Source organism: Crinia signifera, chromosome 2 (assembly GCF_055691185.1).
Source record: "Crinia signifera chromosome 2, ASM5569118v1, whole genome shotgun sequence".
In the NCBI taxonomy this organism is placed as follows: Eukaryota; Metazoa; Chordata; class Amphibia; order Anura; family Myobatrachidae; genus Crinia; species Crinia signifera.
Genome location: NC_139218.1, coordinates 381198853 through 381270941, shown reverse-complemented (window position 1 = coordinate 381270941; position 72089 = coordinate 381198853). Strand labels below are relative to the sequence as shown.

Genomic DNA, 72089 nt, shown 5'->3' with positions numbered 1-72089 from the left:
CACCGGGAACCACATTTGCGGAGTTCAAGAGGGGAATGGAGTCAACATGCCTACTGTATACCCTGCAGGAACAACAGAAGATTCAGATCCTAATAGGACAACTGACCGGATCTGCCCTCCGTGAAGTGAGGTCATGGGCACCCGAACACAAGACGACGGTAGCACAGATACTAAAGAAGCTATCCACCACCTTCGAGACGCGAAGCCTCCCAGAACTAAAATTGAAGTTTTACGGAAGAAAACAACGAGCGGGCGAGACGTTGAGGGACTATGCTCTCAGCGTACTAGAAATGAGTAAGGCGATACAAGCCCTCGACCCAGAAGAAATGAGGAATGTGGATGAGACACTAATAGTTCAGCTGATCGAAGGAGCCGGGCGAGAGAGCATACGGGCACCACTGAGGCTGTTGCGAAGGCAGATGTCGGGTGCGACCTTCGCCGACTTCAAAGACGCCGCCATTGGGGTGGTCGGGACACAGGATGAAGCAGGAGAGGAGTACCCTGAATTACTAGGGTTTCACGAACAGCCGTACTCACGGAGAGCCTTCCCTACCAGCCCAGATGGGGCAAAGAAGAACAGAGACACAGCCATACGGGCCGCACAGAACGTACCAGACGACCAGTTCAAGGTTCTACAAAAGCAAATTGAGAACCTCACCGTCAGCATGGCAGATATGCAGGGGGAAATACGCCAGCGACCCAGAACACCGGGAGTAGACCCAGACACGGAGGAATGGTGGGCCCAGTACGTAGGACAATGACCGAGGATCAAAGTGCTGATCAATGGGACAGAGACAGTGGCCATGATAGACACCGGGTCGCAAGTATCCATGATACAACTACCCACCCTCCAAAAATACTGGGGAAAAGAAGTGCCATTTAGACCGCCCCCCACGCAGGTGAAAGTGGTCGCTGCCAACGGCCGAGAGGTCACCTGCAACGGGTACTGGGAGGCCGACCTGAAGATCGGACGAGCGCACTTACCCAAACAGGGGTATTTGGTGATCACCTGTGGAGAAGGAAAGGTTGCCCCCATCATCCTGGGTATGAACATCCTAAGAAATTGCCCTGAAGAGCTGATTTCGTCCCTAAAGCAGGAACTGGTTGACCAAGATCAGGCTGAGGAGGTAACCCTGCAGCACATCATCTGCGTCCAGAGGAGTCAGGTGGTGAAGAAAGCACTGGCCACACGGGTACGAGGAACTGTCAAGTGGTTTAACGGCCGAAGGGGATATGGCTTCATTAACCAAAATGACACAAAAGATGATGTTTTTGTCCACTGGACGGCCATAAAGAGAAACCACCCGCAGAAGTTTCTACACGGTGTCGAAGATGGCGAGGCGGTGGAATTCGTTGTGGTAGAAGGAGAAAAGGGTGCTCAAGCGATAGACGTAACGGGCCCAGGTAGGGTACCAGTAAGAGGAAGCCGGTTTGATTCAGACAGGCGTCGTGCCCGCAGGCGCCACCACCGGTGCTGAAGTGGGCGCTGCCACAGTAACGCCGATGCCCACTCCCGCTTGCCCTTACACCCAGAGGGAGAGGTGGAGGATGACAGAGAGCAGATAGAGACACCTACTTTCACCAATCCAGCGCCGTCCCGCTGGGAACCATGTGCACCCTGGGTACAAGAACATCAGCCCAGTTTGACTAACACAAGAGCCTTGGGCGACCAAAAATTGGCGCAAAGTAGAGACCGCCAGAAGATTCATCCTGACCAGAATGCCCACGCTGACCGCATACCTGTTGGTACCCCGGTGTTCAAAAGAAACAATCGTCGCAAGCGTAAGCTCGATACGAAGTGGGAAGCGGACCCCTACGTGGTAGCAGAAAAACCATGGGATACAGCAGCAGCCTACGGCATCACCCAGCGCGTTGGCACCCACTCCCAGCGGATCCATCAAAGTCAGAGCAAGCCGTATCTGAGCCAAACTCCAGTGGATTCCAGACCGAATAGTGAAGAGAACCCCGAAAAGGAAGATCCCGTCACAAGGTGGCCCCATGATCCGTGGGAACTGAGGCCGAATGTCGGTTGGTCCGTGCCACCCCTTTCGAATATACCGCCGCAGACCAGCCCGAGGATCACTGAACCTGCTCCTGAGGCCGTTGGGATCGCACCCCCTGGGACTGAGGCAAGGCGTTCAGTTAGGAGCACGCAAGGCATGCTACCACTGATGTATAGACAGTAGATTTGTCGCACCTGCATCTGGTTTAATGGGGTGTATTGTATATATGGTATTGAAAATTGTAAATATGTGATTTATACGTGTGGGCCCCGCCAAAAGGGACCAAGGATAGTTCAAAAGCAGGGACTTTGGCCCACCTTCCGCGGCTCTGCCCAGGACAATACCGAGGACGGGTATTGTTTAAGTGTGGGGATATGTGGCATCCCAGCCTAAACCCACTCTCCCAGCAGGGACTGCAGTAATAGGGTTGCTAAGCAACCACGTCACCCTGCTTCCCCAGACGACGGACTTTAAGGGGTTAATACCCCAAATCCCAGAGGGCGCGGAAGAACACCCCCCAGGCTGAGTGACAATTCTGGGGACGTATGACAGAGCGAGGTAGTGCGCGCGACGACTCTGAGAAGGGGGTCAAAGGTCGCGGCTGAGGGGTCTGACGCGGGAGGAAGGAAGGAGGAAGTCTGACAGAGACGGGGAGAAGAGGAGCTGAGGCGTGGAGGAAGACACAGCGTGGAGCCAACCAGACTGAAGACGGGGAGAGACTGCAGGAGAAGAAGAAGAGGATGCCCAGCTGAGGCGGCGGTGAGTGACGGACAGCACCGCTACTTGAGGAAAAGGGGACAGCAGCGCGACTGAGTGCGGCAACGCTGTTTTGGCAGCGCCCGCACTAGTGCACACACAGTGAAGAAGAGGACGCCGCGTCTACAACCGGGAGGCTGGGTGTCGGGACAGGCAGGAGCCTGCAACGTGATCCAGTCAAAAGGTATCACTCTGCAACCCCACTCACGCTGCCCCACACCAGCCAGTGCCAGATGCCCCAGTGCCAGATATCACCCGGCCCGCTCTTAACCCACCTATGCCCGCCTATACCCTAAGGGTACCAACAGCCCACCGCCCTCTCTATTACCTGGGCCCCCGGATTATAGCCCTCAGGCCGCCTAACCTGAAGCCAGCAGCAACGCTCCATGTCGGGGAGGAAAACCCCCATCAAAAGACAGCTTCAATTCGCCAGTGAAAGGCTACCAAGCCTAGTAAACTCTCCTGGGAAGCCACACTATCTCATCCATGTTAGGGGGTTCTTGTCCTTTTCCACCCACCCACGTGGGACCCTATGTTATATTAACAGTAATGAGGAACTTCTGCAGGTAACTCCATTTAGAGAGGAACACCGCCATCTTGTGGCCAGAATTAGTATCGTCCAGAGTTAATTCTTATCCGGATTTAAAGTTACTGTATATGGCTCAAATCTCCGTTCAGGGATAGTCTTCCGGAAGGGACTTACCCCGGGATGTCAGTCAATGGTGTACGGTTTTAAGTTATATTATATATTGTTCATCGCATTTCGTATGTTTGATAATTCTGATCTATAGGATTATTTGTTAATAGGTGGATAGAGTCATGCCTTGATATTTGCATAGCCGAGTGGGAATCCTGTTGCCCGTAGGACCCAGTTGGCGGGATCAGTTTCCTCACTCCCCAGTTACTGGTGTGTTGTGTGGGATTTATTCTAGAGTTTATTGGTCTCACTTGGGTATCATACCGCTAGGCGGGTGTAAACGGTTACTATTCAAGTAAATTGGTTAAGTACTTGCTGCCATTTGGGTGCGTGTCAATGATTTATCTTTTATCTGCACTAAATAAAACGTAAGAAGTTGCACCCACTGGCGTCTTGTCTTGGTTCCTGCGGAGTGTTGTCTCAACCCTCTCAGCGAAGAATATGTGTGGAATTGAGAGCGTCTGGCAACGCAAGGTAACCCCCCCCCTTTACCCCTACAGACTCCGGCTCATCACACTTCGAGCAGCTAAAGCAGGCAGGTTATGATCGGGCACGTGTGAACCATCGCTATAACTTTGTTGACTCTGACTCAGGGGTTCACACTCAAAATATAGAGCGGCTGTGGGGGGCATGCAAATGGAGGAACAAGCACCATAGAGGAACGTTCCGGCAACATTTGGAATCATACCTCCAAGAGTTTATGTGGAGTCTGGGTGCTGCGAATCCCTTTGCCTGTATTCTGCATGCTCTGACATTTGTGCCCAAGGCAAGTTCACGGCCTTCACAGTGACTGAATTTTTGACTAAATATTTATGTTTTTTCTTCATGAATTGTCATTATTGTTGTTACTTATCTTGATTACTGTTTATAAATGTCATTAATTATTGTGTTTTATTAATTTTTAAGTAAATTTACAGTTTATCGTTAACACATGTCCTCATTACTGTATCAGATGTATTGAATGGCTGGTGTGAATGTGTTCCTAAACCCCCCCCCCCCCCCCCACTATCCACACCACCCCGAAGTGTGGCGAGAGCAGTGAGCCCCGCGGGGGGCGGCGGATCATGTCCACCTGACCTTTTCATACCCCCACTATCCACGTCGGGGTGGAGTTGATGTTACATAGTGTGGCGAGCGCAACGAGCCACCGAGCCGGAAGCGTGGCGAGCGCAGCGAGGGGACGCAGAAAACATGTAAAGTAATCTTTGGCCCCTCGCGGGGCTCGCTACGCTCACCACGCTTCGGGCTCGGAGGCTCGCTGCGCTCGCACACTATATAAATTCCACTCCACGCCGACGTGGATAGTGGGGGTATGAAAAGGTCAGGAGGACGCGTTCCGCTGTGCTCGCCACGCTTCGGGGATAGTGTGTGGGGGGTGCCTAAAAATCACATTGCATGTCATTGCTGTTAAACATAAATTTATTGGCATCACACCCTATAAAATTGCATGCAATGACATGAGATTTTGCGTAAGGTGCAATGGCATGCGATGCGATAAGATGGCACTAAAACGGGACATGCGATGCGATTTCCTTACGCAGAATAGCCCACTAAGCAAATTGCTTTGTGGGTGCCCTGGTACTACATAAGTACCATATTCATTACTGTGCCTCTAATCTTCTTACATCATGGATTCTAATTGGACAAATACATAAATCCTTCTACCAATCAATACCAAGTATACTGTACAAAAAATAGTATTAATCTTAATAAGTATGTTGTTCTTCATCATCTCTATAAGAATTTATATATTCAGTAGTGTTCCACAAAGCTCTGCAGTGCCAAATACACTGATATAAAACAAGGTAAACCGATCAACAAAATAACATAAATAGGTACTTACAGATGTAGCGCCCCTCTTCCTTGCAGAGGCTGGAGATTCCATCGCCAGCCATGTCCATCCACCAGCCGTCGTCAGGAGGCGCGCGAGCATGAGACGCTCATGCGCCCCATTGCGACGGAGCTCCTCATCCGCTGCCTCCCCCGCCACCATCGCTGGTCCCCACCACCTCCCCGAACCCCCCTCTAATCCTGCCCGTCTCCCTGAAGCGGAGATGAGCAGGGTCCCGACACCCAGCTGCCAAAAGACTGGTCCCAGTCTGATGTAGTCCCTCTCTGCCGACGCTCACCAGTGAGGACGTTCTGGACGAGCGTCAGGCAAAGAAGAGAAGGGTTTCATCTGTAAGCAGGATTACCTGCATATCTATCAGCAGCTTAGTATGATAGTAGTAACCCTAACCATCATCCCACAGCCCAACCCTCCCCCTAGTGCCTAACCCTAACCATCATCCCAGAGCCCAGCCCTCCCCCCTAGTGCCTAACCCTAATCATCCTCCTACAGCCTAACCCTCCCCCTAGTGCCTAACCCTAATCATCATCCCACAGCCCAACCCTCCCCTAGTGCCTAACCCTAACCATCATCCCACAGCCCAACCCTCCCCCTAGTGCCTAACCCTAACCATCATCCCACAGCCCAACCCTCCCCCCAGTGCCTAACCCTAACCATCCTCCTACAGCCTAACCCTCCCCCTAGTGCCTAACCCTAATTATCATCCCACAGCCCAACCCTCCCCCTAGTGCCTAACCCTAACCATCATCCCACAGCACAACCCTCCCCCTAGTGCCTAACTCTAACCATCATCCCATAGCCCAACCCTCCCCCTAGTGCCTAACCCTAATCATCATCCCACAGCCCAACCCTCCCCCTAGAGCCTAACCCTAACCATCATCCCACAGCCCAACCCTCCACCAGTGCCTAACCCTAACCATCATCCTACAGCCCAACCCTCCCCCTAGTGCCTAACCCTAATCATCATCCCACAGCCCAACCCTCCCCCTAGTGCCTAACCCTAACCATCCTCCTACAGCCTAACCCTCCCCCTAGTGCCTAACCCTAATCATCATCCCACAGCCCAACCCTCCCCCTAGTGCCTAACTCTAACCATCATCCCACAGACCAACCCTCCCCTAGTGCCTAACCCTAACCATCAGCCTACAGCGCAGCCCTCCCCCTAGTGCCTAACCCTAACCATCCTCCTACAGCCTAACCCTCCCCCTAGTGCCTAACCCTAACCACCCTCCCACAGCCCAACCATCCCCTAGTGCCTAACCCTAACCATCATCCCACAGCCCAACCCTACCCTAGTGCCTAACCCTAACCATCATCCCAAAGCCCAACCCTCCCCCTAGTGCCTAACCTTAACCATCCTCCTACAGCCCAACCCTCCCCCTAGTGCCTAACCATCCTCCTACAGCCTAACCCTCCCCGAGTGCCTAACTCTAACCATCATCCCACAGCCCAACCCTCCCCGAGTGCCTAACTCTAACCATCATCCCACAGCCCAACCCTCCCCCAGTGCCTAACCCTAACCATCCTCCCACAGCCCAACCCTCCCCCAGTGCTTAACCCTAACCATCCTCCCACAGCCCAACCCTCCCCCAGTGCCTAACCATCATCCCACAGCCCAACCCTCCCCTAGTGCCTAACCCTAACCATCATCCCACAGCCCAACCATCCCCCTAGTGCCTAACCCTAACCATCCGCCTACAGCCCAACCTTCCCCCAAGTGCCTAACCCTAACCATCATCCCACAGCCTAACCCTCCCCCTAGTGCCTAACCCTAACCATCATCCCACTGCCCAACCCTCCCCCTAGTGCCTAACCCTAACCATCCTCGTACAACCTAACCCTCCCCCTAGTGCCTAACCCTAACCATCCTCCTACAGCCTAACCCTCCCCCTAGTGTCTAACCCTAACCATCCTCGTAAAGACTAACCCTCCAACTCTCCAACTAGTGCCAGCCGACCCAGGGTATAGTAATAGAGTCAAGCTCAGGTGCTGTTGTGGCTTCACCAACTCGGCCACAGAAGCACAATTCAGGCTGTAATCAACATCTTGCAGACCTGCCACTCAGGGCAAGGATCAACCACGAGTTCACCCAGATTATCATAACAGCCGATTGCCATGTATTTTGGCACAGATTCCACAATCTAGCGTCAGTTTTCAGTAGAATCTGAATGGGGGAATGATGGTCGAAATTGAATAGGTCTGATGGAAATATCTGAACACATTGAATGACCTAGTCTGTTTGAAAAATGACAGGAGCTCATTGCTTGGTATCTCCTACTTTACCTCTCTCCAGTAGGATGTCTGACTGATCATGACCACTGGTGTCAGTTGAATTGCACTTGCACTCTCCACCCCCCCCCCCCCTCCAAAATATTATGATGTCACGCAGATGTGAGTAGGTCGCAAGCAGTGGAGGCTCCAGAGGAGGGTCTGTAGCACAGTTCAAAATTCAAATAGGGGAACCACCAACTGCCATTCTAAACTGACTCACTGGCAGTCCTTGTGGCTCTACTATTTGAATTTTGAACTGTGGTGTGGAGCCACCACTGGTTGGTAGCTGACAGGTAGGGATGAGCAATCAAAAGAAAACAGTAGTAGTACCAATTTGGCCTTGTGCATTGATGGCGGTACAGGTTGCACATTAGTCCCTGTTGAGTTACAATCAAACAAACCGAACTTATGCTGGGTACACACCAGGACGACTAGGGCCCGATCCCATCAATCTAGATCCAATTCCGACCGAATGGATGTAGATTGTGTGGTGATTGGGGCCATTTCTTTCCTGGCGATACCGATCCGATGTGCGTTCCTGCGGATCGGTCAGTCGTTCTTCAGATCGTACCTGCTGCAGGTAGGATCTGAAGAACGACCATACTCCCGGGTGCGGGTTGCCATCGGATCGGACCCGCTCACGGTGCACATCTTGAGTGGGTCGTTCCCCCCGCGTCATAGTGAGCGGGTCGGAAGAAAACACTGACGACCCGATCAAGACGTGCATCGTGAGCGGGTCGTCCTGGTGTGTACCCCACATTAAAATCAGATATTAAGAAACACTGTACAACTGTTGGCCCAATCAGATTATTGGCTGATTGTGTCAATAACTGCAGCGTGTGGCTGCAACTGACCACAACTTATCGGTCTGTTGGGCAAAATGTTTAAGCATACCAAACAGATAGGATCATTTGTTCTGGATATACCGTACCCACCACCACACCGCGTTCCGTTCATTTGCGCATCCAGCGATGGTTTAATGTCACTGGTTTCCCCCCTGGTGGTCCAAAAAAACCCATTCGCTCTGCTACTGCTGCGTTAGGCACAGCTTACCGTTCCCAATCTGAGTCCACGAGGATGTTAAAGAATAAAAAAGTCCCCCCAAAAGTGAAAAGAAACATGTAAAACACGTTGAACTTTTTTCATGTCAACCTTTCGTAAATTTCGATCTATTACAAATCGACCTTTTGTCAAAACCAACAATTTGCATGTCGATCTTTTGGTGTCAACCTAGATGCTGTCGACCTATCGATCATATATCACCTTTTCACTCATTCCATCTCTCTGACCAGTTCCTATGGACCATTATCTCTTATATATTTAGCCAGATCTGTCACTCAACCCCTGTGGTGAACGTTCCTGTGTAGAACAGTTTCATGTGTCTAACGTTCCACCCCCTTGACATCACCTCCCACCGCCCATCCAGGGCTACAGTACACGCCCACCATCCACCATTACTCCACAGCCACCATCCACCATTACTCCTGCACATCCCTACCCTCTGCCAGGACCCCCGCGACCCCCCTCCCGCGATTCGAGGGACCCCCCCCTCCCACGATTTGCGGGACCCCCCCGCGACCCCCCTTCCCGCGATTCGCAGGACCACCCTCAACCCCCCCTCCCGCGAATCGCGGGACCCCCAAGACCCCCCCTCCCGCGAATCGCGGGACCACCGCGAATCGCGGGACCCCGCACCCCCCCTCCCACGATTCGCGGGACCCCTGCTTTCCCCCCTCCCACGAGTCGCGGGACCCCCGCGACCCCCCCCTCCCAGGATTCGAGGGACCACCGCGACCCCCCCCTCCGCGATTCGCGGGACCTCCGCGACCCCCCTCCCGCGAATTGCGGGACCCCCGCAACCACCCCCTCTCGCGATTCGCTGGACCTCCGCGACCACCCCCTCCCGCGAATCGCGGGACCCCAGCGACCCTTCCCTCCCGCGAGCCCCCTCCCGCGATTCGCAGGCACCCTGCATCCTCCCCTCCCGCGATTCGCGGGACCCCTGCGAACCCCCCTCCCGGCATTAAAAGGGCCCCCCGCGACCCCCCCTCCCGCGATTCACGGCACCCCCCCTACTGCGATTTGCGACCCCCCTCCCGCAATTCGCCCCTCCCGCGATTCACGGAACCCCCCGTAGCGCCCCCCTCCCGCGATTTGCGGGCCCCCTCGGCACTTCTCGCGATTTGCGACCACCCCCTAATTCACACATTCGGGGACCCCACCTCCCGCGATTCATGCCCCCCTCACGCAATTCACGGCACCCCCCACACCCCCCTTCCTGCGATTCGCAACCCCCCCTTTCATGCCCCCTCCCTTGATTCACGGACCCCCGCACCACCCCCCTGCGCCCACCCTCCCTTGATTCACGCCCCCCTCATGCAATTCACGGCAACCCCCCACGACCCCCGCCTCCTGCGATTCATGACCCCTCCCGTGATTCACGGACCCCCGCACCACCCCCCCTTGACTCACGGCACCCCACGCGCCCCTCCCGCAATTCACGGACCTCCGCAACCCCCCCTCCCGCAATTCACTAACCCCGACAACCCCCCTCCCGCAATTTGCGGACCCCCCTTCCCACGATTCAAGCCCCCCCGCGCCCCCGCCCACGATTTGCGGACCCCCACCCCCTCCCGCTAACCGCGGATCCCCACACACCACCCCCCCCCCTCCCGCAATTTGCAGACCCCCCTGACCCCCTTCCGGCAATTCCACCCCCCAGCGGACCACCGCGGCCCCCGCTCCCGCATTTCACGTACCCCCGTGACAATGGGGGATCCTGTACCACCACAAGCAGGTACCGCCCCTAGGTGGGAAATCCGGCCCTGGCTGCCGCACTGCAGGTTTCCCCACTGCCCTCTGCACCAGCGCCACAACTTTTATCAATGTCTTGCCCACATACCACTATTATACAGCCTCCTGCTCTCATGCACGCTCACTCCCTCCCAGTGGGAGGAGACGCTCACCCTCTGCCGGGAGCTGCATACTGCCCCCCACCCTCCTCCAGTTCTAGGGATGCCCATCGACCATCAATGATTTTCAAATAATCGATGGTTTATGGCCGATGTTGAATACTTTTGCCATCAATGTGGGAGGACACTGCCCTGCCTCCTGTTCTCCTGCCCCGTAACTTCCGCCAGTGGGGACCCGCTCACCCTGTGTTGCCCACATTCCCCTATCATGCTTTACCGCCCAGCCTCCTGCTCTCATGCACCCTCACTCCCACCCAGTCGGAGGAGACACTGACTCCTGTATTTCTGTGCTGCCACGCTGGACCCTCACCCACTGGCAGAAGCTGCACAGTGTCCACCACCCTCTTTAGTCCCCCGTATGCCCACACACCCCTATCACTACCCAGCTTCCTGCTCTCCTGAACCGTAACTTCCACCACTGGGTAATCGCTGACGCTGTGTTGCCCACATACCCCTATCATGCCTCATATCCCAGCCTCCTGCTCTCATGCACCCTAACTCCCACCCAGTAGGAGGAGACACTGACTCAGGGCCACCGTCCGGTACTCCTGTGCTGCCACGCTGGACCCTCACCCACTGGCAGAAGCTGCAATACAGGGCATCTTTCATACAATTCTAACCATATTTCTCACAATACAAATGTTCACAAATTAAGGGGCGTAGCCCCTTACGCCGGTGTGAAGAGCGCCCGTAGGGCGCGATGAATAACCTAGTTGCAGTTGTATATACCAATGACCCGTCGGCAGTGTCTGTCTCACAAGCCGCACTTAGTAGTGCGATCATCGGCAGGCTCATTAGTGATATCCCCGGTCACACCGCTGCCAGGAATATTTTTAGAAAATCCCATTAGTGTCACATAAGAAATCTTGCTTGTCTTCAGTACATACTGTAAGAAGGCGGCTCTGCCTTACTATCATACTGGCTACTTTATTATCCTCTAGGTAATAAATGATTGCGCTTCGTCCAGGGGAATATAACAATGCCATTCTTTTAAGTCACTTAGTAGGGAACCAGTTGAGAGCACAATGTCAGTGACGTCCATGGGTTTTCGGCTTTTTCCATCCCTGCTTTCTAGATTTGATAATCAGTGGTTTCCAGTCTCCACACTGTGCCTGATTACAGACGCATGCCCTGAAATCCCTCTGTACAATAACTCAGCCTCTGTTCCTAGCAGCACATTCGGCAGAGCATGTTCCCTTAATGCTAGCCTGTGAGGGCTTTCTGTGGTATTTTAATCACTGTTCAGTTTGTATTTTGCATATTGCTTCATTTCGGCATACAGTCGTATTGTCAACAGCATTTAGGTCGACAGTCATTAGGTCGACACCGTTGGGTCGACAGGTGGGAAGGTCTACAGGGGTCAAGGTCGACATGGGTCTAGGTTGACATGGGACAAGGTCGACCTGGGTTTAGGTCAACATATGCGTTAGATCGACATGGGTTTGGTCGACAGGTCGTTAGGTCGACATGGGTTTTTGAGCCGACATGTGCCGACAGGCGGTATTTCATGCCCTACAATCCACTAGGGCATGGTGGGAGAATAAAATAGTGTACCGAGTGCAGCGAGGCTCCGTGCCCGAAGCATAGTGAGTGATGCGAGGGGCTGCGGTTCACTTCCAACTGTGTCCATGTCGACTGTATCGACATTCGGGTCAAACAACAGTGGAAAAAAACCATGTCGACCTAACAGCCTGTCGACCTAACAGCCTGTCGACCTAAACCCATGTCGACTTAAACCCATGTTGACCTAGAACCCTGTCGACCTTCCCACTTTTCAACCCAACGGTGTCGACCTAATGACTGTCGACTATGGTCGATAAAACGATCCACACCCTTTATTTCTGTGATGATGCGTATAGCGTCTGTTACTGGGAGAGAGAGAGAGAGACTGGGGGCATGGCCAGCAGCTCCCAGAGCACTGGTTGTACCCCTACAGTGAAGGCAAATTCCTGCAAAGCCACGCCCCTTTGCCAATGACACACCCACCTTCTAAGGGTTGCATCGAGGAGTCACGATTTAGGCTTCCATAGTGATAATAAACACACAAAGTTCCTGATTCAGACCTGTTGGCTAGATTGCGTGTGCTCACATCCTAGTGAATAGGCCAGCGCCGCCCCGCTGCATGCCCCCAACCGCGGCCCCGTCGGGGCCATGTTCTCAGCTAGGAACACCATCCATGTTACTTTAGTTAGGATAGGGGGACAGTATTTGAGCTGAGAGGCCTGATCTGGGGAATGCAATATTTTAATGTACATCCAAAAGATACAGTTTCTAAAAATGTTTTGGTACTCTTTACCTAGAAGGGCGCCCACGATTTTGATCGTGGGCATCGTTAGTAAAAAATCGGGGCCATCGCGGGCATTGAATGCACTAAAAAATCGAGTGCGATGCGACCGACGCGATGCCCGCGATTTCCCATAGGGAACAATGTTAAATGTCCCAATTGACCCGATTTTCCTGTTCAATGTCTCAATTGACCCGATTTTTCCATAGGAAACAATGTTAAATGGGCCACAGAGGCCAAATAGGCATCCTGAAGTGTGAAATGGCCCCCACAATTGTTAACGCCACCCCATGATCAACGTGAACCCGAAGCGTGGCGAGCGCAGCGAGCCCGCGCGGGGCGGCTCTACGCGTCCTACGACCTTTTCATACCCCCACTATCCACGTCGGCGTGGAGTTGAGAATAGAAAGTGTGGCGAGCGCAGCGAGCCACCGAGCCCGAAGCGTGGCGAGCGCAGCGAGCCCCGCGAGGGGACACGGACAGCTGTGAAGCCCGCGAGGGGACGCGGATACCTGTGAAGGTATCCGCGTCCCCACGCGGGGCTCGCTGCGCTCGCTACGCTTCGGGCTCGGTGGCTCGCTGCGCTCGCCACACTTTCTATTCTCAACTCCACACCGATGTGGATAGTGGGGGTATGAAAAGGTCATAGGACGCGTACCGCCGCCCCTCGCGGGCTCGCTGCGCTCGCCACGCTTCGGGTTGACGTTGATCGTGGGGTGGCGTTAACAATTGTGGGGGCCATTTCACACTTCAGGGTGCCTATTTGGCCTCTGTGGCCCATTTAACATTGTTTCCTATGGAAAAATCGGGTCAATTGAGACTTTGAACAGGAAAATCGGTTCAATTGGGACATTTAACATTGTTCCCTATGGGAAATCGCGGGCATCGCGTCGGTCGCATCGCACCCCATTTTTTAGTGCATTCAATGCCCGAGATGGCCGCGATGGGCGCCCTTCTAGGTAAAGAGTACCAATGTTTTTTTCTGTGATTTATAGGGACATTGGGCCTGATTCAGCTCTGTTTGCTAGGCTGCGTATACTCCGCCGCCTGCATCCCCTTTCTAGCATTGCAAGGGGATGTGTACGAGAACGTTATCCCCTCCCACACGACCAAAGTGCAGAAAAATCATTCGATGGTCCCCGACCATCCAACGATTCCTCTCTGTAATAAAAATCAGTCTAAACTGACTTTTAATTCCTTCGGTGTCTGCCAAAAAGTGGGTGGATGCCGAAGTCATGTGACATTAGCTGTTCGGCCCATTCCCCTGTTGCCGCCCGCCCCCTTCCCTTCCGCTATGGAGCAAACGGCCCGTGAGTGTGACACTCGCTGAAGCCAGGGCTGCCACTAGAAATTTTGGGGCCCGGGACTGACTTACAGTCTGGGCCCCCAGCAGCACAGCGCCATACCGCCAGCCGTCGCCGGCCGTCCTGCTCGCGCCCTCCCGCTGTGCCCCCCCACGCTTGACAGCACCCCATTACTTACCATCATCCACGGCGCATCGTCCTCCAGCTCCGGCTCCTTCAGTCAGTGTCCACAGGTCCGGCGCGCACACTGCACAGTGCAGCCTGCAGAGCGCCGAGCCACTCTGTGTCCTAGGCTTGGCGCTCTGCAGGCTGCAGTGTGTATTGTGCGTGCCTGACCTCCAGAGCCCGGGTCCCGGGACAGCTGTACCCAGGTCACCCCCCTGTCGGCGGCCCTGGCTGAAGCCATTCGCTCCTGGGGTCTGCCCATGTGCATATTCGCGCATACACAAGCGCAGACCACGGCCATCAGGGAAGGGTCTGAATCGCCCCATTTTGCATATTACGAGATTCTTACTTTTGACATTAGAATGACCACTATTTAAATATACTCCTCAGTATAAAGTGTGTACTAATATAAGATAATGAAACAGCAGAGATTATTATTATTCTGCAACATTAATCAGGCCACTTCTGTCTCGCCCTAGTTAATATACTGTAATATGCATGAGACCTTGTGGAGAACTTTGACCTGGTCAGACAAGCACACAGGAGGGGGAGGGGCCAGCATTAATTAGGTTCACTCCCTTTGGAAGCTGTTTAACTTTCAAGGGCTGGAAGGAGTTTAGTCCTTGGCCACGGTCTCTGGCTCCCTGATTAAGGCCCCATTGCATAAACACAATCCTGAGTACAAGAAGTCACAATGTTAAGATTGCTGGGCACGGAGGACTATGAAGTGGGTGTAAGGATCAAAGGCTTCAGCTCTCGCACCCTCTTCACCCTGGCACTGGGGGCTGTCGGATTCCTTCTCCTAGGATTCATCATAGGTAAAGAAGAGTATATTAGGGGCAGCACTGTATTGCTGTATGTATGTCTAATGTATGTGATCATATTACAGGCACAGTGTTCTACAACGTTTTCAAAAGTCCTTTTATGCTAATTTTCTGAATATCTCACCAAATCTAATGTTTACCTATGAGATTCTGTGCTGTACTTCTATAAAGACACCTTTCATCTTATGCTGTATGTATCGGTTACGGTATATTTATTTATTAACAGTTTCTTATATGGCGCACACATATTCCGCAGCGCTGTACAGAGTATAGTTGAACATTCACATCAGTCCCTGCCCCAGTGGAGCTTACAATCGGCAACGTCACATGTTTGCAGCTTGCAGAACTAATCAGAATGACCCCCTACGTGCTCACTTGGGTAGTAGAGTATGTACTAAGTCGGTCTACACCGAAAAAAAAAAAGTGAAAAACTTGTGCTGACGTTGTGGCTGTCAACCGCAAGCTTGTGTCCGCCTTCTGTCAATACCGACCTAGGGTATGTCGACCATTTCCAGGTGTCAACCTTTTAGTTGTTGTCAGGAACGGCACGGTGTGGATCATAGGGTAGACGGTCATTAGGTCGACATGCAAAAGGTTGACATGGAAATTATAGACTTTTTTGGGGTGACCATTTGTACATTTAAGAATGTGGACCCCCAAATAGTGTACCACATAACCCCGCATTGCTTGCTTCCCCCAACGTGCTTCAGGCCCGCAGCCTCACTTTCCTACTGCTGCACTCTGCTGAAAAAGTAAAAAAATGTCTAAAACTCATGTTGATCTTCTTTGTTGACCAGTGTCACGTCGACCATGTCCATGTCAATCCATATAATGTGGACCTATCATCCGGATTCCCTTAAACCTTCACGTTTTCCAGATCACCCGGCAGGTGCACAGGTGCGCTCATTACTCACTGATGCATTTTAAAAGATCCACAGGTGGAGCTAATTACTTCACTTGTGATTCTGGGGTAGATTTATCAAGTTGCGATGGCAGGGGATAGCCCTTCCCCTGATCTATGACACCCGCAATGCGGGTGTCTAACGTGGTGCAGGAGGCATAGCGCAGGAACGATATTTTATACTGCGCGCATGCCTCCTACCCAATGTTCCGCCCCCTGCAGCTATCGACTTCGACAGCTGCAGGTGGGGATGCCCTATGCCAGTGGTTCCCAACCCTGGTCCTCAAGTACCCCCAACAGGTTCACTCATTATTCAGACCCACTTTAAAAGATCCACAGGTGGAGCTAATTATGTCACCTGTGATGCTGGGTGGAGACCTGGAAAACGTGGGGGTACTTGAGGACCAGGGTTGGGAACCACTGCCCTATGCCCACAGCAGGAACAGCGCTGTCCCTGCTGCTGGTTCTGAGCTGCGCTGGGGATCTCGCGCATGCCCTGTCCAGCCGGCTGGGGAGAAGCAGACAGCGCGTCAGTGTTAACTGATGTGCTGTTAGCAGGAGGAGGGGGAGTTATTGCCCCCCCCCCCCCCCCCCCGCTTCGGCGGGCAAGATGTTAATACATCTTGTCGGTCTCCCCTCCTCCTTCGCCTCGCTAATGAGGCGCATTAAGCGCCGCTATAATAAATCTACCCCTCTGTGTGGAGACCTGGAAAATGTGAACTGTTGTTCACAGGTTGAGAACCGCTGCCGAGGTTGAGAACCACTGCCTTAATGCATGTGTTCTGGGTTTTTTGTTTAGTACCATTCTCTTCGCCTCCGTGTCATGTTGCCAGTAATGTTTGTTTTTCTTTGGTCGATAAAATATGAAATTTACCTTTTCATCTATTTACAAGGTATCTGCAGATAATACAAGTAAATATTCCACAATAAGGGCCTAGGTTAAATGAAGAGTTCAAACTAGAGCAGTATATATTACAGAGGTATAGTGATATTATGGGCTGGTATAGTATTGGGCTTACTGTACAGTAAATGGTTTTAGTCCCTTTTTTATTTATTTTTTTATTTTGGTGATTAAAATCTGAGAAACCCAGAACTGCATCCTGCAAACAGAATAGTTCATCTGTACTTAAATGTATCAACCTTTTCACCAGTGGCCTATTTATAATGGATGCAATGTGCGTGGTGCACATGGGCCCCTGTGTCTTCCAATTTTAATACTTACCCGCGGCGGCCATTTTTTCAGAGTCGGCACACTCTAGTGCTAACTACTGTGCTGTGCACTAGAGTGGCGCTGGCCGGGAGAGCGGAGGGAGCCCGAACAAAGGAGGTTGCACGCGCCTCTGCTTTCAACTATTACACCTTTCACACTGCACAAATAACCCGGGTCTCTGTGTGGTGTGAAAACGCCATTTGGAAAAACCCGGGTCTGGCATTCCGACCGGGGTTAAAAGAAGGGTCTTACACGGGTCGGAACCGGGTTGCTGTGCAGTGTAAACCGGATTGAGCATCCCGGGTCCCGTTTACACTATAAGGAGGAGGCATTGTCCGCTCCAAGCGCTGGAACAACCCCCCCCCCCCGCCCCAGTGACGCATCACTGTATTCCCCTGCCCCCATATGACATCAGCAACCAGCTTATTGCCAGGTCGCTGAGGAGAGCTTCACAAATGCCGGGTTACTCCCGGCATTTGCGATGTGAAAGGGGTATATGTGACTCCAAGGAAAATCCCTTTCACTGCTAAAAATGATAAAATATTCTAGAACTGCATGGGAAGCAAACCCAGAATCTACTGCATGGGCATGTTCCGTATTCCCAGCATCTCTTTATGGCTACATTAACTAATAATTGGTTTCCTTATAGGATGGTTTTCACATTCCAGCGGAGCCTCCGGTCCCCCTCAAGCTCCGCAAAGCATGAGAATAGCATTCTGGGATGAAATGAAGGCAGATAACATCAGGCAATACCTCCAGTAAGGCAACGGTTTAAAATAAATTCATATTTCTGATTTTCCAGTTTTCATGTATTGGGCTGGACTGGGGCAGAGCCTAGGGGGAGGCCCACTTGACAGGGGTTGGAAGGAGCATAGTGGGTTCAAGGATAAGGGGGTTTGTAAAGGGGGGTGACTGAGTAGTGACATAGGGGAGGGGGAGGGGCCTAACAGGGCGGCAGGATAGTATATATTGAGGGGTTCACGTAGCCCCAGGTCAGACATTTTGTCAAGGATCAAGAAGCTGGCTTGCTGACTGATCTTGTGTCACCCAAGCATGACAGATATCGAAACTGCGCTGGCCTCCTTGAGGAAGGCGGCCGGTACGCAGGGAGCAGCCTGGCTACAGGAGCAAGTAGCGGGGGTTGGGGACGGACGCTGACACGTCTGACCCCTCTGGCGCACGGCCTCGGAGGTCCAGGCCTCCGGAGCGCCTTAGCCCTTCTTTCACCCCCAGAACCCGGCGCCGATCCAGGAGCCCCATCCGGGACCCTCCAGGCAGTTCCGCGGGACGGACACCTTCCTCCCGGCAGGTGCGGTCTGGGAGGAATCCTACAGGGCGGCGGGGTTCACAGCGCGGGAAGGGTTGCCTTCCCGTGCGAGAAGAGGCAGCGGAGATGACGGCGGGCACGAGCACGGCCGAAGAGGAGGCCCAGACGGAGGGTCGGGGAGAAGGCGTCATCACAAGCGGGGAGAGAGCTCCAGGGAACGAGCGGCAGCCGGCTGGCTTCGCCGGCGATGAAGAGCCTGCACGCAGTGCGGCACCCGCAGGATCCGAGAGGGGTGCGCGCCCGGCCACCAGACCAAGTAGACCAGAGGAGGTGCCTGGAACATCTGGAGTGGGAAGTGCGCGTCAGGACACAGGAGCTGCGGCTGCTGGGTTCACAGCCCCCAGGCAGCCTGGTGAGTCATCAGCTTTGTCTTCTGGGCCCCTGGCAGGGAGTCAGGGGGTGGCGGGTGTAGGTCAGCAAAGTGAGGCTACTAAGGGTATGTTAGAGTTGGTGACGGGGTTTGCAGAATGGTTTACAAAGGTGAGGCAGGGGACAAGTCAGTCGCCAGCAAGCGCGTGGGTTACGCCAGGCAGTGCAGGGGGCGTTGGCAGTATGGGGGCTACGCAGAATAGTGGGGAAAGTGTGGTGGAAACGGTGCAAGTCAGTGATTCTGCTAAGGGTGAGGTTTATGTCTGTTTTGAGGGACCGCTGGGGGCTCACTTGAAACAGGAGTTAAGGGATAAGGTGTGGAAAGGGGAGTATGTAGACATATTCTCGCTGCTCCCATTGGAGCGTTTTAATTTGGACAGGCCACGTAAGGAAGAAAAGAAGGAGGAGGAGGAACGTCGGAGGTATAGGCTGATACCGAGGACATTTTCTAATTGGCTTCAGGCTTTTGCGATTTTAGCTAGTGTGATAGGGGAAAAAGCGCCTGAGAACTGTTCGGCTTTGTTTTGTTATCTGGATGCAATTGCGGAAGCAGAAAGGGTGTACGGGGGTCAGGCGTGGCTGAGATATGATGAACAGTTTAGGCAGCGTAAGGCGGTGCGGCCGAATATTAGGTGGGATCATAAAGATATTGGGCTTTGGTTGAAGGTGACGGCACCAAATAGGTTAGGTCAGCCCTTTCGAGGGGACAGGGGGGGCCCAAGAGAAGGGGTCTCCAATACGGCCTTGCAGAAGGGCCTATGCTTTGCATTTAATGAGGGAGCATGTCGTTTTGGAGCAAAGTGCAAGTTTAAACACGAGTGCTCCTCATGCGGAGGTACCCATGGAGCAAACAAGTGTTTCAGGGGAAAACCGAGGGAGGCTACCTCTAAAGGGGGAGACTCCAATACGATTGGGAAGGATGCTGGGTTATCTGCATAGATACCCAAACAGGCAAGCGGCGGTGTTGTTAGAAGAGGGGTTCAGGGATGGTTTTAGAATTCCTTCAGAGGTTGCGGGGATGGGGGTTTTTAAGGGTAACTTGAAATCAGCAAGGGAGCACCCAGAGATAGTGGGGGAAAAATTAAAAAAGGAGGTGCAGCTGGGAAGAATGTCCGGTCCTTTTGCATCTCCGCCTATGGCGGATTTGATAGTGTCACCATTGGGGGTGGTGCCCAAAAAAGAGCCGGATAAATTTCGCCTCATCCATCATCTTTCGTTCCCTAAGGGGGCGTCAGTGAATGATGGTATTGATCCGGAGATCTGTTCTGTAGTTTACACGTCATTTGATGAGGCTGTTCAATGGGTGAAGAGTTTTGGGAAGGGTGCCCTGTTGGCAAAGACAGACATAGAGGCTGCCTTTCGATTGTTGCCTGTTCACCCAGCAAGCGTTAGGTTGTTAGGGTGTTTTTGGGAGGGAGGGTACTTTGTGGATCGTTGTCTTCCAATGGGGTGCTCCCTGTCATGTGCCTATTTTGAGGCCTTCAGCTCATTTCTAGAATGGGTATTTAGGGACGTGTCAGGGTGCAGGTCAATTATCCATTATTTGGATGATTTTTTGTGCATTGGCCCAGGGGACGGCAAGGTATGTGAACTATTGCTGTGCACTGTGGAACGAGTGGCAGCAGATTTCGGGGTGCCATTGGCCCCTGAAAAAACTGAGGGGCCTAAGTCAGAGATTAGTTTTTTGGGGATTACCATTGACACAGTGCAGATGGAGTGTCGATTACCCACAGACAAGCTAGCGTCGCTTAAAGCAGAAGTGGGGAGGGCAGCGAGAATGAAGAAAATCAAGTTGAGGGAGCTGCAGTCGTTGTTGGGAAAATTAAATTTTGCATGTCGCATTATTCCAATGGGCAGGATTTTTAGCAGACGCCTGGCAGGGGCGACGGCTGGAGTTACGTCCCCTCATCATTTCATTAGGTTAGGGAGGGAGTTGCGTGATGATTTGAAAGTGTGGACGGAATTTTTGGAGTCGTTCAATGGCAGAGCGATGTGGATGTCAGACACGGTGGTTGCATTTGATATGGACCTGTTTACCGACGCTGCCGGGAGTGTAGGTTACGGGGCCTATTGCCAGGGTCATTGGAGTGTAGGAAAATGGCCGGAGGCATGGATTACTCGGGGTTGGGTTCGGAATCTAGCGTTGTTGGAACTCTTCCCCATACTGGTTGCAGTGGTGATTTGGGGGCCTTTATTCAGGGACAAGAAAGTCTGCTTTCATTGTGATAACATGAGTGTAGTGGAGGCAGTCAATCGCTTGTCGGCTTCATCGCCCCCAGTGGTTAAGGTTTTACAACGATTGGTGCTAGAGTGCTTAGCCTTGAATGCTTGGGTGGTGGCTAGGCATGTTCCGGGAGTGGCTAATGGTATAGCGGACTCCTTGTCTCGTTGGCAGTGGGACCGTTTCAGGGAGCTGGCACCGGGAGCGGATCAGGACGGGGTCAATTGCCCGAGGCACCTTTGGGAGCTGCTGGAAGAATAGCGGAGCAGCTCATCAAGGATTCACTCGCACCTGGCACGTGGTCTGCTTATTGCCAGGAGTGGCAGCAATGGAATGAGTGGTGCAAATCAGTGGGATTGCCGGAGGGAGAGGACGAGATCAGGGTGTTGTTGTACATAGGCCATTGTAAGGAGATGGGGTGGTCGACGGCAAAGATAGGCAGGTGCATGGCAGCCTTGGCATTTGGTTTTAAGGCTAGCGCGAGGCCGGACGCCACCAAGGGTTTTTTGATAGCACGGGCACTTAAGGGTTGGAGGAGGGGGCAGGCGGTGCAGGATAAGAGAAGGCCGGTTTCTTTTAAGCTATTGCAGGATTTGGGCAGACAGCTGGGGTCAGTTTGTAGTTCTGTTTACGAGACCAACCTGTTTAGATTGGCATTTTCACTGGCGTTTTTTGGAGCACTTAGGTTGGGGGAATTGGTCAGCCCAAGCGTGAGGACACCCGGGGGCCTCAGGGATGAGGAGGTTTCGTTGTTTTCAGACAGGGTGGAATTTCTCATTAGACGGTCGAAAACTGACCAATTGGGCAGGGGTAAGCGGGTGGTGTTGTTTGAGGTACAGGGTTCGTTGATGTGCCCGGTAGAATGCTTCAGAGTGTTCAAGGGCTGTAGGTTTGCAGAGGGGCAATTGAGTGATCCATTGTTGTTACATGCTGACGGGTCATTTCTCTCCCGTTTTCAATTTATTGGGGTTTTCAGGAAGGGGCTGCGGTTGTTAGGCCTTAGGGAGCAGGAATATGCAGGGCACTCGTTCAGGATAGGAGCAGCTACGGAGGCAGCCCGCTTAGGTCTTGGGGAAGATTTAATCAAGAAGATTGGAAGATGGGATTCGGCGCGATTCAAATCCTATGTGAGGGTAGGAATGCTATAAGATGCAGGGAGCGGCTCATTGGAAGTTGTTTTGTTTATTTTTCTTTAGGTTTAGGGCAACCTGCATGTCTCATATGGATCATGGGACACTCTTACGTCTTTTGGGGCGCCGTTCGGGCCGGGATGAGAACAAACGGAAGACGATTGGGGTTGAATGGCCGTGAATTCGAGGTCCGCTGGCTGGGAAAGCGCGGCATGGTGTGGAGTGGCGTACTACCAGAGTTCCATCGTTTCGTGAGGCTGGACAGGCCCCCCGAGATCTTGGTGCTACATGTGGGTGGTAACGATTTGGGGGTTAGGCCGTTCCGGGAGCTAATTAGAGATATAAAGTTTGATTTGTTGCGCCTGTGGGCGTTATTTCCAAAAGTCATTACAGTATGGTCCGAGATAGTGCCCAGAAAAGTGTGGAGGGAGGCGCGTTCAGTGGAGAGGATCAACAAGGCTAGGATCAAGGTCAACAGGGCCATTAGTAAATTTGTGGCCATGAATGGGGGAGTGATGGTGCGCCACCTTGAGCTGGAATCTGGGTTGGGCGCATTCTGGAGGGAGGACGGGGTCCACTTGAACGCAGTGGGTATGGATATGTGGGCTTTGGCTATACAGGACGGGGTAGAGGTGGCTGTGGCTTTGTGGCGGATACGCAGGGGGTAAAGGGGTTAACCCCATGCGTTGTGGCGGAGGGGATCCTCGAGGTTGGTGATCATGGAGGCTTGGTTTTTGTGGAGGGGAGGGCCCCATGGCGGGGGCTGGACTCCTCAGGGTGAGGCTATGTGGGTACATTGTCAAGGAGCACGGGGTCTATGCAGATCGGTGCCCTCGAGCCTGCTTAACGGCTGGGGGTAAAAAGGGTCAGGGAGGTGCTCGGAGATGTATGCCAGATTGTTAGGGGTTTTGGGCCTCGAGGATCACCTTTGCGGGTTATGTGGGGATCATGAATAACTGTTTTGGTTTTATATATGTTGTTAATGTTTTAATAAAACTGGCTGCTGTGGCCAATTTAATCCAATATGAAGGTGTGGACTATTATTGTGGGAAAGGGGGCTGGTATATAAGGGTCACAGCGAGTTGACAAATACCCTGTCATGTATTGGGCTGGACTGGGGCAGAGCCTAGGGGGAGGCCCACTTGACAGGGGTTGGAAGGAGCATAGTGGGTTCAAGGATAAGGGGGTTTGTAAAGGGGGGTGACTGAGTAGTGACATAGGGGAGGGGGAGGGGCCTAACAGGGCGGCAGGATAGTATATATTGAGGGGTTCACGTAGCCCCAGGTCAGACATTTTGTCAAGGATCAAGAAGCTCCCACCCACCCTCCCTATAGTTAAGGTTAGTGGGAATGATTGTATTAGTTTAGGGTAGGTTTATTATTTGTCACGGTGGCTAGGGCGGAGGGGATCCTCGAGGTTGGTGATCATGGAGGCTTGGTTTTTGTGGAGGGGAGGGCCCCATGGCGGGGGCTGGACTCCTCAGGGTGAGGCTATGTGGGTACATTGTCAAGGAGCACGGGGTCTATGCAGATCGGTGCCCTCGAGCCTGCTCAACGGCTGGGGGTAAAAAGGGTCAGGGAGGTGCTCGGAGATGTATGCCAGATTGTTAGGGGTTTTGGGCCTCGAGGATCACCTTTGCGGGTTATGTGGGGATCATGAATAACTGTTTTGGTTTTATATATGTTGTTAATGTTTTAATAAAACTGGCTGCTGTGGCCAATTTAATCCAATATGAAGGTGTGGACTATTATTGTGGGAAAGGGGGCTGGTATATAAGGGTCACAGCGAGTTGACAAATACCCGGTCATGCATATCATGTAAGACTCCCATTGATTATCTGACTGCCGGTCACTTACAGTGTCATTATGTGGCTCGTTCACTGGCTCCCATTCATCCTCTTGTTTGCTAGAAACTTCTCACCCATACTTGCCTACTTTCTGAGGGCAGCCAGCTCAAGGGGGGGGCGGGCGGCTAGGAGCGAAAAGGTGCGGGGTGCTGGCAGATCCACGTGTCCTTTAATCTGTAATCTGGTCACCACGTATCACTGGTCTGCGGAATATGGGAAGAGAGTTTCGGAGGTAGGAAACATCATCTTCTTCCTCCGCACACAAAGGGTTACACAACCGGCTGTGTCTTCATCTATAATAGTTTCTTTCAAAAGTTGTCCAGTGACTTATTACCTGTAGCGCTAATTATTGACATGAGGATTGGGATTGTTTAGAGACCCTGCACCCATCATCATTTATGATGATCTATGTTCTCATTTTTTCCCCCACTATAGTAATCGCTGCATTTCTTTACATTCAATTATATTTTACTTTATATGATATGGCCATAGGCGTAATGCAATGCGGTCAGGATTCCAGCGTTCAGTATAATGACACCAGTACCTGAATGTGGGCCCCGGAATACTGGCCGCCAACATCCTAGGTTTAGACACTAGTGGGGGGACTTGGGGTTAGGCTGTGGGGAAGGGAGGGGGGGAGTTAGGGTTAGACACTTACATGGGGAGATAGGTTTAGGTGTGGGGTTTAGTTAGGCACTAGCGGGGAGGGTTAGGGTCAAGCAGCGAGGGAGGGTTAGGGTTAGACACTTACAAGGGGGGGTTAGGTTTAGGTGGCGAGGTGTGGGGGTTAGACTTAGGCACTAGCAGGGAGGGTTAGGGTCAGGCTGTGAGGGGGGTTAGGGTGAGGCTGGTGCAATTGAGGAGAAAGGAGGTAGGGGAAGAGGGTTGGATCCCTTACAGAGCCCCGTTGGGATTCTCTGTAGCAGGATGCCGGTGTTGGTCTGTTGATACATACTGTACACAATCCCGGCAAAACTATAGTAATGCCATTGCTATGGGGCCCAGAGGCTTAGGGGGCTTGGTCCATGGGGTTAGGTTACTATCAGGGGCGTAACTTCAAATTTTGCGCCCCCAAGCCAAAAAATCTGTGCCACTGTCACACCCCCAGCCACGGCACACAGCCCTCCACCCCATCACACCCCCGGCCACGGCACACAGCCGCCATGGTACCTGGTCACAGGGCTCCTTCTCCAAGATCCAGCGACTTCCTGCGGCGAAAGTAGCTCCAAGCCTGGACCAGCAGATCCATGTCCAGCCCGTCGCGTATCCCTGGCAACGGTTCCGGCGTCTTCTCGACGCGACAGTGAGGTCCTCTGGGAGGGAAGGGTTTCGCCCCTGCTTCCTGCTGCTGGCGCTGCTGCCTGTCAGTGTGAGAAGTACAGAGGCTGCCGGCAGCAATATCAACAAGGTCCCTCTCTGCACCTTGCTGATCTTGCCGCCAGCCGCCTCTGCACTTCTCACACTGACAGCACCTGTACTGCATCGAACCCGGCGCCCCCTGCAGGGCTTGCTCCTCCAAGCAGTGGTGGGGGCTGCCGCACGGTGGCTACGCCACTGGTTACTATAATGTGGCCTAAAATGAACTGAGGATGATGTGTGTCATAATGTGAATCGGTGATACTAATTGGTATAATGTGTACTGGCAGCCCCACAGTCGACAGCAAATAAAATAAGGAACTACGATGGTTCATAAAATAAACTAGGGCACTACTTTGGTTCAGAGAATGAACTAGGGCATAAAATGAACAACTGATGTGCACTGAAAAAATGGCTGCCACAACATGCATGCGTAGTCAGGGACTGAGCGCTCTAGTGCTCAGAATCTACTGCACTCCATTGATCCCGTACGATGGAGGCTGCAAATGGGCCTCCTCATCCTCACTAAAAATGCCACTGAGTTTTGCAATCTCAGGTCAAATTTCAGGCAATATATTAATTAATTTTAATTATATTATTTTTTCCTCAATTTGGCGGGGCAGCACGGTTGGGGTAATAGTTAGCATTACTGTCTCACAACTCTGAGTGCATATCTTAGTTTCCAGACAAAAGCTCTTTCTGCACCAAATATGTATGATCTCCCCAGGCTTATGTGATGTTTAGATTAAGCGAGGGCTGCATAGGCATGAGGGCATTTAAGAGCCTGCGAATTTTGTGTTTGTCCTAATAAAGTTGTGTGAATAGTTCATTACCCATAGAAGTCAGGTTATTGATGGTTAGAGTAGCCAATTAGATGTACAAGGGGTGGTAGCTATGCAGGGGTATATAAAGGGGGGTCAGATGATGCTGCTTCCTCTTTGAGTCTGGATTCCCTCCCTTGCTTTTTTCAATTGCTACTTGGCCTTTCGGCCTTCACCTAATTTGGCTTCACAACAATTAATTACTAATTGGCGGGAAGGAGCTCTCGACCAGTGGTCAATTTTGAGGTACAGGTGGTCACTGTGCGGTATTGCCCCCCTCTGCCAGGACGGCTGGTGAGTCCTGCCCCCGAGGGGGGACCTTGGCCACTTCCTGGAAGTGTCCTCGCCATGCCATAGGAGGAGCGGTAAGACTGTCACAGTGCGGGCTGTGCCTTAAATTCAGTGGGGGCAGTTCATCGCCCTGGTTATGAGTTGGGGGCGTTGTAGTCGCCGCCATTACTAACATTTTTTGACTGAGCTGGTCTCCAAGCACTTTCCTGGCCATCCCTTTCAATAGGGTCATACCACTTAATAAATATCGTTGACCTTTAAACTTATGCAGTTGTTGTCCATGTGATTATTTTAGAATAAGGTGTCCGTGTGATTTATTTTTAGGGGTAATTTAGAGTTAAGGTAAATGTCAATCATGATAATTCAATAGGCGCCTTATTACAATTACACAGGGTACCACCTGAAGACTTTTGGGTGTACTGTTATATTGCAGAGCTGAGCAAATGCACACACTTTGTATTCCTTGTGGACTAACCATTGTAGGGGAAGGGGCGTGGCAAATAAAATGTAGGCGTGTCACATCTGCTACAAGGGCGTGTCATTGCATTTTACTTGTGATGGACATTTCAAGTAACCACAGGGCTGCTTAGAGGTCCCAATGCATCTTTTGTATGTAAGTGGGGAATCGGGGAAGCTGGCGGTAGTGCGATGGTGCAGCAGCTACCTCCTGAATCGGGACCACGTGCACTGCAGTATGCCGAATATTCATGGGGTGGTGGTCCCTACAGAGGTTATAAGCTGCTCCCTCCTACATACTGATGGTGGTCACCTCTTAATTGTGCTCCATGTCTATGGGGCTTCTTGTTTTTAAAATGTGATCTATTTTTTTATTTGCAGCAACTTTACACAGGTCCCCCACTTAGCTGGGACGGAGGAGAATTTTCTTCTCGCCAAACAAATCCAAGCCCAATGGAAGGAGTACGGGCTGGATAAAATAGAACTGGCTCATTACGACATTCTTCTGTCATACCCTAACGCAACAAACCCCAACTATATCTCCATTATCGACGAGCATGGGAATGAGGTAATCAGGGGTTAAAGTGTGGGGGGGGGACAGGATTAGGTTGACAGTCAAAATATTGACATGAGTTTTTCATGTTTTTTTGAGCGGACGTGCCAACAGGCAGTATTCCATGCCCTGCCACCCACTACGGTGTGTTGAGAGAATAAAATATTGTGCCGAGCGTAGCGAGACATACGAGGGGACGTGGTACACTTTGACGATGTCCATGATGACATTTGGGACAAAATGGCGTGTGTGTGGGTGTGTGTTTTTGCCCCCCATCCCAAAAAAAAATAACACACACACCATAGTGTTCATTCTAGCACTCGCTATCTTTGAAAACCCATGCAGTTCCTCTTCTCTGCCTGGGGTGTCGCTGTCTGCTGTAGTGCTTCTAGCACAGTGTGGTCTGTATATTAGCACTGATAATCAAACCAGACCTGTTCTAGAAACACCACATCAGACAGCGACACCCCAGGCAGGTGCTAGAATGAACACTACACCAGCCTTGGGATGAATTTGCAGGTTTAGGTAAAATGATCCTCTTAACGCACAATGCACACTTACCATATCTGCTATTTTCCAAGTACACTAAACTAATTCTTTGGTATTATTACAATATTTAATTAAACTTTTCAGCAGTAATTACTAATTTGGTTATGCTGGGAAACACCTATAGGCAGTAACAGCCTAAAGACAAATCGATATTACATTACATGGACAAATGTATGTTTATTTTAATCTGAGTGTTTTTGCAGTGACTGAGGTCATGGGTTCGATTCCCCAAAAAAAGTGTATAGTTTGTATATTCTCCCCGTGCTTGAGTTGGTTTCCTCCGGGTACTCCTGTTTCCTCCCGCAATCCAAAAATATACTGGTAGGTCAATTATCTCACAACAAAATTAACCAAAGAGTGAATTTGTGTGTGTGCGTGTACATGTGGTAGGGAACATGGCTGAAGGAATGTAATCTGTATCTCTCCAGCCGATGTTTAGCATTGTACATGGTTATGTCCTTGTGACGCCGCCCTGGCACATATTCTGCAGCTCTTTACAGAGAATATTTGAACATCAGTCCCTGCCCCAGTGGAGCTTACAATCTATATTCCCTACCACATGTACACGGAATCGGTACATCTGTCAGAATGAACTTGGTCATAAGGTCGACATGGGTTTTTCACTGTTTTTTTTATCCGAATGTCGACACAGTCGACATGGACACAGTTGGCAATGAGAATCGGACCCTCGCATCGCTCGCTTCGCTCGCAATGCTTCGCTCGCCACAGGTTCAATAACCTCCTCCACACCCTAGAGGATGGTAGGGCATGAAATACCGCCTGTCGGCACATGTTGGCTCAAAAAACAGTGAAAAACCCCATGTCGATCTTATGACCAGTCGACCTTCCTCGTGTCGACCTTTATGCAAATTCAACCTTGTCATGTCGACCTTGGCCCATGTCGACCTTAAGTCAGGTCGACCTTCCTGCCAGTCGACCTAGTGGGGTCGACCTAATGACTGTAGACCTAAGTTCATTCTAATAGATGACCGCATCCCGTTCTAACATCTAGTGGAAATTCTAGATAGCGCTAAAGAAGGGACCAACTCCATATTAATCAGCGGTGGCTCATACCTTATTGGGGAGGGGGGCTGCCTCTGGCCACAGCGGGGGTGCCGTGATTCAGACCCCCCCCCCCCCCCTGTCGTTGCCGCTGCTTCTGCCTCCTCTTCCGTCCCGGCGCCTGTGCTGTGATGAGTTACAGGCGCCGGGACTGGCGCATGCGCAGTACACACATGTACGGCATATGCAGCCAACTTCTATGGGCTGCTTGGGCAACAGCCCATAGAAGTAATCTTGGTCCCGGCGCCTGTACAATGTAAGTTACAGGCACCGGGACCAGCGCGTGCGCAGTACCTATATAGGTACAGATGTAGCGGGATTCATCTTTGCAGGGGATGGCGATGGCATCGCCATCCCCTGCCCCGCCGCCATCTGTATGCCGGAAGGGGACGCGCGCGCACGAGGTGCGTGCGCGTCCCCTTCCGACGGTGTTGCCCTCGGTCGCCCGGTGCCCACACCGGGCGACCGCACCCCCCCGCAGCCTCCTCGGGTCCCCCCCTGCCCCCTCGAGCGGGAGGCGGACAGTAATGCGTCCGCCTCGCCGCCCGGATACTGAGACGCGCGTGCGTGGGGGACGCACGCGCGTCTCAGTCAGATAGCGGCGCCGTGTTGCTGGCGATCCGCCAGCAGCATGCTGCTGGCGGATCGCCAGCAAGGATAAGCCCGGATACATCTGTACTGCGCATGCGCATCTGCCGTTTTTGCCTGGCAGCCCGCACAAAGGCGTCCCGGAGGGACTGGCAGGTCGGACTTCCAATTGGAAGTCACTGCCAGTCACAGTGAAGCCAGAGCAGTCTCACAGACTGCATCTGGTTTCACTGCAGTGGCGGATTTTACCTGGGGGGGCTGCAGCCCATAGGTAAAAACCGGCACTGATATTAATGCCAATAGCTTTAGAATGTGATGTTCAACAGGTACATATAGGTGTGGCATTCAGCTTCCAACGTGCTTTTGGCCATACATTATATATGTAAGAATGTATATGTGCTCAGCTTGCACAGAGTGTTTCAGGAACTTTGCATGTTAAGATAACTAACTACATCAATGGTGTTTGTGCAGTGTTTGAGGTAATACAAAGCCTGAAGGTTCCATAGTGGATTACATAGACTCAAGTCACTGACTTTGTCCTGTCTTTTCTCTTATCTAGTTGTTCAATACATCATTGTATGAGCCCATCCCGCCAGGATATGAGAATGTTACGGATGTGGTGCCCCCATACAATGCGTACTCTGCGCCTGGGATACCTGAGGTAAACCATACAATCGCTACTGGTGGTGGAGTAGGGTCTGATATTGTTAATTTAGTCCATCAAATGCTCAGTTGCTACAAAGCTTATGGGTGCAATGTAATAGGATGAGAGAATCAGAAAGTGAGAGTTTTGGTAAGAAATCTCCAGGGTTTTTTAAAGCGGCAATCATTAACACTGCAAAATCAAACTCCAACCTGATGTGCACACATGCGATATTGGCCGATAACACTAGATTTATCGGCCCAAAGTGCCTTAAGTGTTGGGACTCACCAGATGAGATCACCTGGTTGCAGTTGGTGGGCCTTTATATTTGACCACAAATCAAGCGAAGTAATTGTTAGATTCTAGAGTTTATATTTTCATTAGCAGCGCTTAGAACTATAGCGTATGCATCTTTTTTACTGTGTGGAATAACAAGTCTCAGCATGATGGCATTCATTTTTTTTAAATTAGGGTGTTCAGTCCAAGCCCCCCCCCCCCCCCCCCCCCCCAATACTCTGGCATTTCCACATTGACAAAAATGTAATCAGGTACCTTTCCCAATATGCAGTGTTAAGGCCGCCATCCACTACCCAGCCAGTGCCCTATGTGTCCTCACTCCTCTCTACCTTGTGTTGTACATGCACCAGGGACTACCCAGCCAGTGTCCTATGTGTCCTCACCACCTTGTGTTGTACATGCACCACCGACTACCCAGCCAGTGCCCTATGTGTCCTCACTCCTCTCTACCTTGTGTTGTACATGCACCAGGGACTACCCAGCCAGTGTCCTCGCTCCTCTCCACCTTGTGTTGTACATGCACCAGGGACTACCCAGCCAGTGTCCTATGTGTCCTCACTCCTCTCCACCTTGTGTCATACATGCCCCATGACTACCCAGCAAGTGTCCTATGTGTCCTCACTCCTCTCCACCTTGTGTTGTACATGCCCCAGGGACTACCCAGCCAGTGTCCTCGCTCCTCTCCACCTTGTGTTGTACATGCACCAGGGACTACCCAGCCAGTGTCCTCGCTCCTCTCCACCTTGTGTTGTACATGCACCAGGGACTACCCAGCCAGTGTCCTATGTGTCCTCACTCCTCTCCACCTTGTGTCATACATGCCCCATGACTACCCAGCAAGTGTCCTATGTGTCCTCACTCCTCTCCACCTTGTGTTGTACATGCACCATGGACTACCCAGCCAGTGTCCTCGCTCCTCTCCACCTTGTGTCGTACATGCCCCATGACTACCCAGCAAGTGTCCTATGTGTCCTCACACCTCTCCACCTTGTGTCATACATGCCCCATGACTACCCAGCAAGTGTCCTATGTGTCCTCACTCCTCTCCACCTTGTGTTGTACATGCACCATGGACTACCCAGCCAACGTCCTATGTGTCCTCGCTCCTCTCCACCTTGTGTTGTACATGCACCAGGGACTACCCAGCCAACGTCCTATGTGTCCTCGCTCCTCTCCACCTTGTGTTGTACATGCACCAGGGACTACCCAGCCAATGTCCTATGTGTCCTCACTCCTCTCCACCTTGTGTCATACATGCCCCATGACTACCCAGCAAGTGTCCTATGTGTCCTCACTCCTCTCCACCTTGTGTTGTACATGCACCATGGACTACCCAGCCAACGTCCTATGTGTCCTCGCTCCTCTCCACCTTGTGTTGTACATGCACCAGGGACTACCCAGCCAACGTCCTATGTGTCCTCGCTCCTCTCCACCTTGTGTTGTACATGCACCAGGGACTACCCAGCCAATGTCCTATGTGTCCTCACTCCTCTCCACCTTGTGTTGTACATGCACCAGGGACTACCCAGCAAGTGTCCTATGTGTCCTCACTCCTCTCCACCTTGTGTTGTACATGCCCCATGACTACCCAGCCAGTGTCCTATGTGTCCTCACTCCTCACCACCTTGTGTTGTACATGCACCATGGACTACCCAGCCCCAGTGTCCTATGTGTCCTCACTCCTCACCACCTTGTGTTGTACATGCACCATGGACTACCCAGCCAGTGTCCTATGTGTCCTCACTCCTCTCTACCTTGTGTCGTACATGCACCATGGACTACCCAGCCAGTGTCCTATGTGTCCTCACTCCTCTCCACCTTGTGTCTTGCATGTTCCCTCCTTACTTGTTTGTACCCCACATGCCTCCTTATTTTCAGTCTGCTATTGAACCTGCTCACAGCATCGGAGAACCAAGTGAATGGAGAATTTGCATGATGTGGCAATTGCCTCTATCATGTCAATGACTAACAGCAGAAGAGACCAGTCGATGACCGTTATCTCCTGCTCCTGTAGAAGGTGGCCTCAGATGAAGCCAAGGTCCTGGAGAGTTCAGTACTATAAATCGCAACAGTCTGATTGCAAAATTCTAACAAACAGTGGGGCAGATGTATTAAGCCTGGCGAAGAGATAAACTGGAGATAAAGTGAAAGGAGATAATGCACCGGCCAATCAACTTCCAACTGTCATATTTCAAACACAGCTGATTGGCCGGTGCGTTATCTCCTTCCACTTTATCTCCAGTTTATCTCTTCACCAAGCTTAATACATCTGCCCCAGTGTTAGAGACTCAATCACTCTACAGACATTCCTTGTAGTGACTATAAAAACCAGTTACCAATGTGGTTATTAGTTATTGTTGCGTACAACCTCATTAATACTGAGCCTCTTCACCTGGTATCGAAGTGAATTTCCTACTGGTGAGACTTCCTTGCTCCTTACACCTAATGTTTTGCTGCAGGGAGAACTCGTCTATGTTAATTATGCTCGTACTGAAGACTTTCACCTCCTAGAACGGGTTTTGAACATCAGTGTCAGAGACAAGATTGTTATTGCCAGATATGGAAAAATCTTTAGAGGAAACAAAGTAAGTATCAAACTTTGCGTTACTTTCGCTCACATCTATATTCTGTTCCTTTTACATGTTTTTATTCTGTGCATCTGAAGTCATGGGGAAGGCTATAAAATGGATCACCATTGATGGTCTCCATTGATGGTGCTATTGGCAGCTTACATCGGTGATTAAAAACCATTGGTGGCCATGGGTGGTGGTATGTGGGACACAACGGTTAGAGGGCAATGGAGGAAGCGGGGGCTACATTGGTGAATTTTAGGACAAAGCTATGCACATTACCGGCAGCCAGGGGAAAACAACATTTCAAACATTGGGGCAGATGTATTAAGCATGGAGAAGAGATAAAGTGGAGATAAAGTGAAAGGAGATAAAGCACCAGCCAATGAACTGTGTTTGAAAATTACAGTTGGGAGTTGATTGGCTGGTGCATTATCTATTTCACTTTATCTCCAGTTTATCTTCAGTTTATCTCTTCTTCAGGCTTCATACATCTTCCCCATTGGCAGAGAATCACTGGTCCTCTGCCGTCAGTGGCAAGACCATTGATCATTGGTGGCAAATCATTTATAGTTTGTTGTCATCAATAGCTAAAGGCCATTCCTAGTAGGTCATATGATTATTTACCATTTATACCCCTTTCACACTGGCCACCCGCCAATTACCCGGCATTTTGCCGGGTGCAGCCAGACACCATTCACACCACTCGCTAATTACTGCATTAAAGCTTTTCAAACCGGTAATTTGCTGAAAAACCCGGGTTTTTCGGTGGTGTGAAAGGGTCAACACGGGTCTTAAATCCCGGCACTCCAACCCAAGAGCAGGTTTTGAGTGCCAGGATTTAAGACCCGTGTTGACCCTTTCACACCACCGAAAAACCTGGGTTCTTCAGCAAATTGCAGGATTGAAAAGCTTTAACCCATTATTTTGATTTTTGGTGTGAAAGGGGTATTAGTAAGGACAATATATTGCATTGATTATCAAATGTTCTTCTCCCATACAGAGAACAAAACAAAAACTTAAAGTAATGCATTAAAACTCTACAACTCCTTCAGATTGCCGAGCAGGTTGCTTTAACTTTTTAATTTTGTCATTCATTATCCTAAATTCTCTCAATGTTCTCCAAGGTTAATAATGCAGAAAAGTCTGGAGCCAAAGGGATTATCCTGTACTCTGATCCCGCTGATTACTGTGCCCCCGGGGTAAAGCCCTATCCTGATGGTTGGAACCTCCCAGGTGGTGGTGCCCAACGTGGTAATGTCCTGAACCTGAATGGGGCAGGAGACCCTCTGACCCCAGGTTATCCTGCTAAAGGTGAGATTAGAATCGTCCGTCTGGATTGGTAGATGGTCTATGTTGATGTACCGCATAATTCTATTCGATACACTTGGTGGTGCATAATCAGATTGCCTAGATCAGAGTGATTGGAAGCCCCTTCTCCTTGGAAGGGACTATTAGGAGCTGTATAAATAACCCAATTGTTTCTTTTGAGCTAATTTTGACAATAGCTGTCCATGGTACTTATTGATGGAGATCCTGTACCTTGAACCCTCTTTGGCGTTCCATTGATATTCATTCCTCTGTAGCTTGTTCTGCAGTGATTCCTCTTCAACCATCTGCTAAAGGTGCCCATACATTGTACAATTATTGTATGCAATATGGACTAGATCGCATCAAATACGTTTTGCAATGCAGATGCAATGCAATGCAATCTAGTACACAGGTTCTCAAACTCGGTCCTCAGGACCCCACACAGTGCAAGTTTTCCATGTCTTCTCGCAGAATCACAAGTGAAATAATTCGCTCCACCTGTGGAACGTGTCCATGAGTAATGAATGCACCTGTGCACCTGCCTGAGGACCAAGTTTCAGAACCCCTGATCTAGTACAAAAAGTATGTGCAGCACATACTTTCTGAGCTGTGCGATGGGATGGGCGTGGGAGCGCGCATCTCATCACATCTGGCAATTGTACCGTGTATGGGCACCTTAAGGCCAAGGGAGATTGATCAAAACTTCTTTAGGAGGACAAGTGGAAGTGTTACTTCTAAATTGAATTGTATCTAGTACATTTTATCAAATTGATCTATTGGCTGCGGTGGGCAAAACCACTTTAAAAAAAAAAGTTTTATAAATATAAATTTCTCCTTTTGTTTCTGATACTATGGTACACGCTAGATTTAAATCCAGATATGCAAAAAACATTAGTACACCCCCTTCAATTTTTCAACTTAATTTCCAACTGATCCATTTTTCAGATGGGTCATCATACGTCTAGTCTCAATGTGCCAAGCAGAGGGAGATGCCAGGTGTGAGCCAGCCGGGCCTGTGCAACTCCTCTAGCGCTGGGCATTTTTATTTTATTTTACCGAAAATACATTCATAGTCGCATTTGCAACTAAGACACATTTATGACAAAACAATACAAAAAAGATGCCCCACACTAGCTACCTGGCGCGCAAAGAGGGGCTGTTGGGCGTGACTAGAGAAAAGTTGTATGAGGATAGGATTGGGCAGCACGGACGGTGGAATGGTTGGCATTACTGCCTCACAGTGCTGAGGTCATGTGTGCGGAGTTTGTATATTCTTCCCGTGTCTGCGTGGGTTTCCTCCGGGTACTCTGGTTTCCTCCCACATTCCAAAAATATACTGGTAGGTTAACTGGCTCCGAACAAAAATTAACACTAGAATGTCTGTGTGTGCATGTGCGTGTGGTAGGGAATCTCTTATATATTTGGCTACATCTGTCACAATTAAGAAGAAAGTCCAGAAACAGAGCAATGTGTCCCCCCCCCCCCCATTCACGGCAACCCCACGATTAAATGGCACATGCAAAACACTGACATGGCTATGGTCGACAATGAAAAAGGTTGACATGAGTTTTTGAAGATTTATTTTTCACTTTTTCAATGTTTTCATATTCATTCTCATGTGTCGACATGGACACCAATGAAGTGCCACACTTATGTCAACATTTACATGTGTTGATTTTTTCTTGTGGCGATTCGCGGCACCCCCCGGCAACCCCCCTCCCGCGATTCACAGCACACCCCCCCAATTCGCGGCGACTCCCGCGATTTGCGGCCCCACCCCGTGACACATCCCCTCCTGCGATTCGTGGCACCCCGCGACCCCCCCTTCCACGATTTGTGCCAACCCCCTAGGCCCCCCCTTCCTCGCGGTACCAACCACCCCCCGCGACCCCCCCTACCGCGATTTCCCCCCCCCTGTCATTGCGGCAACCCCCCGCCCCTGCGACCCACCCTCCCACGATTCACTGCAACCCCCCGCGTCCCCCCCTCCCACGATTCGCGGCACCCACACCCCCCCGCGACCCCCCCTCCCGCAATTCACGGCATCCACCCACGACCCCTCCTCCCGTGATTCGCGGACACACCTCACCTCCTCCCCCCCCACCCCTGCTCGCGATTCACGGCAACCCCAGGATTAAATGGCACATGCAAAACACTGACACGGCTATGGTCGACAATGAAAAAGGTTGACATGAGTTTTTGAAGATTTATTTTTCTTTTTTGAATGTTTTCATATTCATTCTCATGTGTCGACATGGACACCAATGACGTGCCACACTGATGTCAACATTTGCATGTGTTGACCTTTCTGTGTTGATTTTTTCTTGTAGCAATTTTTTTACAGTGACAATTATGTGCACGTCAACCTAGACATCATCAACCAATTCTTTGTATAATATATAACACCTGTTCTGTTTTACTGTAGGTGTTTTAAGTCAGATCTTTTACTGCTACTATTACTGTTTATGTAAATGCATTCTGAATGACAGCAACATCCTACCATCCTTCTACAAGAATATATAACCAACTAGGTGATTTATCGCGCCCCGTGCCCCCCCCCCCCCCCCGCGATTCACGCCCCCTCCCACGATTCACGTCACCCCCCGCACACACCCCCCTCCCACAATTCGCAACCCCCCCCTCCCGCAATTCACGCCCCCTCCCACGCTTTGCGGACTCCCGCGATCCGCGGACACCTGCGCCCCCTCCCTCCCTTGATTCACGGCACCCCCCACGCCCCTCCCACAATTCACGGCACCCCTAAGCCCCTCTTTAGTCCCCCGTATACTCACACACCCCTATCACTACCCAGCTTCCTGCTCTCCTGAACCGTAACTTCCACCACTGGGGAGTCACTGACGCTGTTTTGCCCACATGCCCCTATCATGCCTCATATCACGCCACCCAGTAGGAGGAGACACTGACTCAGGGCCACCATCCTGTACTCCTGTACTGCCACACTGGACCCTCACCCACTGGCAGAAGCTGCACAGTATCTCCCACCCTCCTCTTTAGTCCCCCTTATGTCCACACACCCCCTATCACTACCCAGCCTCCTGTTTTCCTGTGTCGTGACCTTCGCCAGTGGGGAGCCGCTGACTCAAAAACACCCTACTATAAAACTATTAAACAAAACAATACACCCCCCCCTTCCAAATCATATGCTCTCTATTTAACACATTTCACCTATAACTCAAGTTGCAATACAGGCATCTTTCATACAATTCTAACCATCTTTCTCATATACAAATGTTCACAAATTAAGGGGGCGCAGCCCCTGACGACGGTGTGAAGAGCGCCCGTAGGGCGCGATGAATCACCTAGTATAGATTGTAAGCTCCATTGGGGCATGGACTGATGTGAGTGTTCAACTATTCTCTGTACAACACCATGGAATATGTGTGCGCTATATAAATAACTGGTAATAAATAAGGATATCTGGAAAACTAAAGGCCCCCATACACTATGCAACTTCTCCACCCCTTAACTGCCCGGGAAGTATCGCATATGATATATCGTATGTGGTCCTTTTGCATCAAATCTATCACATGTGATCCCATTCCGCGGTTCCAGGAGCCTGTCCGAGTCGGAGGTCAGATGTGCAGCAGATCCAATCTCCCACTGCAATGTGCACGGGACCACGGATCGGATGTCAAACACATGCGATTTGGCCACTTTTCGCCCAATTTCTTGGCCCGATCCATCAGAATTGGGTGAAAAGTGGACAAATTGCACTAGTGTGTGGCCAGCTTTGAACCACAAATCTCAGTCACCAACTTGTCGAAACTTAAGCTGGCTATTCTTCATCAGGGTCCAACAATTCAGGAGAAAGTTATTCCTTCTCCATCTTGCAATTGTGTTTTCCATGGAACGTGAAAAAATATGAAAGTTGTCGCAGAGCTGGTGTTTGCTTCCGGTGCACAAAGAATTGATCAGATTCTCCTACATATTTTTGATAAATAAGATATTTTTGTTCAGCTAATAATTATTCGTCACATCATTCCGCAATGGACCGATAGATTAAAGACTGTCGAAACTGATACTGTCCATGTACTTTACCTGAATTTAACATACTGTAATTGTGGCAGGTTGGATGGTGTATTAGTTAGCATTACCGCTTCATAGTACTGAGGTCTTGAGTTCAATTCCCACCACGGCTAACATTCCCTCTACTGTGGATGTATGCTATATATATATATATATATATATATATATATATATATATATATATATATATATATATATATATATATATATATATATATATATATATATATATATCTGACTGTTAAGAATAAACAATAGTAGCATATGGTATATATTCTCTATATAATAATTTCTAATAGAAATTTACAGCTAATTGTCCTCTATTTCCATTATAAAATAAAAAGTTATGTTATGACCTAAGTATGTTACAGTGCGGAATACACAATATTAACACTTTTAACAGAATACACCTACAGATCTGATATAAAGGATGGCGTTGGTCTCCCTAAAATCCCCGTCCACCCGATAGGCTACCATGATGCTGAAACTCTATTACGGTAAGCAAAAAGGTATCAAATCTGTTAATACAGAATATTGTTTACAGCGATTTAGAAATGGATGTGTTTTTCATATGTTGATCTGGCCTATGTCCTGAGGAAAAAGGTAAACATCTTTTGAAGTATAAATATTGTACGTGTATTTGTTAGTGCGTGTCCTCCTGTGGCTTTATTCCTTACCCTCTACACTGGCAGATGGTACAGTATATTGTATTTCCAGTGCCCTTGGATATGACCTAAAGGTGCTGGCAGGAGGATACACAATGGTCTTTGCATAGAGACACATACCTGAAAATCTTACAAGGAAGTTAGAAAGCTTAAGGGATGTACTGTATGTACCCAAAGTTACAGATGGGTACATACAAAATAGGGGTTCAGTATGATTTCCCAACATTCAAAATAACAGCAAGCATTGGCAGACAGTAAAAATATCGACATGTTCTAAATGCTGACATTGATTATGCCGACAGGGTCAAAATGCAAACATTAAAAATGTCCAAATGTCAGAAGTTCAAAAAAATTTTTATGGTGGTGTCTGTCCACAAAGGTCAACATGGACTCCGTATAGGATTACCGCTGCGCTCGCCATGCTCCGGGCATGGTGCCTCACTGCGCTCCACTCATTATTATAATCTAAGTCTATGCCCAATTGGATTGTGAAGCAAGTACAAATCGGTTTCAAAGAAAAAAAAATCAAACTCGTGTGGACCTTTTTGACATGACGACATTTTAAAGGCCGGCATTTTGACTGTGTCAGCATAATAAATGTCCACATTTTGAACGTGTCTGTATTTTGTCTGCCAATGGTCGTCTGTATTTTCCCCATTGATATTTTGACTGCATTCCCAAAATAATAGAGTGTGGAATATTTTTTAACATTCAGAATGTTGACATGACGGTCATGTAGACATTGACCATGTCGGTATTCATTTTGATGCTGATAAAATGTTAGTACAGTATTATTAGAATGTCAACAAAACATCCCATGGTGGTCTAGTGGTGACTCACCTTGCATGGTGGATCATGCGGTGCCATTGGTGTATTTTTGGTCCACAGTGATTCAGTCGGCAAGTGTCACCAATCCAAGCTCTCCTGGTAGTGGCTAACCCTAACCTTCCTTCCCATAGCCTCCTAAGCTCCTGTTCGACTGCATACTGCTAAAACGCAACGTGTAGATGCAGCCATAGATATTCATGTGCAGCATAGTTACCTCCCCTCCTGCATTCTGCAGGAGACTCCCTGACATAGCAGCAATCTCCCTCATTAGTCTAGCAATCTCCCTCACATCACCTAGCCCACATTACACTATTACTGTACACCATAGTTACCTCCCCTCCTGCATTCTGCAGGAGACTCCCTGAAATAGCAGCAATCTCCCTCTCTCCCTCATTAGTCTAGCAATCTCCCTCATGTCACCTAGCCCATGTTACACTGTTACATTTTTTGGGAAAAAGGAATGAGAGACAGATACATTAACATTGAATCATCAGCGCACTTTAGTAAGTATAGTATCTCTTAGTAACTGCTTTGGGGCTCATCTACATTTGGATATAAGTCATTGTAAATGATTCCTCTCAGATGTAGCAGTACACAGCCACGCTTCTAGGTGCCACGTTCACAATCTCTTTTCACAATCCCTCCATATATGGAACTAGACACGCCCATTGGGTGGAGCATGGCACGCCCCCTCAATGGGGCACTGTGCAATATTCTACTACCAACTATAATCTCCCTGAAACTACTTTTCAAAAGTAGTCAAGTATGATGTGCAGGCGCCTTCCTGCAAAACGGGTCCTTTTTAAAAGGGACTTGTCAAAACCCTATGTTTAGATGCAGCCTATCCCTCCCCCTAGTACCTAACCTTAACCCTTTGTTCCCAGGAGATTATGATATTTCACATATCGACATTGTAAACATGTCAACATTATGCTCATGCCTACACATCCAATGCCTACAATACAATCATAGGTGTCTGTATTATGTCAGCATGGCAAATATGTGACTACATTATTAAATGCAGTTAATACAACGTGTAACATTAATGTACAATTTAGGGACTTGTCATTATGTGGGAGCTAAGTCGATGTTGTTTAATGGAAACTGTGATTTATTGATTATGACTTCTATCTATCTGAAAACAAGGCTTTGACATCTGATAGTATAAGTATTGTACTTTTATCCATTACAGTAACATGGGAGGAGCTCCTGCGCCAAACGGCACTTGGAAAGGAAGCCTCAACGTGTCTTACAATATCGGTCCAGGGTTCGCGGATAGTCATGCCACACAGTAAGCAAAGCATCCAATAACTCGGCCTTATTATAGGATTGGTGCAACGGAAAACCAAGCATTACTTAGTGACATTCAAGTGTTTTAATACATAAGATGAACTATGGGCCTTATTCAGACCGGTTTGCTAGGCTGCATGTACTCGCAACTAGAAAATGAACCAAGGTTAAATGGAGCGCTTATTCAAGAGGTGCTTTAGTAAAGCTGCTACTTTAGTGAGGGATGTCAATACCTTGCTGGGAAAAAGGAATCAAAATATTAAAGCAGCGCTTTCAGTGAATAGTACAGTTGAGTGAATCCATTAATAAAACATTTTTAATAAACAATTAAAAAAAATTATTTAACAACAAATGGTAAGAACACGTGCAATCAGATGGTTGGACCCAATGATGTTAATAACCTGCACTGATCCCGAGTAGAAGTCCCAAATGAATGGAGTCCCAATGGTAAGTAGATTTCGGGGGTGTCGCTGGAGGGATCGGTCCTGAGTTGGATGTTTGGACCAATCACGAAGTAGAGCGCTTTTAAGTGATCTCTTGGGTGAGTTTGCCGAGGAGTCAATTGCAGGTGCTGAGGGTTTTGGTGACGTAGAGGAGGTCTTACAGGACAAAGCAGACTCCGATTTCAATCCCGACTTAGTAGATAATTTATTGGGCTTGGTTCACAAGTCTCTTAATATTGAGGACCCCCAAGAGGAATTCAAATTGCAGGATTTACTATTTAAAGATAGATGAAAGAAAGGGAACATTTTCCCGTTGTCCCAATCTCTTAAGGATTTAATATTGGAGGAATGGAGGCATCCGGATAAAAGAATTACAGTGCTTCTGAAAGTTAATAAAATTTACCCCTTTGAGCAGAAGCAGGTACTTGTTTGGGAAGAAGTGCCCAAGGGGGATGCTGCTATAGCCAGGATTTCTAAAAAGACTACTCATCCATTAGAGGATGTTAATATTTTTATGGATCCTATGGATAGGAGGATAGAGTTAGGGCTCGAAAAGCATTTAGCTACAGGGGCAGCCTTAAAATCCACTTCAGCTATGGCGGTCACCTCAGGGATACTTAGAGGCTGGTGCCAGGATCTGGAGTCTGATATGCTTGATGGTATCAAAAGGTCAGAGTTACTAAAGATAGTGCAAACATACAGTTAGCAATGGAATTCCTATGCAATGCTTCTATAGATTCCGTTCAACTGGCAGCCAGGGCCAATGCAACTGCCACAGTCGCGTGAAGGGCTCTCTGGTAAAAGACGTGGGCAGCAGATGTCCAGTCAAAATAAATATCCCAAATGCCGCAGGAATGGTCAACGGTGAACGATACGTCCTGAGTGGTAACTTCCGTTTAGTTATGTCAAAATAAATTGCTTTCCTTGCTTTTTCAAGGGGAATATCTTTTTGGTCAGCAAATGGATTTGAGAACAAAAATCTCAGGAGGAAAATTGGTGTGGTTACTACAGGATAGGGCAGTGAAAAAGGGCCTGTCGAGTAGGGCGTTCAGATACCAGCCTTCGGAATACAGAGAGTTAAGAGCCTATAGACCTGGAAGAAACTATAGGAGGAATCTCTGGCCACGAAAATTCACCCTGGAATTCGTCTAAAGAAGAAGAGATGGGAGGTTTTCCTCCCATCAGAACTCACAATGATGCAAATCAAAGTGGGAGCCAGACTGCTGCAGTCCCGGCATGTCTGGGAGAACTCAATAACTGACAAGAGGGTTTTAGAAATCGTATCTTCAGGATGCAAAATAGAATTCATGAAGCAACCCGGGAAGTCTCTTTCTGGTCTCCAATTCCGCGAGATCCAGTGGAAGAACTGGCGTATTTGGCAGTCTCGAACGAATGATTGACCAGAAATTGGTGGTGAAAGTTCCGAAGTCTCAGGAAGGTCTCTGATGGTACTCCAGATTTATCTTGTGGTGAAAAGGCATCCAGGGACAATCTTAGACCTGAGGCTCCTCAATTACTTTGTCCAAGTCAGGCCATTCAAAATGTAGTGGACACGTTCGATCTTACCAGATGTGAAGCAGGGATCCTTCATAACATCGATGAATTTCAAGGACGCATACCGACATGTACCGGTGTTTGAGGGTCATCAAAAGTACCTCAGGTTTCGCTTAAAAGGGGTCTGTTACCAGTTTACAGCACTCTTTTTTTGGGCTCGCAACTTCCCAAAGGACTTTGACCAAAGTTTTAGTCGTCATTATAGGCACGAGGGGATTTCAATCTGGCCTTATTTGGACAACATTCTGATCGTAGCAGATACAGAAGTAGATGCCAGAAGACCTATAGAAAGCGTGATAATGCGCTTAGCAGAACACGGTTGGCTGGTCCATGTACAAAAGAGTCAGTTAGTCCCTTCATCGCAAATAAAGTACCTAGGGGTTTTGCTGAATACGCAGGAGATGACTGTAAAGTTGACTCCCGAGAGACAACAAAAGTTAATACAACAAGCTTCCCAGATGCTAAAAGACACAGTGGTGACATCAGGAGGAAGCAGGAAGATGCTGGGTCTTATAGGAGCGTTAGACATGGTGTCATGGGCAAGGTTCCATATGAGGGGACTTCAAAGATGTTTCCTGTCCCAATGGGATGGAAACGGCAAAAGGCTACAACAGAGACTTTTCTTGTCAAAAAAGGCAAAGGAGGACCTGTGCTGGTGGTCCAACAGAAGGAGGCTGCAGCACGGAAGGTCATTTGCAGAAAACAGCCAAGTAATAATTACCACATACTCCAGCCAAACAGGTCAGAAGACCGTACAGGGAGAGTGGCACATAGAGTCTCGGGCATTTACCTCAGCCAGAAGGGGGAAGTGGGGGCTCTGGGTAGTATGCGGTATACTTGTCTACCTTACTATTTGTGTAAATCTGAATAGTAGGGAGATTTGACCAAATAATGACTGCAGATTCTCTTATTTGTTATTGCAGTATTAATTATTTGTATGACTAATACAGAGATTCCAGTGAGCTGGAAGATGTTTTTAAAGCGGCAGTCAATTAAAAGTCAACACCTGGTCAGTGTCTCATTGCAAATGATTGCCACTTTAAAAAAAAAAATGGACTGAGTCACCAGAGACTGGCTCCCACATACTATCTATCTATAAAACCCTAAATGTGGCTTTATCTCATGTGCCCACGCCAATGCTTCCAACTCAACTGGAATAAAATACTTCATATTTATAGGGATAGTTCTAGTAATTTTGGATTTTAGTTAGATAATTATTGATAATATCACTCATGTGTACTCAAACCGAACCCCTATTTCTTACTGTCATTGATACAGGATGGTCAGAATGCACATCCACACCTACAAAGAGATAAGGAGAGTGTATAACGTTATCGGAACCATCACAGGCGCCGTGGAGCCAGGTGACAGTGGAATATTCTGATGCTTGTCGTCACATCTAGCATCTGCTCAATTCAGCTGGGTCCCAATCATGCAGGCGTCCGTTAAGGAGCTAGATGTCATTATTAGCCAGTAGACCATAAAATGGCGGTATAGAATTATTGGTTTCCATAACAACTGGGCTTCAAATCTAAGGGGTGTCACCGGTTTCTAATCAATCCATAGGTTAAATAATGGTTCAGTCTACAAAATGGCCGCCTCCACTCTTATCTAGGTCCTGGGCTAAATGACATTTGAGAATCTCTGTAGGGCGATGATAAAATATAACGGTGCTGCATTTTTAAACACATTCATGTCCTTCTTAGACAGGTATGTCATCCTTGGGGGCCATAGGGACTCCTGGGTATTCGGAGGGATTGACCCGCAAAGTGGAGCAGCTGTTGTGAACGAAATTGTCAGAAGTGCGGGGAAGTTAAAAATGCAAGGTAACGTTCATGGCCTTTTTTATTGTATTATTTTTATTAATCGTTTTAGGCAACTTTTCACTTTTATTTTCTTTAAAAATGTTAAGAAATAGAAAACAAAAAGGTGAAGCGGAGATGGGCAGGGAAGCCGCTCCCAGCTGCCTTGCTGATCGGATGCGTGAGCCTCCCCGTCAGCCTGTCCGCCAGCCTGCACCGGTACATGCAATCTGGCGATCCTGCAGGCTGGCACTCCTGCATTAGCGTCTATGCCCATGTGCAGTCCCCCACCATAAGGGACGGGGCCTAATTCAGACCTGTACGAGCAGTTCTGAATTGGCCCCAGAGTACGCAGCTTTGTAGGATCTTTGCCACAAACCCACTCTATGCTACAGCATTCACAACACTGTCACAACGCTGCAGCCTACAGTCAGGAACGACTCTACTATTAGGCAGCCGCGTAGTGCGCCAGGATCGGGGGGGGGGGGTCAGCTGATCACAAAATTTAGGATGTCTGCGAGGAAGACTTTGTACTTTATGCAGGTGGTGGCTGTGGAACGGCCACACTTTCCCTTGGATGGCGGAAAAATGGGTATTGGTGGCAGTTTGGGGTTGGCGGGGAAGTCAGTTTGTGGACACTTTGCCCAGGGTGCGAAGAAGCCTTACACTAGCCATGCCTACACTCCGTTGTCACCACACACAATGCTACAAACACCCTACGTCCGCTTTCCAGTGGCAATGGCTGGGTGGTATTGGCTAGAACATTACAAAGTTAAACTATCCTTCCATTTTTTGCAGTATGTTAAGGGGTTGTTCAGTTGTGCACAGCCTACTCTCAAAGGGCCCGATTCAGACCTGATTCCTGCTGTGCAAATGTGCAGCGGGCAGTAATCAGGTAGACACTACCCCGCTATAGTGAAATACCTCCTTGCAAATGAATGCGGGCGTTGTGCAAATAATTTACTCATGAAGAATTTGCAGCTGAGCAAAAATGTCCAAAACCCTTCATCACCATCGGATGATTTCCCCACTGGTCTCCAGTCATCGCTACGTAGCCCTGGTCTCGGCGGCTGTGATGAAATCAGCCTAATCGAGGCCGGAGCTGGTCGCACACCCTCCCCTAACACACTTGGGCAGGCCTGTGTTTTCTAGGTACTCCCATGAAACAGCCGATTACCACTCCCACACGGCCAGTGGCATCGAGGAGGGGGGAGGCAGGTTCTTTTTACCTGGGCCCGGGTATGCTAGAGGGGCCCGGTTCCCGCTCCTCTCTCTTGTTGCGCGGAGCAAGGCAGTGGCGAGAGAGATGACCGGATGACATCCGGTGGCCACGCCCCCGTCATCTTACCTGGGGGGTGGCTGATCTGCCGGCGCTCCTGCACATGGCAGCTTCCTGTCATTTCTCTGTGCCATTTCTAGGAGGCAGCTGAGCAGCATAAATACAAATGCGCTTATAAGAACCACTTGGTAGGTGGGTGGTGGCATGTGTAGCTAGAGATGTGCCTATGCAAAGTGGATGCCAAATTCAGAAGGTTGCCCTGCACCAAGCATATGGTAAGCACTTGTTCTAGTGATGGCGGCTGGTCTTGAGGACTGGAGAGCGTGGTGGTTATCACATGGGATTTGTATGACTCAGAATAGGATCGTAGAGTCGCATCAGCATTGCGTAGGCACGGGGCGGCTGGAATATTTTGTGACTCAGAAGGAGGCCCTCTATGTTATGCTGACTGCTCATCCTGTTGGCGGTCATTAATCACTTCAGCGAAACAAGAACCTAATTCATTACTTTTTTTAGGTTGGAGGCCGAGGAGAACGCTGATGTTTGCCAGCTGGGATGCAGAAGAGTTCGGCCTGTTAGGATCTACAGAATGGGCTGAGGTATCACACGTACTGTGCAGTCTTGCCCTTTGGTTCTTGGAGAGCACACATGCACAGGCGATACTGAGGGGACCTTTTTATCCACCTCCATTTAACTAGAAGGTGTCTGCACCATTTATTTTGAGGTTTGGGAATTAAAACCCTAATACCAATTTACAGCATTGGCTCAAACCCTAAAGTATAAAAAGTAGTCCTTTGTTGGAGGTTGAGGTCAAGTAGGGGATTTTGCCAGAATTGGCCACCCTGATCCAGATCAATAGGATCCATCTATCTGGAGGGTCACTCCCTTATTAAATTCTATTAATCACATTTATTGCACATATACGGTCCAGCTACATGATCTGAATAAAGACGGATCATATATTTCTAAAAAAAATCTTCTAATTAAGGAACAAGTACTACAGTAATAATTTACCTTTAGAAGATCCAGCGTGAATAAATCATTCAAATTTCCGTACCAATTAAAAAACATCTTTTATTGCTGAAAAGATTTATGTCTAACCCCTGATGAAGTCTCATAAAGGGACGAAACGCGTCGGGTTCTTGGTTTGATCGCTATAAAGTCTTCCAATTCCAAGTGTATTACCTTTTTATAATTTATAATTTTTAATAAATGTTTTATATTTGAAAGAAGTCCTGGTGGATGTTAATTCTACATTGAGTGGAAAGACATTACAAATTGTATTGATAAATCGTATATGGGCGCTTAATAACACTATTGGGTTGTGTGTGTGTATATATATATATATGTATATGTATATATATATATATATATATATATATATATATATATATATATATATATATATATATATATATATATATATATATATATAAAAGGAGCTTTAATCCGGCACACACAGATAAGCGCAACCGCGCTATAATAAACGGTACTTCACCCGGTGCCCTCACTTGGATTGTAGATAGTAGTCTCGAGATGCGGCACTCTGGGCTGGAAAAAACGAAGCAGTACACAAGCTACAAGATTTGTGTACTGCTTCGTTTTTTCCAGCCCAGAGTGCCGCATCTCGAGACTACTATATATATATATATATATATATATATATATAAACGACAACCCAGCACTCACTTCTCACAATAAGGCTCATAAACACATAAATTGCGTGTTTATGAGCCTTATTGTGAGAAGTGAGTGCCGGGTTGTCGTCTTCTGCATACCCCCTGGTCCCGAGCACCACGCAGCTGACTCAGAAAGCAAATGCCGACTGTTCGCTATATATATATATATATATATATATATATATAGTCAATTTCTATTGTCTTCTGTTTGCAGGAAAATGTGAAAGTACTGGAGAAAAGAGCAGTTGCTTATATCAATGCAGACTCCTCTGTAGAAGGTAATTTTTGTGTGCAGATAACATTATTACCAGACCCTATAGTGGCATCCAACCTAAAACACCGGCACTCCGCTCTTCTTTTGCTTCTGGTAGATTGATATTCAGCACGCCACCTCACCAACTGAGCCCAAGGAAGACCAGCAGTGCGTTACCCATAGCAGCCATCAGTTCTCTATAGCATTCTAGCAAACAATAGGATCTGATTGGTTGCTAAGGGCAATGCTACTACTTTTCTGTTTTAGAAGCTTTAGCAAATCTACCCTACCCCAGTATCAGAGTTTGGAGAGAGATAAAGAGATAACAACCAATCAGCTCCCAACTTGTTTTACAGACTGTGCTTGAAATATGATAGATGGAAAATGGTTAGTACTTTATCCCTCTTGACTGCGGGCCAGATGCACTAAGCTTCAAAGGTGATAAAATGAAGAGTGATATCAGCCAGCCAATCGGCTCCCACCTGCCAAGTCACAAGCTGGGTTTGAAAAATGTGAGGCAGGAGCTAACTGGTTGATTGTTTATCACTCTCCATTTTATCACTTTTGAAGCTGAGTGCATCTGGCCCTATATCTCTCTCAAAGACTTAGTACATCTCTCCCTAATAGTCATTCTCCTTAAAGAGGAAATCATGGCCGGCTGTAGCCGGATCACAACCCCGATGGCTCCAGGTAGAGAGACTGCATTAGGACTTGGGAAATAGAATTTGGCAAAACAAATTTCAGTGCAAATAGAGACCGATAGGGACAATGGTTTTGGTTGATAGAGCTAGTGTCCAGATATAGTCAAAAGGGCCACATGAAAAAATATCAACATGCAATGTTCCCCATGTTGTCCTTGTCGACCTTTTGACACTGTGGGGGTAGATGTATGAAGCAGTGTTAAAGGAGAAATGGCCCATGGCAACCAATCAGCTGCTCTGTATAATTTAATATTATGCAAATTATAGATGTTACTTCCGTGCTGATTGGTTGCCATGGGCCACTCCTCCTCTGGCTCACTTCTCCTCCCTTATCACTCCTTCATACATCTACCCCTGTCTAATAATCCACACCCTAGGGAGAATATGGGGCTGTACTATGGGTTTGATTCAGACCTGCTCTCTGGGCTGCGAGTGTCCGCAGTCCAGAGAGCAGGTTAACGCCACCCCTGTGCAGACGGGGGAAATCGCTCGCCATCCAATGATGTGGGTGTTCCCCCGCAGGCTGAGAATGGATGTTTATGTTTATGGGCCTGCGTACCACCATTCGCATCGCGGGATCTGGTTGACTCTCAAGGATGCGAATTCTCATCCGAGCGAATCTACCAGAACAACCCCCGTTATTGCGATGTAATACCACAGTTTGTCATGTTTATTTTGTTTGCACCAATGATATACTGCGCCCCAGGGAAATAATGTACATGGATGAATACGTTTGTTTGGCCAAGTAAGTCTATATGATTTGTTTGCAAGTCATATCTGTGTAGTCGTAAGTTATTATACAGTGGAAACCAACTGCCACAATCCTAGGGGATTGATATCCACTTGGCTCCATAATAATACAGTACGTTTTTCTTAGGCACAGACACAATGCAGATATGTTGAACTTAATAGTAAAAGAGAATGAAATACAATTGTTGTCTCTTGTATAAGCCGGAATTGGTTTCTAAATCTGCTGATGAAAACAAATTGATCCCAATTTCACTTGTTGCCGGATTTGTAAAATGACTTATTCTTATTGTTCTAGTCTCATTTTATTTCCACCGCAAAGTTCTCTTGTTTTGTTTTTAGGGAACTTTACTTTGAGAATTGACTGCACACCGTTAATGTATCAGCTGGTTTACAGTCTGACTAAAGAGGTATTTATCATCTTCTCATTAAATAAGCCGCACTGTATTGTTACATTGTGGGGAGATTTAGTGGAACGGCGAGAAAGGAATGGGCACTATTGATTTTAGTATTTACATAACAACTGGAAGGGGGGGGGGGGCAGCAGAGGACATTTGTGATTATGGGATGTAGCAGTCCTGCAGGACATACAGAGGTCATTATAAAAAAGTTAATTTGGGGATCAGGTAACTGATAGGCAGCTGCTTTACACAGGCCGGGATGGGAGTATACCAGTGGCGTGCGGTGAGGTCAGTGGCTGGTGAGGCACCCTCATCGGGCATTTGGAGCCGGCCCTGGTTCCCAAAATACAGGGGACAAAGTGAGCGGGGGTCCCCCGTATTTTAGGGACAAGCAAGTGGTCCTGGTTCCCAAAATATGGGGGACAAAATGAGGGAGGGTCCCCTGTATTTTAAGGACCAGCATCAGGCTCCACTATCAGGGGGCTTAATGCCATAGCCAGACGGGGTCCCGTGGCGAAAACATTACCCACTTTAACTAGTCAGCCTAGGCCCGGGAGTTCTTGAGGAGGTGGGAATCTCCCCAAATAAAGGGGTCCCCCCTCTCCAGGGCACCCCAGGCCTGGGCTATCCCCTGCACCCCTGGGTGGTGGGTGCGGGGTTGATGGCTGGTTTAAAAAAAGTAATTTTGTCTTTTGACAGTGGGACCACAGGTCCCAGCAAGCCTGCTCCACATGCTGGTACTTGGGAGAACTACAGGTACCAGCATGTGGGGCATCAAAGGCACGCTGGTACCTATAGCCCCCCTGTAAAAGAAATATTAAAATAAAACCACAAACACTGTTTTTTTTTTTTATATATATTATTATTTTTATATTTTATTCAACGACTTCTTTCTGCACCCAGTGCTCTTTTGCATAGCCAGCTCAAGGGGGTGGGGCGGTGAGCCGTGATTGGCTGTCCGTGGCCATTTTGAAATTTATTATTATTATTATTTTTTTATGCCAAATATCCCTGCTGCCAATGCCCACTACAGTAGACAGGGGCTGTATGGATGGCTAGTGTATGACAGGGATGGCTAGTGTACAATACAGACTGGGGTGGGATGGTTTTTGTACAATACAGCCTGGAATGGGATGGCTAGTGTACAATGCAGAATGGAATGGCTAGTGTACAATGCAGACTGGGATGGCTAGTGTACAATGCAGACTGGGATGGCTAGTGGACAATGCAGACTGGGATGGCTAGTGGACAATGCAGACTGGGATGGCTAGTGGACAATGCAGACTGGGATGGCTAGTGGACAATGCAGACTGGGATGGCTAGTGTACAATGCAGACTGGGATGGCTAGTGTACAATGCAGACTGGGATGGCTAGTGTACAATGCAGACTGGGATGGCTAGTGTACAATGCAGACTGGGATGGCTAGTGGACAATGCAGACTGGGATGGCTAGTGTACAATGCAGACTGGGATGGCTAGTGTACAATGCAGACTGGGATGGCTAGTGTACAATGCAGACTGGGATGGCTAGTGTACAATGCAGACTGGGATGGCTAGTGTACAATGCAGACTGGGATGGCTAGTGGACAATTCAGACTCGGGTGGAATGGCTAGTGTACAATAAAGACTGGGATGGGATGGATAGTGTACAATACAAACTGGGTGGGGTAACTAGTGTGCAATACAGACTGGAATGGGATGGCTAGTGTACAATGCAGACTGGGATGGCTAGTGTACAATGCAGACTGGGATGGCTAGTGGAAAATTCAGACTTGGGTGGAATGGCTAGTGTACAATGCAGACCGGGATGGGATGGCTAGTGTACAATGTAGACTGGGATGGGATGGCTAGTGTACAATGTAGACTGGGATGGGATGGCTAGCGTACAATGTAAACTGGGATGGGATGGCTAGCGTACAATGTAGACTGGGATGGGATGGCTAGCGTACAATGTAGACTGGGATGGGATGGCAAGCGTACAATGTAGACTGGGATGGGATGGCTAGCGTACAATGTAGACTGGGATGGCTAGCGTACAATGTAGACTGGGATTGGATGGCTAGCGTACAATACAGACTGGAATGGGATGGCTAGTGTACAATGCAGACTGGGATGGCTAGTGGAAAATTCAGACTCGGGTGGAATGGGTAGTGTACAATGCAGACTGGGATGCGATGGCTAGTGTACAATACAGACTGGGATGCGATGGCTAGTGTACAATACAGACTGGGATGCGATGGCTAGTGTACAATACAGACTGGGATGTGATGGCTAGTGTACAATACAGACTGGGATGGGATGGCTAGTGTACAATACAGACTGGGATGGGATGGCTAGTGTACAATACAGACTGGGATGGGATGGCTAGTGTACAATACAGACTGGGATGGGATGGCTCAGTAATAACACTATTCTGTAATGACAGATTGTAGCAATCGCAGAGGCACAGATGAGACCATGAGAGCAGAGGGAAGATAAAGTGAACAAGTAGCATACATCCCCAGTGCAGAAGTAGTCATTGCTTACGCTACAGCTGGAAGTGACATCCATATTGGAAGGGTTTCATTTCCCAGACTGCATCACATACATGATCAGCTCACCAACACGCTGCTTATTTCCATCCTCCCCAGATTGCCAGCCCAGACGATGGCTATGAAGGCAGATCTCTCTATGAAAGTTGGCATGAGAAAAATAACTGGACAGAATATAAAGATTCTCCAAGGTATCTACATGACCACCCCCATGACATCTGGCCAATCCTGTCCTCCAGATATACCAACCGTTCACGTGTCTCAGGCCACCTGTGGATCTATAGTAGGAATGTATGCAGCATGTTTGAGTGTGACAGTACTGGCTATAGCTGTGTCAGGTGGTGTGGGGAATGTGGAGCGCTGCTAGATCTCGATTACCGGTTTCGCCACCCCCGCACTATTGCATCGTTTTCTCTCTTCTCAGTCGTCTACGGGTTTTATGGAATGTATTTGATAAATGAGAGTTAGAATCCAATTGTTGATTTGGTATGAGCACCACATCCGATTGTTGTCTTTAGAAGGCTCTCACATAGGGGAGGGGGTGTATCAAACCTCCTAAAGAGAGGAGAAGCTGCCCGGTCCACATTGTGACACCATCCAAGGGGGACACACCAAAATATCAGAGCTGCTCTGATGAGGTCATTGAGTATCAGTGAGACCAGGGAAAAGCTGGGGGTTGCCGAGCAGCTCACGTAGAACTGGATTAGCCCCCAGCACGACTGCCGCACCCCAGACACACAACTCGCTGAAGCAGTTCGGTCCCGGGACTTGCACATGTGCAAACATTGGGTATCTTGTGAATCTGAATCGCCCCCCCTTGAGTGCTGAGTACCTAACATGACACCCCCAATTCATTATTTCCCATCTCTCCCATTTCCAAGGATAAACAAGCTGGGCTCAGGGAATGACTTTGAAGTCTTTTTCCAGCGGCTGGGCGTCGCGTCCGGGAGGGCTCGCTACACTAAGAATCCGGTGAGTGTATTGTACCAGAGCACCGGGTAAGTGGGAAGGGCTGTTCTGTGCCACACCTCCCCTTCAGTATCCAGGCGTGTGTCTCTCACCTGTGAATCTCGCTATTCATTTGGGACGCTTAATCCCATCTTTTTAGGCAAGGAAATAGGGACAGCCACGCGCGCCAAAGGCGCGTGCCTGAAATTAGGGGTTGTGGCTTAGTGGCAAGGGGGTGTGACCTGCAAATCGCTGCATTCCCACAAGGCCACGCCCCGTTTTCGCTGCTGTGGGGGCCTGACCAGCGGCTCTAAGCTGCTGGTCAGCCCCCAGCCTCTTTTCTGAGGGAATGGACACTGTGCAAAGCATTTATTCACTGGATGACAGGGGGGACTCCCAACTTGCCCCCCGCGATACTGCCAGCCCTGGGCTGGTTGCGGAAACGTCCCCAAAACCGGGACGTTCCCGTGGAAAGTGAGACAGTTCAGAGGTATGCTTAATAACCAGTGCTTAATATTAGTTAAGGTCCCAAATCACACATGATCATTATTAATCAGGGCAGTACGGATGGTGTAGAGCAGGCATGTCAAACGTTGGCCATCCAGATGTTTTGAAACTACACATCCCAGCATGCTTTGCCACAGTTTTGCTATTAGAGAATGCTAAAACTATTGCAAAGCATGCTGGGATGTGTAGTTTCAAAACATCTGGAGGGCCAACGTTGGACATGCCTGGTGTAGAGCATGGGTCCTCAGGGGCAAACGCAGGATTTTCAGAAGGGGGTTTCCAGAGAGGGGTGGAGCAAAGCACAGAGATGGACACTTAGGTGACCCAGTATATGCCTTGTCAGTTAAAGTATTATAGATAGACCAGATGTATAATAATAATAATAATAATAATAATAATAATAATAATATATATACATACATAACAGCAGTGTAGACCCCTGGGCATAGCAATGTATTGGGGCCCCTACCTATCCTCCAGTGGTAGGTGTGGGGGGGTGCTATGAGCGGAAGCTTTGATGTCCCGCGGGTGGTAGGGGGTATTATGTCAACCGCTCAGCATGTAGGGCCTGGATCAGTAATTTCCACTAATTACCCCTTTACTGCACAAATGGTGGGAGATGGGGGCATTGGGCTGAATGAAGGGGCCCTGATACATAACTTCCAGGGTGGTAGAGGATGTTTAATACGCAGAGGAGGGGTGTATAGTGGAGTGGGCTTATTATTCATAATTTTCTGGTGGGAATACAGCTTGCTTGACTGCAGATATCTCCAGTTCCCGGAAATAGAATTCTTAGATTTTAATGGAATTAAAAACTAGAGAATCCCACCTACCAAATGGTATTGGGGACTAGGGGATCAGAGTTCAGGAGGCAGAGCAATCTGCCAACGAGTATATAAAACTACACACCAGGTGTGTGGAGCTGGAGCAGTAACCAGCTGCTGGAAGGCTGATATCTCTGGTTCTGGGCATAGTAGAGACACGCTATTAGTGTCCATCAAAGGGGGAGAGGCCCAGCTTTTGGAATATATCCTCAGAAAAACTCTAATGCTGTGTACACACGGGTCTATATGATTGCTGGGGATATATTGCTAGCAATATATCCCCAGCAATCATATTGCTAGTGTCTCCTTTTTATCAGCGATGAAAAGGAGACACTGCTACGGGGTGGAGGCGGAGCGCAGCAGCAGGTGACGGGAGGAGGGAGGGAGCAGCGTCGCAGGGCATGGGAGAATAGCGCTGATTTCTCCGGCGCTGACCTCCTGCCCGGCGATCGCTGGGGGAAGCCTCTGGTCGCAGGAGCATGCTCCTGCGACCAGCGACCATGAAGGGCTGGCCGCCGGAGCGCACTCCCAGCCATCTATCGCCGGCTGCACATGAAATCACTGGCAATATGGTCGCTGAGCGACCATTTTGCCAGCGATTTCATACATAATTGCACCCGTGTGTACGCACCTTGAGTTAGATAGAAACTGAAATATCTGACTGGGAAGAGCAATTAACAGGCTTGGATGGGGACCACTGCTTTGAAGTCAGATATCTCCGGTTCTCCAGGGCCTAAGATTCCTTGGGGGGTTTCTGGGTACTCAGAACCCCCCCTGCGTTCGCTACTGGTCCTCAAACTGCGGCCCTCCAGATGTTTTGAAACTACAAATCCCAGCATGCCTTGCCACAGTTTTAACACTCCCTTATAGCAAAACTGTGGCCAGGCATGCTGGGATTTGTAGTTTCACAACATCTGGAGGGCCGCAGTTTGAGGACCCATGGGTAGAGGCTGCCTCCTGACCACAGCGGTGTGTCTGCAGGGACACAGACAAAACATTGTGGGGCCCTTAGCAACATTTTAAAAAGGGCCCCCATTCCCAATGCTTCTGGAGAGACCCCTGTCTGCAGCAGTTGTTCATGCTATGCCCCATAGCAGTGCCCTCGTTAACATTATGTCACACTGTAAGGCTGCCAGTACACATTATGCCACAAAGTACACTGACATGGAGGAGAGTGGTAGAAGGTTGACCACTTGTCTCCCATTCCCAACGCTATAGAACAGAAGAGAGCAGCTTAAATGCTGGAGAGACTCCATAGATTGTTCATTAGTAGATGCATATTTGCAGAAGAGACACCCCCAGCATACTTCAATAGGAATGTCATCAACGCAGCGTTCCCCAGCCTCCACACAGATGGCGGCTGATGTATTGGTATTATTAATTGCACCTTATCATGATTAATCAGGGCAGTACGGATGGTGTAATGGTTAGCATTACTGCCTCACAGCACTGAGGTCATGGGTTTTATCCCCACCATGTGTTATATATACGGGGCAGTACGAATGGTGTAATGGTTACATTACTGCCTCACAGCGCTGAGGTCATGGGTTCTATCCCCACCCTGTGTTATATATACGGGGCAGTACGGATGGTGTAATGGTTACATTACTGCCTCACAGCGCTGAGGTCATGGGTTCTATCCCCACCATGTGTTATATATACAGGGCAGTACGGATGGTGTAATGGTTAGCATTACTGCCTCACAGCACTGAGGTCATGGGTTCTATCCCCACCATGTGTTATATATACGGGGCAGCACAGAGGTGTAATTGTTAGCATTACTGCCTCACAGCGCTGAGGTCATGGGTTCTATCCCCACCATGTGTTATATATACGGGGCAGTACGGATGGTGTAATGGTTATAGCATTACTGCCTCACAGCGCTGAGGTCATGGGTTCTATCCCCACCATGTGTTATATATACGGGGCAGTACGGATGGTGTAATGGTTATAGCATTACTGCCTCACAGCACTGAGGTCATGGGTTCTATCCCCACCATGTGTTATATATACGGGGCAGTACGGATGGTGTAATGGTTATAGCATTACTGCCTCACAGCGCTAAGGTCATGGGTTCTATCCCCACCATGTGTTATATATACGGGGCAGTACAGAGGGTGTAATGGTTAGCATTTCTGCCTCTGGTTTCCTCCCACAATCCCAAAATATACTGGTAGGTTAATATTGGCTACCAAAAAAAAAAAATGATCTCCTAGTATTAATGTGTGCATATACATGTGACAGGGAATATAGATTGTAAGCTCCACTGGGGCAGGGACTGATGTCAATGTTCCACTATTGTCTGTACAGTGCTGCGGAATATGTGTGCGCTATATAAATAACTGGTAATAAATGTGTCATGCTGATTTTTTTCCCTTTCAGTGTAGAAAGCATTTAATTATTTGACATGGTTATTTCTCAGAAAGAGGGAAGATATAGCGGCTATCCTGTATATCACAGCGTGTATGAGACTTCCGAGATTGTGGATGAATTCTATGACCCCCTCTATAAGAATCACCTCGCCGTAGCGAAAGTACGAGGTGGACTTGTGTTTGAGTTGGCCGACTCCGTGGTTCTCCCCTTGGATGCCAGAGACTATGCTGATGCACTGAAGAATTACGCTTCCATCATTTCCAATATGTCAGATCCGTCCCCAGTGATGGCTTATAATGTCTCATTTGGTAAGTTTTTTGCCTTTGTATTTTTGTGCTATTTTGTTTACAGCGCTGTGCTTTCCCGTCACTGGCTGTGGGGACGGTGGCTTGTCATCTGTCTGACGGTAAGATTTACATGTAATGTATTATTGCTGTGGGTTAGCTATACTTGTGTGCTTGATCAATCCTGCTACTTTCAGTGGGAAAGGCAGGGCCGGCGCCACCACTAGGCGACTTTAGGCATGTAAACTTGAGAATTGGTCAAGAGCATGGCAACTACAGTTTAATGCTAAAAAATGCTAAATTATGCACTTGGGACGCAAAAACCCAAAAGCTCAATATAGTATCAAGGGTACTATAATGGAAACTACTGAGGAGGAAAGAGATCTAGGAGTCACTATTTCAAGTGATTTAAAGGCAGGAAAGCAATGTAGCAAAGCAATGAGGAAGGCTAGTCAGATGCTTGGTTGCATAGGGAGAGGAATCAGTAGCAGAAAGAAAGAAGTAATAATGCCACTGTATAGGTCATTGCAGCGGCGTAGCTACCTTTTGGGCGCCCCCCCGTCATTAGGGGGGGCGCCCCCCGCCGCCCATTCAAACCCCCCCAATCCCCCACAGCCTTACCTTTCGCGCTGGTCCCGGCGGCTCCGTTCTTCTGCTGAGGACTACCACAAAATGGCCGCCCCCATACAGCAGACAGTTTCAGAGAACTGTGTGCTATATAGGGGCGGCCATTTTGTGGTGGTCCTCAGCAGAAGAACGGAGCCGCCGGGACCAGCGAAATAGGTAAGCCTGCGGGGGATTGGGGGGAGGTGTAACTATAGCACCGCAGCCCCCGGCGCCCCCATATGCACAGCGCCTTCCCCCCCCGCGCGGTGACGGGGGCTGCGGTGCTATAGTTACGCCAGTTGGTCATTGGTACGGCCTCATCTGGAATACTGTGTCCAGTTCTGGAGGCCATATCTTCAGAAGGATATAAATACATTAGAGACTGTACAAAAATGGGCAACTAAAATGGTGCATGAGAAACTACAGAAAAAAAGAAAGCCCTCAGGTTTTAGGTAAATCAATAGCCAGTTCAACAGATCTTCACAAAAAAATACAATATTTATGTAAACATAATTAAAGACAAATACATCAGTATACATATAACAATAATAGTCACATAAGGAGCGCTTTCTTTTTTTCTGTAGTTTCTTATCTGTCCATAGGGAGTGGTATTCCCTACTAGTCAGCAGCTGGGTTAATTAGGCTAATTACTTATCAATCATATTATTAATTAAATTATTATTATTTTTTAACCATCTGTCATTAGTGCTACTGTACACTCCTTTCCCTTCTAAAATGGTTCATGGCCTACATCACAAAACTTACCTGGATAGACTAAAAGTTTAGTCTATGTATAGTTTGGAGCAGAGAAGGGAAAGGGGGGACATGATAGAAATCTTCAAATATATCAAGGGTTTTAACATAGTACAGGAGGGAAATTTTCTTCAAAGGAAAATAAGTAATAGAACACGAGGACATGCACTGAAACTGGAGGGAGGTAGGTTCAGGGGAAATGTGAGGAAGAATTACTTCACCGAAAGAGTAGTGGATAAGTGGAATAGCCTCCCATCAGAGGTGGTAGAGGCTAAGACAGTAGAACAATTTAAACATGCTTGGGATAGGCATATGAATATCCTTACAAAGAAATAAGGATTAAAAAGGGTTGAGATTACCTGAAGGATAAAAAAAAGGGGCAGACAAGATGGGCCAAATGGTTCTTATCTGCCGTCAAATTCTATGTTTCTATGTATGTTTCTATATTCTAATTGGTTGCTAATAGGCAGCATCACATTTTAAATTTTTAGAATAGTTATGTTACCCCTCTCTGTGCAATGTACAATACAATGGTAAAATACATTCATTCTTTACCAGGTAACAACTATGGGATAACCTGTCAGACACAGATATGCTAATGTACAGTACAGGTGAAGCCATCCTCAGCTAGTCCTCTCTGGATAGCCATGGCTCACCAAGGCCTATTGTTCTCAGCTGCAATACAATACATAGAACAATACAGTAGGGGATTAGCATAGGATTAATTCTGACAGCTCTGGCTCACTTAGGGCCTTATTCTAGTTCACTCTTAGAGGCAAATTCCTTCTCAGATGGACAAAACCATGTTCACTGCAGGGGGGCAGATGTAACAGGTGCAGATATAATTAGATTTGGGTGAGTTATTTTGTTTCTGTGCAGGGAAAATACTGACTGCTTTTTTTTTTACACTGCAATATAGATCTCACTTTGAAGAAACCCCCCCCCCAAATCTAACTCTCTCTGCACATGTTACATCTGCCCCACCTGCAGTGCACATGGGTTTGTCCATTTGAGAAGGAATTTGCCTCTAAGAGTGAACCAGAATAAGGCCCTTAATCCTATTAAAGGGCTAGATGAAGAAGGCTCTATCTGTGACCTGTCCTTTTAGCTGCCAAGAACACAAACTATTCCTTATATTACAGTATGTCCCCTATAAATGATATTTTCTTTATCCTGCAGAACCGTTATTTTCTGCTATTGACAATTTTACCAGCACAGCGACCTCATTTCACCGGAGGCTGAGAGACCTCGATATGACAAAGTAAGTGAGACACTGTCCATCGGTTTGTGCTCTGCCTGAATCTTCCCATTACATGATATATTGGGCGAGATGTATCAAAATGAAAATGCGGTAAAACCCCCGTTTTACTGCATTTTCATATGTACTATTACTCGGCCACACCGATTTCGCCGGCCAAGGTATCGCCACCCAAGGGGCCTATGGGCTTTTTTTCGCTGCCCGCCGCAACACCGCCAAGCCCCCCCTCTCCCCCTTCCTTTGGACTTACCTTCTTGCAGGTCCTCCTGGCACCCGGAAGGTAAGCCCTTCCTCCCCATAGCAACGCAGCCGGACGTCCTTCCGGCTGCAGGGGGGAGGAGGCGGCGCCGGGGACCGGCCTGAAGGCGGCAGTGAGGTGACAACACAGTACAGGTATCGCGGGAGGTTTCTGTTACCGCACCGTGATGCCAGCTGCATATGTTAGTACATATATACTGGCATCGCGGCGGGCGGGGGCCAAGGGCGGCGATGTACTGTATATTAATACATCCCGCCCATTGACAGTTATTATAGCAGTGCTATCAGGGTAATGTCTTTCACAATGTAGGGCAAGAAATGCCACCCAGAGCTGGTAACACCCCACTTACCTGCCACAGGGCTACATCTGTGAGGCTGCCTCCTGACCACAGCGGTGTGTCTGCAGGGGCACAGACAAAACATTGTGGGGCCCCTTAGCAACATTTTAAAAAGGGGGCCCCTCTCCCAATGCTTTTGGAGAGACCCCTGTCTGCAGCAGTTGTTCATGCTATGCCCCATAGCAGTGCCCTCGTTAACATTAAGTCACACTGTAAGGCTGCCAGTACACATTATGCCACACAGTACACTGACATGGAGGAAAGTGGTAGATGGTTGACCACTTGTCTCCCATTCCCAACGCTATAGAACAGAAGAGAGCAGCTTCAATGCTGGAGAGACTCAATAGACTTGATCATTGATCTTTGCAGAAGAGACTCCCCCAGCATACTTCCATGGGAATGTCATCAATGCAGCGTTCCCCAGCCCCCACACAGATGGCGGCTGATGTACTGGTAGCAAACCTGGTGTATGCAAAAATACCACAAACTATTAGGCACAGGGTACTGCAAGTCCTCAGTAGGATGTATTTGCAAAAGGTTGGTCTCCTAACAGACCTCCAGTGTGGTTCTGCAGGTTTGTGTAATCATGTCCTTAGGCTATGTACACATTAGGGACCATACACATCATACAATATTTTACATGATTGTAACGAGTTACTTCAGTACAATATCGTATAATGTGTACTGCGCTCCCGCGCATCTCATCGTACGGTACAAAAAGTATGTGCTGCACATAGTTTTTGTACTAGCTGTTCATCACATTGCATCGCATTGCATGCACAAGGCATACGATGCGATGCAATGTGTACTATTTAAGTCCCGAACGGATCCGTTAAACAGACCATGTATGGGCACCTTAAGGCCTTTATTCAGATCTGATCGCAGTACAAATTTGTTTGGAAAATGGGCAAAAACATGTGCACTGCAGGGAGGCAGATGTAACATGTGCAGAGAGAGTTAGGTAGATTTGTGTGAGCTATCTTGTTTCTGTGCAGGGTAAATACTGGCTGCATTATTTTTACGCTGCAATTTAGATTTCAGTTTCAACACACCCCACCCAAATTTAACTCTCTCTGCACATGTTACATCTGCCCCACCTGCAGTGCACATGGTTTTGCCCATTTTCCAAACAAATTTGTACTGCGATCCGATCTGCACAGGGGGGAGGTGAGTGGATTTCCCCCTCTATGCATGGCTGTGATGACATTGGCCGCTGCGTACAGGGGTGGGTCATCAATCAGGCGGGGCGGGGGCTAGCTGATGGCAGGGCTGCAGAGAGTTGCAGCCCTGCCATCAGGTCTGAATCGGCCACATAGTGACTCAAACTGAATCCGCTCCACTTGGTGCTGCAGAACCTTGTTCCTTAGCATCATGGAATGACCCCCTCCCCAAACGCTGAATTCCTGGCTGATAATGGCTGTGTGATGGTTTCACCTTCTTGGAGCATGCGCATCACTTCAGTATTCCTCACATACTCGCATATAATATAATGTACAACCAATTATGCATACAGTAATGGCCACATGCCTTTATATAGTACTGACCTCTTCTGCTATCCTCTATAGCAGGCATGTCCAAACTATGGCCCTCCAGCTGTTGTGAAACTACAAGTCCCATCATGCCTTGCCACAGTTTTGCTATTAGGGCATGCTAAAACTATGGCAAGGCATGCTGGGATGTGTAGTTTCACAACAGTTGGAGGGCCATCGTTTGCCCATGCCTGCTCTATAGTATACGTCAGGGGTGGCCAAACCGGTCCTCGAGATCTACCAACGGTCCACGTTTTCCAGGTTACCTGGCTGGTGCACAGCTGTAGTCATTACTAACTCACATTCCCCAGATCACCTAGCTGGTGCACAGCTGTAGTCATTACTTGTTAGAATGCAGCGCCCTGCGTCTGTCTCCATACACTGGTTAGTGTGCAGCCTACAGACTGCCTTGTCCCCCTGCAGCCACTGTAGCTAGACGTCACCCTGAGTGACAGCTCACATAGCGAATAGCAGGGCAGAGACCCCTGACCCTGCTGGCAGCGTTTCCTTTTTCCTGTAGGGAAGTGATAGCATGATAGTGTGCCTCAGCGCGTGTGTGACATCCTCCATGCCTGTTTGCAGCTCCACGTGCACCGGAGCGCGTAAGAGCAAGCCCCGCTGTACTCCCGTTACAAGCGTGACCTTTACACAGGGAGATCCATCATCTGTGGCAGTAGCAACGCTGGGAGAGATACCGCCAGCATAAACCAGTCAATTGCCATTAACCCTGCACAAGCTGAACGCTACAGTTAAGTAACACCTGAAACTGTGATTCCTGCATCAGTTGTATTACACCTGAAGTTAACTACTGAAGTACTGTTGTATTCTGCAAGCTTATCACTTGAATAAACCTCAAGCTGGTTATATCTTCTAAGTGTGTCATCTAACAACCACACAGCACGTATATATAGACACTCTGCCAATATTACTAACTGTCACATTCCCCAGATCACCTGGATGGTGCACAGCTGTAGTCATTACTAACTGTCACATTCCCAGATCACCTAGCTGGTGCACAGCTGTAGTCATTACTAACTGTCACATTCCCAGATCACCTAGCTGGTGCACAGCTGTAGTCATTACTAACTGTCACATTCCCCAGACCACCTAGCTGGTGCACAGCTGTAGTCATTACTAACTGTCACATTTTCAAACCTGCTGCATTCATTCCTACTATAGACCCACAGGTTGCCTGGAAAAAATGCACCGTTGGTAGATCTTGAGGACAGGTTTGGCCACCCCTGGTATACGATATACAGCATCTATTCCTATATTGTACAAAGTGTCTCTACCAGTAATTCTGTATTTTGTCGTCATAGCCCGATAGCCGTGAGATCCGCGAATGACCAACTAATGTATCTGGAGAGAGCGTTCATCGATCCCCTGGGATTACCTGGTCGTAAATTCTACAGGTAAAACTGCTAACGAGTGAATGTTCGGGATATTTCCACCCCGCTGCGATATCACCGGGGCAGATTCAGTTAGCTGTGTGGTTTTAGCTAAAGGGTTAAGGTGCTATTCAATTACTGCCCATGTGAAGCCAATATCAAATGGGCCTGATTCAGCTTTGTTGACACACAACTGGGCAAAACTATGGGCCTAATTCAGACCCGATCGCAGGGCTCATTTTATTAGCAAATGGGCAGAACTATGCTGCACTGCAAGTGGGGTAGATGTGCAGAGACTGTAATGGTGCCCACACATGGTGCCAATTCTTGGATGCATTGTGTTTAGTTCACATTGGGCAGTGTTTATTTTGGCTTGCGATGCACGCCCCCCACGTAGTTCATATTGCAAGACTAAAAAGTATGAGCAGGCAGTACTTTCTGTACAAGATCGCATCGCACCTAGCACATATCACACCGGGTATGGGCACCTTTGGATTTGGGTAAGTTCTTTTGTTTCTGTGCAGGGTAAATACTGGATGCTTTATTTTTACACTGCAATTAGATTTCAGTTTGCCCATCCATATCTTAAGGCCCCCATACACTACGCGATTTGGCCTCGATTTCACCCGATTCTGGAGGATTGGGCCGAGAAATCGGGTGAAACTGGGCAAATTGCGTAGTGTATGACATCCGATCTGATCCGATGCGCTGTCCCGTGTACATCGGATCAGATCCCATGCGGACGGTCTGCACATAAGATTAATCATGTGCAGCCGTCCGGGGGAGTGACAGGAGCAGGCTGGGGACGGGGTCCGGTCCTGGGTACCTGTAGATGCAGGCTGTAATCTGTATTGTGCACTGGGAGAGCCTCAGCCTCTTCAGATGTAGCGGCGCTGCGGCAGGCAGGGTCAGGAGCGGGGACCGCAGATGCAGAGAGACCTGGTGCGCGGCGCGAGAATAGAAAGAAATCCCATTCAAAGGACTGGGCGGCCGCTGATTGGCTGAGTTCTCAGCCAATCAGCGACCGCCCAGTCCTTTGAATGGGATTTCTTTCTATTCTCACGCCGCGTACCAGGTCTCTCTGCATCTGCGGTCCCCGCTCCTGACCCTGCCTGCCGCAGCGCCGCTACATCTGAAGAGGCTGAGGCTCTCCCAGTGCACAATACAGATTACAGCCTGCACCTACAGGTACCCAGGACCGGACCCCGCCCCCAGCCTGCTCCTGTCACTCCCCCGGCCGGTCCCCACTCCCATCCTGCCGCTCCCCCCTCCCCGTCTGCAGCTTCCCGGATTTTTCATGTGATAAATCGCAACCGATTTATCACATGTAAAATATGGCACATCAAGTGCCAAATGTTATCAAGCTCCCCCGGGGAGCTGCCGGGGAAGCTCAGGGTAAATCGGGGCTGACTTGTCCTTAGGACAAGTCGCCCTAGTGTATGGGGGCCTTAACTCTCTCTGCACATATTACATTTGTGTCACCTGCAGTGGAGCAGTTCTGAGTAAGGCCCTATATTGCACTGCAGGTGGGGCAGATGTAATGGGCAGAGAGAATTAGATTTGGGTGTGGTCTGTCTAAACAAATCTAATTTGTCGTGTAAAAACAAAGCTGTCTAATATCTGTGAGCTACATGCAAAAGCAGCCAGTATTTACCCTGCACAGAAACAATATACAGTAAATGCATGGTGCACTTCAGGAGGGTGTAAGCAGAATTCCATGTTAATTGCACCAGCGAGTCTAGGTGGGATTCCTGCCTTGGGATTTCCACAGGTACTTAATGCCAGCATATTGTTAAAGAGAAGACAGATGGGCACTAATGCTACAATACTAATTGGGGCAGATGTACAGGTGCTGATTCGGATGGGGACGCGCTTGCTTCCCCTTCACACAGCGGCAGGGAGCGGAATGCCTGCCTGTTTCCGCTTCAGAGAGATGGGCAGGGTTAGGGGGAGGGGGGTGCGGGCAGTGGCGAGGAGGCGGTGGCGGGTTCTGTCAGAGCGGGTTCTGTGCCCCCTTCTGCGGGCTGGCGAATGGTGATAGAATCCCCAGGAGCTGCTACATCTGTATTAAGCCCAGTGAAGAGATAAAGTGGAAGGAGATAACGCAGCAGCCAAATCAACTGTGTTTGAAAAAAAGACAGTTGGGAGTTGATTGGCTGCTGCTTTATCACCTTCCACTTTACCTCTTCACCAAGCTTAATACCTGTACATCTGCCCCATTACCGGATACTTGCTTTTACCATGCTCTAGATGCCGGGACAGAGAATAGTTAAGAAGCAAACTGATAGCTACCCTGCCCAGCACATGGGACCCAACTGCACATGTGCCGCCACTGGGCTATGCACGTCTGTGGGTGCCAATGGGAAGGGATCCTGGAGATCCTCCTCTGAGACCAAATGCAAAAGAGTAGTCCAAAGGCTATTATGGGCTAGTGCTGAAGAGGACGGTAGCTGGGACGCAGGGGCAAGCAATGCATTACAACTTTTGGTAAGTCTCACCATTTAGCAGCCCCATAGAGGTCTATGGAGGTTGCGTTTGCGTTTGGAAATGGAGGGACAACGGCTAATATCGGAGACCTCTCTTGCGGTGCCTCCTTCTACATCCAAGGAAAACCTTTTGTGGGGAACATTCAATTACAGAAAAGGGTACTTGTGTAATAGCACGGCGCCCAGCTACGCTACGTTTTCAGCGTAGACTAAGCTACGCTGTCAGCGTAGCCCAACAGCTACCTGTCGTACTTAGCGCAGTGACTCCGCGGCAGCCCAATGGCTACCTAGCGTAGTGACTCCACAGCAGCCTGGCTCTGTCCCCAGCGTCCATGGAAAGCCTAGTGTGCGGCTCTCACACAGCACCGGTAACCACCAGGTACCCTGCACTGGTGGAGAGGGGATCATGCAGGCGCCGGCGAAGATACGCTCCATCTGTCTGAGATGCAGGTGCGTCTCACACGCTCCTGCATCTCAGTATTATTGCGGCAGGGTACGGCAACCCTGCCTGTGTCCGCTTCAGGGAGAGCCTCCTTTTCAAACCCCCATTATCTACGCCAGCCCGAAGCGTGGCGAGCAGACAAGTTACGCGTCCCCCCGACCTGTTCATACCCCCACTATCCACGTCGGCATGGAGTTGATTTTATAAAGTGTGGCGAGCGCAAGCGGATTACTTTATTACTTTACATGTATTCCGCGTCCTCTCGCCACACTTCGGGCTGGCGTGGATAGTGGGGGTGTTTCAGGAACATTTCTGACAGAGTACGCTGGCCGCGGGAACACTACGCTACTTCTGACTGACTATGCTTGCCACGCAAACACTACGCTGATTCTGACAGGGACGCTGGCTACGCTAACTACGTAACAGGTGCCGTGGTATGACACAAGTACCCATAACATTTCCCACAATGTAATGATCATAGGTATGTCCCATAGAGGGGATGTGGCCCAAACTGGGATCTTCTTATCTGATTATTTAATCTTTCCTTGTGCTTCCCCCAGACATATTATCTTCGCTCCCAGCAGCCACAATAAATACGCCGGCGAGTCCTTCCCTGGGATCTATGATGCATTGTTTGATATAGAGAACATGGCTGACCAACCCGCCGCATGGAACGAAGTGAAGAAACAAATTTCAATTGCCGCCTTCACCGTCCAGGCTGCAGCAGAGACGCTGGAAGAAGTGTCATGAACACCGTGTATCGCACATGTCACATTCAGCTCATCCGCAAATCTGACTTCATCGTTCAGTCGCTCCCCCAGCGACAAGGGGACAGATGTATTCAGCCTGGTAAAGTGATAGGGCACCAGCCAATCAACTCCTAACTGCCATTTTTCAAATGCAGCTGATTGGCTGGTGCATTATCACCTTCCATTTTACCAGGCTGAATACATCTGCCGCAAGATTCCTAATATCTGTGCTTCACTAACACGTTGGCTGCACCTATTATACACAGGCGGAACTACCATTGGTGCAGCAGGTACACTGCACCGAGGCCCTGAGGACTAAGGGGCCCACTGCTGTGTGGCATATTGTCAACTTATTTGGAGAATATTTTTGTACCTGGGCCAACCATTCACAAGTTCCGCCACTGCTAATACAGTATATTATATAGTTATTACAACTATATCACTGAAACCTTGTTCACGGATCAGTATTTAATAACTCTCTAACATGTTTATTTTACCTTAATGTTTGCTTCATTTAAACCAGGGATGGGGATCCTTCGGCCCTCCAACTGTTGTTGAACTACACATCCCAGCATGCCCTGCTGCAGTTTTGCTCTTTGGCCATGCTAAAACTGTTGTAGGACATGCTGGCATGCTAGTTCAGCAACAGCTGGAGGGCCAGAGATTCCCCATCCCTGATTTAAATATTAATGGTTTACCATGTAAAACATTCTTGTAATAGTTTTTTTATTTTATCATGTACTAAAAGCACTCCTGTCCATCCAACTGAGGTGCATACCTCCCAACTTCCGCAGCTCAGCAGGCAGGACACTGCTGCTGCGCGCCGAAGGCGTGCCGAATTTTTCGGGGGCGCGGCCTAATTTGGGGGCGTGGCCTATACTCGCGGCTCCTCCGCGAGGCCACGCCCCCATTTTGCCGCTATGGGGGCATGACCCAGAGGCTCTGTGAGCCTCTAGCCATGCCCCCAGCCCCCTGGCTGCGGGAATAGACGCTGTGCGCATGCGCACAGCGTTTATTCCCCGCTGCTTAGCAGCTGACAGGGGGGACTCCCAACAGCCCCCCCACACCGCGGGACACTGCCGCCCGCGGGTGGGACAGCAGGACAGGCCCTGACAATTGGGACTGTCCCGATAAAATCGGGACTGTTGGGAGGTATGGAGGTGTGATTTTCCTGTCATACTGTAATACAAACAAGGGGGGCGTGGTCTAGTGTCAGGTGCTCTGTGACATCATTAGGGCAGGGTGACATGTCATTGGTGGGGTGCTGCAATGCTTGGGAAGATTAAAAAAAAATATGACTGAGGTGATGGTATAGCTCATATCAAGGGTGTAACTAGAAGTTTGGAGGCCCCATAGGAAAACGTTTGTAAGGGCCCCTTTGTGCCTCCCAATGGTTAAAAATATATTTAGCAAATGTTATTTTGGCAGGTAAGGCGGGCCCCTTTCAACTGTTGGCCCCATAGCAGCTGCTCTCCATCCACCTATGGTACTTATGCCCTTGGCTCACAATGTCTAGGTCGACATGAAAAAAGTTGACATAAATTTTTTCCCATTGTTTTGTGTCCATGTCAACAACCGGAGCATGTGGTCCCTCAACTACCGCATACCTTGGCATGGCTCGCCGTGCTCCACTACGCTTGGCACACTTACCCGTTCCCTATCCACGTGGATGTTAAAATATAAAAAGGTCCAAAAAAATAAAGAAAAAAATTAATAAGGAAAGACTCACATTGACCTTTCTTGACTAGTCGACCTATTGACTATCTATCTAGACACCGTTGACCCATTGTCCGTGTCCCGGCATAAACGATGCTGGTAGATGTTAGATACAAGAATGTATGTAATTACAATGTTTATAATGTGTGGTTAGTATTCAATGACTGTAACATAGGGCTGAATATTAATAGATGATTCCAAGGTCCCTCTGCCGTCTAATACAGGGGTTCCCAACCTCGGTCCTCTAGTAACTACAACAGTTCCTGTTTTAAATGTCTCCCGTAGAGATAAATTTGAAGGTAATGCACAAGCCAATCAGCTACTGTAAGTTTGAAAAATGACAGTTAGGAGTTGATTAGCTGATTTGTTATTACCTTCAACTTTATCAGTGAGTAATGAGTGCACCAGTGTACCTGCCAGGTGGACTGGAAATGTGCCAGTGAGTAATGAGTTCACCTGTGCACCTGCCGGGTGAGCTGGAAATGTGCCTGTGAGTAATGGTTACATCTGTGCACCTGCCGGGTGAGCTGGAAATGTGCCTGTGAGTAATGGTTACACCTGTGACCTGGAAAACATGAACTGTGTGGGGTCCTAAGGACTGAGGTCTAATACAATGACTTCGTACTTTTTATTGTGTGACGGGGGTGGTATGGAGACGGCGGGAAGGTGGAGTGATTAGTTTGCGACTTCTGTACCTTTCCATCTCCCAGCAGTTTTGCCTGTGGCGGTGTTTTACAGGCACACAAAGCATGTTGGGCATATGATAAATGCCCAACATGTGGCCACAGGGGGCAGAGAAGCAGAATTACAAACACGTGAGTGGTTAAATGTGACGGTCTGCAAGATTTGGGCTATAAAGCTGCCATGTACAGATGTAGCACCGCTCATCACTGCAGAGGCTGGCGGTGGATTCGCCACCGCCAGCCTTCGGAAGGGGACACGTGCGCACAAGACGCGCGTATGTCCCCTTACAACAGAGCTCCCCCGGTTCCCCGTCGTGTCGCCTCGCCGCCGGTCCCCAACACATTCCCCCGGAGCGGAGACAGGCAGGGTTTCCCTCCCCCACGACGGAAAGCTGGGGCACTCACACGGCCCAGTCAGGTGTAGCGTCAGCTCACCAGTGGGGTGGTCTGGCGAGCCCCGGCGCTGCATGAGCGGCCCTACATCTGTATAAAGCGGAATATTATTTAAAAGGCAATACTGTGTTTTTCTCCTTTATTATAATTGTCACATTAAATATAGCAGCTACATCAATGACGTCTGTGTTATACTACAACATGGAATCTGATTACTTACAGTATAAGGGAAATGTTCTAATTAATACCCAGCAATACCTGTACATTGGTGATAATGAACTTGATTAAATAAAATAAAACATAGACCCTAATGTCGTGGATGTTTTTGAAATACGCATAAGGGAAGAGTGATGGGGATGATGAGCTGTGGGGACAGCGTGGGGGGACACCGGTGATGGGGATGATGCGCTGCGGGGACAGTGTGGGAGGAACCTGGTGATGGGGATGATGAGCTGCGGGGACAGCGTGGGAGGACACCGGTGATGGGGATGATGAGCTGCGGGGACAGCGTGGGAGGACACCGGTGATGGGGATGATGAGCTGCGGGGACAGCGTGGGAGGACACCGGTGATGGGGATGATGAGCTGCGGGGACAGCGTGGGAGGAACCTGGTGATGGGGATGATGAGCTGCGGGGACAGCGTGGGGGGACACCAGTGATGGGGATGATGAGCTGCGGGGACAGCGTGGGAGGACACCGGTGATGGGGATGATGAGCTGCGGGGACAGCGTGGGAGGACACCGGTGATGGGGATGATGAGCTGCGGGGACAGCGTGGGAGGACACCGGTGATGGGGATGATGAGCTGCGGGGACAGTGTGGGAGGAACCTGGTGATGGGGATGATGAGCTGCGGGGACAGCGTGGGAGGACACCGGTGATGGGGATGATGAGCTGCGGGGACAGCGTGGGGGGACACCGGTGATGGGGATGATGAGCTGCGGGGACAGCGTGGGAGGATACCGGTGATGGGGATGATGAGCTGCGGGGACAGTGTGGGAGGACACCGGTGATGGGGATGATAAGCTGCGGGGACAGTGTGGGAGGAACCTGGTGATGGGGATGATTAGCTGTGGGGACAGAGTGGGAGGACACAAAGTTATTCCTCATTTGACCAACCTAAATTCTGTTCACCAGTGTTGCAAGTAAGGGGGTACGGCATGGTACGGAGTACCTGTAAGAAATATGTTGCAGGTACGCAGTACCACTTACCCCCTGACCCACTGTCAATTCTATTTTTATTTTAAGTCTAAATATAATACATCCGCAGCCCGCCCACCCAGCGTTATTATTGGTGCTGTATGCAGCTACCAGCTACTGCTGAATTAGCCTGTCACACTGACAGGCATCAGAGGCGCTGACAGCATGAAGAGCAGGCTCCACTATTGTAAGCACAAGCTGCCCGGCTCTCCCCCAAGCAAGAGCCAACCCACCCCCAGTCATTCCCTGTTTCTCATTCCCTGTCTCCTGATGCCACGCCACTATTGTCATTTAGTCACTCCTCTAGCTTTGTGTGACCACGCCCCCTCATTACACATGGTCACGCCCATTTTTGGTGGAGGATATCAGTACCACCAAGAAAAAAATTCTACTTGCACCACTGCTGTTCACCATCAACTTTCTTCTGTGACCGATTTCGATATTCTTAGGAATTTACATTTCCAGTTTGCAAACTTCTAAGCTTGACAAAGAAAGAAAAGAATTCCCAAT

At 49.0% G+C, this 72089-nt stretch overlaps 1 protein-coding gene across 1 annotated transcript; it reads left to right on the top strand.

Moving 5' to 3' along the window:
- Nucleotides 1-14892: 14892 nt before the first annotated feature.
- On the top strand, nucleotides 14893-70684 carry LOC146058131 (putative N-acetylated-alpha-linked acidic dipeptidase). The gene is made up of 19 exons (XM_083170157.1): nucleotides 14893-15119; nucleotides 17886-17994; nucleotides 27435-27621; nucleotides 30365-30466; nucleotides 33205-33330; nucleotides 34443-34629; nucleotides 39077-39170; nucleotides 41359-41457; nucleotides 44732-44817; nucleotides 45160-45279; nucleotides 47051-47133; nucleotides 48428-48491; nucleotides 50257-50324; nucleotides 52946-53037; nucleotides 53728-53818; nucleotides 57548-57806; nucleotides 60321-60402; nucleotides 63844-63936; nucleotides 67401-70684. The coding sequence occupies exons 1-19, from the start codon at nucleotides 14996-14998 to the stop codon at nucleotides 67588-67590; spliced, it is 2256 nt and encodes a 751-aa protein (XP_083026283.1). The 5' UTR covers nucleotides 14893-14995; the 3' UTR covers nucleotides 67591-70684.
- The last annotated feature ends 1405 nt before the right edge of the window (nucleotides 70685-72089 follow it).

What these genes read in the sequence shown, in the direction of transcription:
- LOC146058131 (XM_083170157.1), top strand. Translation starts at nt 14,996, where the DNA reads ATGTTAAGATTGCTGGGCACGGAGGACTATGAAGTGGGTGTAAGGATC. An exon ending in GATGCTGAAACTCTATTACG is followed by an intron (nt 39,171 to 41,358) that starts GTAAGCAAAAAG and finishes TATCCATTACAG; the next exon opens with TAACATGGGAGGAGCTCCTG. An exon ending in GAATATAAAGATTCTCCAAG is followed by an intron (nt 53,038 to 53,727) that starts GTATCTACATGA and finishes CCCATTTCCAAG; the next exon opens with GATAAACAAGCTGGGCTCAG.